Consider the following 72,089-nt stretch of genomic DNA (forward strand, 5'->3'; position numbering starts at 1 on the left):
AAGCTGACTCACGCGTTGCTGTTGATGCTATACAGACAAAAATTGGTTTTCAGTTTGTACATTCTTCAGGATTTTTTTTTCCATCCAAGGCTGATTGAGAGTTTGTAGAAAAATGGCTTCAGATTTTCCACATACTACTCTTCAACATTCTTCCTAAATGTAACAATGTGAAACTCACTAGGAGAACGGCTGTTTATGTTTCCTTTCAAAATGATGCCAATAATATTTTCTGAATGGAAGACACCATCTTGTAGCATAAAGGGCCGAAAGGGGTTCTGGTCTGGCCGATGGTTGGTGGAGACATTTTGACTATATCTTGGACCTGCCCGGCCTCGCCCAAAATGGCGCCGGTATAAATGGGACTCGTAACTCCTTGCCCGCAAATGTATATCTAGAAAATTTTATTGTAAGTGGCCCTGTCTTATTTTAATTACAAAATGTACGTCCACCGATTCCGCAACTGTTAGACACCTTAGTTCTTGCAACCTAATGGCCCGCTCGTTACGTTCCTCTACAGTGTAAATGTCTCCTCATCATATACGATTTCAGTTTGCTCCGTGGCCGGCCCACGTGGTTATAGGCCCGTATTTGTATACTGACATTTTCACAATAAAGGTTTTTAAAACAAAACACGGTAGTAGTATTTAGATTGGTAAAGTTTTTACTTTTAGTCACTGTTTTCGAATCAGTAAAAGGCAAGTGAAATAAAGCAGTCCAATTACATGACGGATAAAAGGTATAATATGTAGGAACGCAGTAAAGATAAATGGTCAAGGGCAGTTGTGTTTTCCACTCCTGCAACATAAAGTGATCGATAAGAATCTGATAATCAGGCGTATCGGCGACTAAGACAGCAGGCCGAGTCTCTTTTACTCAACGGCTCCGTCATGGAACGAAGAAACGCCCTTTTTCTCGAAAAAGGAATATATTTTACTTGCAGGACAGTTGTAAATTTTCCGGGAAAGTACATTAGCCTGGAATATTATAACATATATGTTTAAAAAAAAATAATGTTCGAAAACAATAAAAAGCGTAATTTTTAGGTCATATGACCAAGCTTTTCATCATTAAAATAACAAAAGTAAAATGAACCAATGAAAAGTTTTATTAACAAGTCACATGACCTGTTATGCTTACGTTACGCGCTGCGCGCCGCGCCTCGGATCACTTCCGGGTGCGCTAACGCGGCGTGTCATATAACGCATTACGCGACAACGTAGCTCAAGAATATAGTCAAAATGTCTCCACCAACCAGCGTTCGGAACACAACCCCTTTCAGCAGTCCAAAAAGTTCTGTTAAATGACAACAGAGGGGACAGGCAACAAGAACCATCAGTCAAAGAGGGGAGGGCAAGTTCTTCTCTTCCGGGTCATGTTGGGGCGCTACCGGAACTGATCGAATTGGTAGTCTACAGTGTTTCTGGATGTTTCAGACTAAAGCTGGCGTCAGCATGAGAGCACTACCATCTCGTAGCTCCGTCGTGGCCATTCCACGAGCAGACATGGCAGCCGCTCCCCACCAGAAGCTTGCGGGAGTCGGGGGCCCCCAAGACTTTTGTAGAATCTTCACGGCTGAGGGGACGCTTTCGAGAATGGGACCCAAGCCCTATCAGGGAAGCGTCCGAGTTCAAAGGTGTCCCAGGGCCATTTTAGTGGACCAGGCCCAAAACCGAAGAGCCGGCCGCCATTTTGAGAGTCCTGTGGCAGCCGCCTATCGCTGCACCGCAAGAGCGGGAGCAACTCAACTACATTGTGAGCGAGACGCTGTAGTCGCAAGAGCGGGCGGTAAACAGCTGAATGGCGGAAGAGGCACAGTGTAGCAAAAGCGGGCGGAATGGCAACTGAAACGGTAAAGGGGCGCCCCACTACAGCGTGTCTTCAGGTCAAACGGATTGTGGGACAAGGTCCAGAATAGAAGAGTCATCAAAAGGCAAAAAGTTCCGCCGGACCCCGGGAGCCGGCCGCCTATGTCGGGGGCGATCTCAGGCTACACCGGTGCTATAAGACTTGGGGAGGGGGTCGGAGCCAAGTGTCTTCTCCGAGTCCATGGCCATCACACCGCCCCTCGGGGGCCTCCGTCAAGCTGTTTAGGAAGGTTTCATATCACATTGTTTTCAAATGCAGTCAGGTCCACAAACGACACTCACTTACTTTGAGAATAGTGAAGCTGCAGTAGGTGGAAATAAGCTTCAGACAGTGTTACAAGCGCTGCTCAGAACTCTGAACTATGGCACCCAACATCCAGAACTTATGCCATTTGAGAATGGCAGTGACATTGAAGCAACTCAGGGACCAAAACCATTAACGTACTTTCACGTATGAAAATCTTACTTGGAGAGGGGGCAGGAGCGAAGCGCCCCCTCCCAGTCCGCGCCACCACACCGTATGTTGAAAATCTGAAGCCATCGTTCTACAAAGTCAACCAACCTTGGATTGAAAAATCTCGAAAAATGTACAAACTGAAAACCAGTTTTGGTCTGCATAGCATCAGTAGCAACGCTTGCTATCAGAGTGCATGAGTTTCATGCTCGATCGATTGAGCTAGCCGGATCGGGCAATAAAAAGTATAAAATAGTTATGTAAATAGTTATTTAATAAAATGTTTTACCCTGTTTCTTTGCTGGTGTGTTGTCTATATTTTTAATATTTGCATAGGGTTTGTCGTTATTTTGGGCGGGGTGGGTGACGGAGTCGAGCTGTCTTGCAGCCCTCATGGTGTGGAGCTCAGTTCATCTCACTATTTTCGTATTTCTCATGAAGGGTTGTTCCTAATATTTCTATTTTAGCGAGGTCAAAAAGAGATCCAATTAGTGGCCTACTGATTTTGCTCGATTACTTTTATTTTTTTACACGATTTTTCACTATCTGCAAAGACTAAACAGAGTATTGCGACTTTGTGCTTGTTTGTAAATAGAGAATGAACCAAAGAGAATCAATTGTAAAACAGTAAATGCTTGGATAACAATCAATCAAATGGAGAGACAAGCAGGTACGACGGATTACAACGGGGGTAAAGGTCTGCGTTAACTACCGTTCACTATCTGCAAAGAGAGAGTACTACTAAGAGAAAAGAGGGGAGGGGGGGTGCAGCGTTCAAAGCACATCAGCGTGCATAAATACGAAAATGTTTTTATCTATCACGTACTTGACATTTTAAAGCTTTTCATATTAGCTTTTAAAAAACCAATGAAATTCACTGAAAAAACCATAGGTTATAGTCGATATATAGTTAGGAATTTGCATTTACAAAACCTTGAAAATTCAATGAAAAAACCATTGGTTTTAGGCCATATATAGTTAGGGATTTGCATTTACAAAACCTTATTTTACTCGCATAAAACCATTGAAATTCAATATATATAGTTAGATGCGCTAACTATATATCGCGCACCCGCAATCCACTGCTGATGATGTCACATATTACATCATTCATGACATGGTCAGTGACATCACTGATGACATCACTGATGACAACTCAAATGACATCACTGATGACATCTCAAATGACATCACTGATGACATCACTGATGACAACTCAAATGACATCACTGACAACATCACAGATGACATCATTCATGTGTTAATATGATGAACCTCTACAGACTCTGATATATCCTTAGATACACTCAGTGAAAACAGACACTCACAGACTGTCACTCATTCATGGAGTTACTCATACACCTAGAGAGTCATGCAAAGAATCAAACACACCTCCAATTCCTCAACTATACAGTTATACACACCTTACTTATTGAAACATATTCTAACACATATTTACTCTCTTATACAATCCTTGATACATGTTCACAATGATCCATACAGCCACTCACACATTCACTGGCTCTTATGCACAGTTATTTATATATGTTAACTCTCACATGTACTGTGTTTTACATATGTACTTACTTTGACATGTAGCACTTTTGAAACCATACATCTAGTGAATCAACTGCTTACACATCTATGCACAGAGTCACACACCTCCCAGCCACCCACACACATACTCAGTCTCCCATACAAATACTTGAGCAACCAATCAATAACCCATATAGTTATTCATATAGCTACTGATCAACACATGCAGCAGTTTACAGAACAACAGATATAAAGATGCACAAATTAAGACAGTTTAATCACTAACCCATGCACTCAGTGAAACACATTTAATCACTCCCTCATACAATCAGTCATGCACCTACTAAATCCTTCATCCAGACATTTATACATCCACTCATTCTTCAATATGTAAGACATATTTTAACTTTACAGAAACATACAGTCACTGGATGTTGTCATCAGTGATGTCATTTGAGTTGTCATCAGTGATGTCATCAGTGATGTCACTGACCATGTCATGAATGATGTAATATGTGACATCATCAGCAGTGGATTGCGGGTGCGCGATATATAGTTAGCGCATCTAACTATATATGGAATTTCAATGGTTTTATGCGAGTAAAATAAGGTTTTGTAAATGCAAATCCCTAACTATATATGGCCTAAAACCAATGGTTTTTTCATTGAATATATATATATATGCATACACATACATATATATAAATGCATATGCATATATATATGTGTATATGTGTGCGTGTAGAGAGAGGTAGAGAGGTAGAGGTTTAGAGGTAGAGAGATAGAGGTAGAGAGGTAGAGACTAGTAGAGAGAGAAGTAGAGAGAGGTAGAGAGGTAGAGAGTAAAGAGTGAGTACTAGAGAGTAGAGAGTGAGTAGTAGAGAGTAGTAGAGAGCAGTAGAGAGAGTAGCAGAGCGTGAGTAGTAGAGAGTAGTAGAGTAAATAGTAGAGTGAGTAGTAGAGAGTAGTAGAGAGTGAGTAGTAGAGAGTGAGTTGTGGAGAGTAGTAGAGAGTAAGTAGTAGAGTGAGTAGTAGTGAGCAATAGAGAGTGAGTAGTAGAGAGTAGTAAAGAGTGAGTAGTAGAGAGTAGTAGAGAGTGAGTAGTAGAGAGTGAGATGTAGAGAGTAGTAGAGAGTGAGTAGCAGAGAGAGAGAATAGTAGAGATTAGTAGAGAGTGAGTAGTAGAGACTAGTAGAGAGAGAGTAGAGAGTGAGTAGTAGAGAGTGGTAGATAGTGAGTAGTAGGGAGTGAGTAGTAGAGAGTAGTAGAGAGTAGTAGAGTAGTAGAGAATGAGTAGTAGAGAGTGAGTATTTGAGAGTAGTGGAGTAGGAGAGAGTAAGTAGTAGAGAGTAGCGGAGAATATTCCAAAGTTTGGCACAGCACCACTTGCACAATAAGTCCAATCAAATCATATCACTTAGAGTCCTTATTGAAGCGCTGAATCTTGGTGTATATTCAAATGCTTTTATTTTCCTTAAGTTTATGTACCACAGCCAGCCGAAACGTTTCGTTCTGTACAACAGAACTTCTTCAGGGCGTTCTTATTTCCTTCAAGTTATGTCTGTATCCTGTTGTCATATAACTAAATATTTCTTCCAAATGTTAGACGAGACGTAAGTACATTCCTATTCAAAGTGACTAGGTATCAATTTTACCCACACAATTCGGGCAGACTTAAGTAATTTATAGCATTCTCAAAGTCAGTCTTTCAAAAATTCCAAAGTATAGGACATAATAATCCAAATCTAAATGTTTCTCAAGAAAAGTCCTTTTCAACCGTTCGGAATATCGGTGTTTGGGCAGATATGACCCAGGGACCCCCAGTATGCAAGGGGAATTAGTCCCCCCTCTGCAAACGCGCCAGTGGCCTGCGTTGCAGAGAGGTGTAAAAAGGGGCATAGCCTCATTACACCTCTGTGCAATGCAGCCCCCTGGCGCATACTGGAGGTTCCAGGTGGGCTAGTTGGCCCCCAGGGACCCCTAGTATGCAACAGGAATTAGTTCCCCCTCTTCAAACATGCACGGGGGCTGCATTGCAGAGAGGTGTAAAAAAGGGTGTGGCCTCATTACACCTCTCTGCAATGCAGCTCCCTGGTGCATACTGGAGGCTCCTGGTGGGCTAGTTGGCCCCCAGGGACCCCCAGTATGCAAGGGGAATTAGTTCCCCCTCTGCAAATGCGGCAGGGGGCTGCGTTGCAGAGAGGTGTAACAAGGGGCATAGCCTCATTACACCTCTGCAATGCAGCCCCCTGGCGCATACTGGAGGTTCCAGGTGGGCTAGTTGGCCCCCAGGGGCCCCCAGTATGCAAGGGGAATTAGTTCCCCCTCTTCAAACATGCACGGGGGCTGCGTTGCAGAGAGGTGTAAAAAGGGGCGTGGCTTCATTACACCTATCTGCAATGCAGTCCTCTGGCGCATACTGGAGATTCCTGGTGGGCTTTCAGGTCTTATATAGTTAGGAATTAGCATTAAAAAAACCTTTTATAATTCACTGAAAAAAACATAGGTTTCAGGCCTTATATATTTAGGAATTAGCATTTAAAAAACCTTGCAAATTCGCTGAAAAAACCATAGGTTTGAGGCACTATATATAGTTAGGAATTAGCATTTACAAAACCTATGAAATTCACAGAAAAAAACATAGGTTTCACACCAGTTATAGTTAGGAATTAGCATTTAAAAAACCTATTAAATTCACTGAAAAAACCATAGGTTTGACACCAGTTATAGTTAGCTGGAGATTTTACTGACATAAAGCCATTGAAATTCCCACGTTATAGTTACTTGGACTCACTATAACTTGCGCGCCTGCAATGCACTGCTGATGACGTCACATATTACATCACTCATGACATGGTCAGTGACATCACTCATGACAACACTGATGACACCATCCTTGTGACAGAGTGACAGACCTCCTTTCAGTTTAATGTAACCCTTGAAACACATATTCAAAAATAGAAACTACAATTTTAAAAAAAATAGACATACCCATACCAGTTACAACATCCAATTCAATAATACCACCATCTATATACACATCCACTAATTCACCAACAGTTCTATATAGTCACTCATACATATATTCACTCATCATATGTAGTGAAACACCTATACATCCTGGTACACACCGACAGTCATCCAAAAGTTACTCACACACATAATCACACATGCAAATAAACTATTGAACATCCATTTATTTGCATATACAGTTATTCACACACTACCACCTTACTTCTAAGGAAACGTACACATACTTACTCTCTTAAACAATCACATATAGAAACACATACTTATTTAAACAAGAACTCTTTCAACCTCTCACTCTCACATATACACACTTATATACATCAATACTCACATATTCTAGATTAAAACATATGTAGTTACTAATAAAGACACTAGTGAGACAGTCATTCACTCACTAACACACACATATACACACTCATCCACCCATACAGTCCTGCACATATGCTGTCTTCAAAACACTGGACTGGGTAAGAGTGGTCTGCTTAATTCAGACACTCTGTTCATCACCACCCCCTTTTCTGAATCGTTTTTGGCCACTATAGGTGTGGCAGGGTTTACTCAGACATGAGTCCCTTGCTCACTGCACCATCAGGATTCAAGCAAGCCGGGCCGACGATGGCTGAAATGCCAGAAACCGGTCCCCGGTAGCTTGTCTCCTTTCCATTGAAGAATTGGCTTGGTAGTCTGGTCTGCCCTGTTCCCATGATGCACTGGGCCAGGGACAGACTAATTTGCATGTAGCCAGGTTCTGAGCTGGGATGGTGCAGTGAGCTAAATAACGGTGATGGATCAAGCCCTGATCTTTGGACTGGGTAAGAGTGGTCTGCTTAATTCAGACACTCTGTTCATCACCACCCCCTTTTCTGAATCGTTTTTGGCCACTATAGGTGTGGCAGGGTATACTCAGACATGAGTCCCTTGATCACTGCACCATCAGGATTCAAGCAAGCCGGGCCGACGACGGCTGAAATGCCAGAAACCGGTCCCCGGTAGCTTGTCTCCTTTCCAGTGAAGAATTGGCTTGGTAGTCTGGACTGCCCTGTTCCCATGATGCACTGGGCCAGGTACAGACTAATTTGCATGTAGCCAGGTTCTGAGCTGGGATGGTGCAGTGAGCTAAATAACGGTGACGGATCAAGCCCTGATCTTTGGACTGGGTAAGAGTGGTCTGCTTAATTCAGACACTCTGTTCATCACCACCCCCTTTTCTGAATCGTTTGAGATGCCATCAGTGATGTCATCAGTGATTTCACTGACCATTTCATGAATGATGTAATATGTGACATCATCAGCAGTGGATTGCGGGTGCGCCATATATAGTTAGTCCAACTAACTATATAGGAGCAATTTCAATGGTTTTTTATATGTTAATTCCTAACTATATAAGGCCTGAAACCTATGGCTTTTTCAGTGAATTTTCAAGGTTTTTAAAATGCTAATTCCTAACTATATAATGCCTAAAACCTATGGTTTTTTCAGTGAATTTCAAAGGTTTTTTAAATGCTAATTCCTAACTATATAAGGCCTAAAACCGATGGTTTTTTCAGTGAATATATATATAATCGCAAAACATGATTACTAATATCAATAGTAAATGAGGGAACAGTGACTGAAAGTCGACCACTCTTCAAAGGGACCGCTTGAGACATCGCGAAATATGGAACTTAGTCACTGTTTTCTAAACTACGCCCCGAAGCGGCTTAAAGAGGAATAGAGCGCTTTAGAAATCCCTAAAGTAAATAAACAATGTTTCTATGGAGCCAGTGTCAGAGAAAGCGCGAATGAGGGTGCAAGCGCCTAAAGATACAACTATTAAGCACCCTTACTGTTCTACTGAAGCAGACAGTGGACGGGGTCTAAAGCCTCAAACATATGGATGATGGTTACAGACACTGCAGCCTGAAAACACTTTTTTACTTAAACAAACTAAACTAAACAAAAACGTGGTTGTTGCCTCTTGTCTACTTCAGCACCACCGTGAGGCTGCACACTTTAAGCATTAATCGAATTTTTACTTTCATGGGTAGTGTTGCTAACTTTTGGTTACATGCAGAAAACCGGCATCGGGTGGAATGCATTTATATTTATTTATTCGAAACCAAATAAAATGATGCGCTCACTTCAGCCGTGATCTCAGAAATGGCACATGCCAGCTGGCTCACGAGGCGTGCTGATTTACTTAGTTTGGGCACACAGAATGCGTGAGTGCAGAAAATTTCACTTTATAAGTTGAAATCATACTATCACCTTCTGTTGATTTATGTTCAAACTTCAAAATTAGTTATAAAATAAAGCTTTGGCTTCGGTTGAAATGTTGATAAACTGTTCGTGATTCATCTGACACTAAGGTATGCATCGCTATGCTGTAAACATACCAGAAAAGCATCCAGGGTGCGCTTTGGTGTGCCCATACTGTACACGGGGCAAAACTGGCAGAGATGGCACGCCCTGGGAATAGACAGGGAAGATACGGTACACCAGGCTCTACGGCATCGGGTGGAATGCTTTTATATTTATTTATTCGAAACCAAATAAAATGATGCGCTCACTTCAGCCTTGACCTCAGAAACGACACATGCCAGCTGGCTCACGAGGCGTGTTGATTTTCTTAGTTTGGGCACACAGAATGCGTGAGTGCAGAAAATTTCACTTTATAAGTTGAAATCATACTGTCACCTTCTGTTGATTTATGTTCAAGCTTCAATACATAATCACACTCATTTTATAGTAATAATAGTAACCTCGATTGATGGCTAATAAAAACATCTCGAATTGATAATACAAAAATAACACAATATCGAGGGAAAAAACGGACTGAAAATGTAGGCACACTGCAATACGGTATTTTTGTCCTTGTTTTATTAGGTGTGCTCCTCATTTTTTGAAATTTAGTTATAAAATAAAGTCATGAGTGATGTAATATGTGATGTCATCAGCAGTGCATTGCACGCGCAAGTTATAGTGAGTCCAACTAACTATAACGTGGGAATTTCAATGGTTTTATGCGAGTAAAACTTCCTGTTAACTATAACTGGTGTGAAACCTATGGTTTTTTCAGTGAATTTCATAGGTTTTTTAAATGCTAATTCCTAACTATATATAGGGCCTCAAACCTATTAAATGTAATATTTTTTATAATGAATCCTATATTGTATATTTCTATAATATATATATATTTTTTTTTTGCCCTGATGCGCTCCCAGGGCGCGCCCCGGTGTGCGCACTGGAAAGCGCATTTTTTCGGAGCGCCCCGGGTCGCGCACCGGTGAGTGTCCCGTTAGTGCTATTGCCACGAAAGAAAACATCATGACGTATCGCGTAGCCGCGTCCGTGTGATACGTATGGCATAAGCGCACCCGGAAATACTCGAGCGAATACGATCGCGCAACGTAATCATCTGACGCGCTTACGCGGCGTGCCCAGGGGCGCGTCGCGTAAGCGCGTCGGGTCATGTGACCTAAAAATAACACTTTTCATTGGTGCAGAACAGTTTTGGTTTCTAAATGATGAAAGCTGGGGTCATGTGACCTGAAAATAACACTTTTCATTGGTTCAGGACAGTTTTTTTTCCAAATGATGAAAGACCCCACCTTTTTTCCTTATTCTGACTTTGTCCTTTGACTGAGGAAGACCTGTTTGAACATCTTTGAGAAAAATGTTGTACTTTAAAATGGCTACAGTAGCAGCAGCAGCTGAAGCATCTGCACCACCACCACCACCACCATCAAGAGGACCACCACAACATTACATTGGTGGTCAAGAAGTGGAGGAGGAGGAAGAAGGGAGAAGGTGGCTGCCAGAAGACAATACCCCATACAAGCCAAGGCAGCACATCGTATGGGAGTTTTTTTCAATCCCAGAGGGCAAGAAAAAAGTCAATGCGCCCAAGGTGACTTGCCTAATCTGTGACATGGAACTTTCAAGGGATAACCCTAACAAAAAATATTCTTTTGGTAATAATACCATGATTAGGCACATGCAGTGCAAGCAGCCAAACAACTATTCTGCTGCAGAGGTGAGAGAACTGGCCAGTAACCCTCCCCAATCTACAACCACCACCTCCAAAAGAAAGCAACCCACTCCATCGGGATCAGAGATAAGGGAGACGATCCCTTGCACACAACCACGGTTTGGGGAATTCCGAATTACATGTATTTTTTGTGGTAAGACCATCTCCTATGGTGAACAGAGCATAAAGCTCATCCTCCTTGCTGGTGACAACCACAATTGCCCCAAAAAACCCTAATTTTTTCCTGATTTTTTTTTTGCTCCAGTTGAGCCATTTTCAATTCCCTATTTTTTGTTTCTCCCCATAAAAATAACAAAAAAATATAAAATAGTTCATAAAAGCCAAAAAAAGTACAAAATGTTCAAAAAACATTAAAAAAAATGTAAAACAACAAAAAGAAGATAAAGAACAGTTCTTTTTAGAACTACCTCCAATTTTTAAAAAAAGGCTACATTTTTTAAAAACTCTATCATTCTTTTTTCCCATGGAACGCTTCCCAGTACGCTCCGCGGTGCGTGTACCGGGTGCTCCCCCCGCGCAAATAAAAAAAAAAGGTTTTTTTGCCCCGTGGGGCCCTTTTATAGCCCCCACATTAAACCTAGGGGGTCAGGATGGGTCTACTCTGCCCCCTTATGGTCATTTCCCCCTTTGTTTTTGCCACCTCTTGTGTCTCGATCCTACCAAGACACAAGATGGCGGCCGCTCCGGACTGTTTGGAATGTTTACAGACACCCGAGAGCCAATCAGGTTTCCACGCGCGAACTCGCGTAGCACTCTGGTTAGCGCCCTGGTGCGCGTACCGGGGCGTGGCCATAGATATATATATATTTTTTTAACGAAATAACTCAAAATTCACTGGAGCACATATCTTGAGACATAGCAAAGGCACATCGGGCTACCAGTCCCTACAATTTTGCCAAGTTTGGTGGAAATCAATTCAGCCGTTCGGGGTAAAAGTGAGGTCGACCGCCCTATAGAAATTAACATGGGGAAAACACGTTTTGGGACCCCCTTTTATCTCGGCCCCCGCTTGACAAATCCCCCCCAAACTTTCAGGGAAGGACCGGGGCGCCGCAAGGCAAATTTGAGGAAATTTTCAGGCAGATTCCTCAACCGGCGCCAAAGTTATTCACAATAGAATGTTGAGATTTTGCATTGAAAATAATCCTAACTATAACTACCTACTGGGATTTCAACAGCAATCCTTTTATTTTTCCAAATTAACAAAGGGCAACTAGCGCATTGATCTACGCGTTTCGGTGTATCACCACCTTGCTCACGATCACCGGGTTTGCCCCACCCTTAAACATTTATACACATTTTTTTCAAAGTTTAGCATTTCCTGTCACATGTTATGCTAAGGATTCTGGTCCTTGTAGTTTCACCGGTTGTTTGAAACAAAATAATACTATAAATGCGCACCACTCTCACACAAATTAAATCTGTTAATGATTATTAATCACATAATCTCATACGCCTTCCAATAGGCTGATGTCTCTGTTATTGTTCTGCCTCCCAATAGGCATCATTTTACTTTCCTCACCAATGTCCGCTGGATTGTCATTACATAGTCATTTCAAAGGTGCACATACAATTCCTCCGATTGATTCAACCCATTCGGGTGCAGGGTCCTCAGGTTTATAATAAATCTCGATTCAGCTTGCCTTAGTTTTTTAGCTCGATCACCTCCCCGCTCACCTTTAGTGATTGTTTGTATGCCATAAAATCTCAGTTTTTGCCAATCTCCCTGGTGTGATTGTTCCATGTGTTTGGCTATGGCATTTGAGCGGTCCTTGTGAATTGTAGCACGCATATGCTGCAAGATGCGATTTTTTTAGTTCCACAGTTGTGCTCCCCACATACTGCATGGGGCACGGGCATTCCACTACGTACACAGTGAATGGAGTTTTGCACGTGATGCATTGTCTAATTTGCCATTTCTTTTTATTAGCCAACGTGATTTCTTTAGTCTGTTTCGCAATTTGGCACATTTTGCACCCATGACATTTTACGAATCCCTTGGTTTTTAACCAATCATCCTGTTGTTTCCTCTGGAAATGGCTGTGTATTAGGTGATCCTTCAGGTTTTTTGCACGCCTTATGTCCTGAAAGTTCACCCAGTTATTTTGTATAATTTGTGTTTTTCCCTTATTCAGTGAGTAGCCTGACATTGCACCAAAAGTTGCAGCCTCTTGCTCAATTTCTAGAATAGCCAACCCTGGCTCTGGGGTAACCACCGCCACGTCATCTGCGTAAGCAAGTGTTTTATATTCATGAGAATGCAACTTAATCGGGAGAATATTGGAGTTCCTTTCCAGTCTGCGCAGAAGAGGGTCAAGGTATAAGGCAAATAACAATGGTGAAGCCGGACAGCCCTGTCGTGTACCGCGCCTTATACGTATTCCCGCAGTATACCGTCTGTTAATCCTCACCTTGGCCGTAGGTTCTAGATATAGTGCCTGTATAGCCTTTATATAGCCTACTCCTATCCCAAACCACTCCAAGGCCTTCCACAGATACCTCCAGGAGACCCTGTCAAAGGCCTTCTCTGCATCCAAGAAGATGGCCGAGGCAGGGTCTCCTGTGGCTCCCGTAGCATCCAGTATGGTAACCATCTGCCTTGTGTGCTGTGTAGTCCCTTTACCAGGAATGAATCCATGCTGTGTTGTGTATACCAAACCCTCAATTACCCTACTTAGTCTTTGTGAGAGAGCCTTGGAGTAAATTTTTGCGTCGGCATTCATGAGTGTTATTGGCCTATATGAGCCGGGATCCAGATGTGTTTTTTTTTTTTCAAAATAACAATAATATTTGCTCCGGCCCATGATTGTGGTACATTTCCCCCCTCTGTGCTTAACTTAAGGTTTCCAGCATAGCAATCCCCAGAGTGTCCCAAAAAGTTCTATAGAATTCCGCCGGAATTTGGTCGGGCCCCACTGCCTTCCCTGAGGGGAGTTTAGTTACTGCATTATGGATTTCTTCCAATGTCAATGATAGCTCCAGTGTCTCCTTGTTCTCCTCACTCAATTCCTCATGAGAGAAGCCTGTTAAGTAATCCTCTATCTGAGCTTCAACATTCCCCAAATCTTGGTCATATAGATCAGAATAAAACTCCCTGAACACCTCCCTCACATCTTCTACCTTAGTCACTACATTTCCCCCTTTATCCTTAATTTCTTTAATTTCTCCCGCTGCCAAATTTTGTCTAATGCGGACTGCTAACATATGACCTACCCTCTCATTAAATTCATAACATTTTTCCTTTTTTGTTAAATAGTTACTTGCCGCTCTATTTGCCAATTTTTCGTTGGTCTCTGCCCTTTTCAGCTCTATCTCTAATAGGATCTGCTCAAGAGGTTCTTGATTAATGACCGCCTGAATAAGCTGTTGTTCTAATTCCGTTAGATCATGTAGTCTATTGGTTAGTTCAAGTTTTTCGTTTTTGCTCCTATGGATAGTATAGGCCAGTGTTTCCCCTCTTATCCGTGCTTTAAAGGTGTCCCAGACCACTCCTGCAGATGCTGTACCTCTATTTACCTCCCAAAATTGTCTGATCCACACCTTCATTCTATTTACATAATCTTCTTCTCTAAGTAGCCCTCTTTCAAATGTCTAATTATATTCTTTATAAATAGTATTGAAATTCTGTGGGATAGTTAATACTAGTGGATTATGGTCTGAGAAAACCCGAGGGAGCCTTTCTATTTTTAAGTCTGATATTAAGGAGCTAGTGACTAAGAAGTAGTCCAATCTGGCGATAACCTTATGGGGTGCAGAGTAAAAGGTGCTACCTGTTCCAATTGGATTGTATGCTGACCAAACATCAGCCAATGCATTATTAGACATTAAATTAGCAATAGCCCTTCGTGTTCTCTTCTTACGGTCGCCCTGCATCCCCCCTCCCAGCATACCCAACCCTGATAACCCATTAAAGTTGAAGTCCCCGCAGAAGATTACCGGTTCTGGCCACAATGCCAACTCAACGTCTAAAAAGTCAAATAGTTCGAGTTCGTCTTCATTAGAACCGTATACAGACACAATTGTGTATCGACCTCCAGCTGTCTCCCCTTCTACCATCACCCATCTACCTCCATCATCTTCCTTCTTTCTCTTTACCAACATAATTCCTTTTTTCGCAAAAATAGCCACTCCTTTTGTTTTTGAATCTTGCTGTGTATATGCTAAAACTTCATACCCTAGCTGATCCATAAGATATGTATCCTTTCCTCTCACATGTGTCTCCTGAAAGCATATAACGTCCAATTTCAATAGTCTACACATAGCCGCAACTTTCCGTCTTTTCCCGCCATCATTCAAGCCGCAAATATTAATGGTAGCAAACCTTAACGCCATCTAAACTTCAAAGTTGAGCCGTCAGTCATCATCCTCTTAACATTTACTGCCACTTGTTTATTCCTACACATCTTCTTAGCTTGTGCTGTACATAACCTTAATTCTTCACCACCCCCTTCCCACCCGCTTCCTGCCCCCACCCCCCCCGTCAACCCCCCTCCCCTTACTACCCCCCCCCCTGCTACAGGCAAAAAGGTCAACCTTGACCTATGTGTGACTGCTCACTACTGTAGTGTCGCCTCCTTCTCCTACCCAGCCTACCCAAATATTGCCATATTCAATACTTCCATAGTATTTGTAATATGGATCTTATGCTGGATCAAAGTCCCTACTCTTCTTGCCTTTTTGATTCTCTGTGATTTCTGCAAGGTACTCGCCTGCCTTTCTTTCTGAGTAAAACATTCTGATACGACCCCCTGTAACAACTTTCAACTTTGATGGATACATCAGATATGCTTCGGACCCCTGGCGCTGAAATGGAGTAATTAACTGCCTGAGTTTCCATCTCCTTTCTACGGTCGCATGGCAGTAATCTGGCCTAGTAAAGAATGTAATCCCTTCAAAAGACTTTTTTTTATCTGGTCTGGCAGTCTCCATAACTTCTTGTCTGGCCAGAAAGTTTCCAAAGAAAACTAACATTGCCCTAGGTAGGACATTTTGACTAGTGCCACTTGTTTTCTTCTGCGTCAATGGGAATCTGTGCGCCCTCTGGATTTCTAATTCCCATTGCCACTGTGCCTCTGGGTATGCGCCTTTCAGTAATTTAATCACAAAGCCCCTTGGGTCCTTCCCTTCCACTCCTTCCTCCAGACCCAGAAATCTTAGATTGTTCCGCCGCTGGCGATTCTCAAAATCCTCCAGTTTCCACTGTAGGTCCTCGATCACCTTTCCTTGCTCCATTCTAGAAGACTGCCAGTCTGTGACTTCATCCTCTAGTCTTCCAGTTCTCTCTTCAACCTGCACCACTCTTTCTTCCACCTCTTCATATTTTTTATTCATTTTTCTTATACTTGCTTGTATTTTTTTAGTGTCTTGCCTGGCTCTCCTGCTTTCTAGTCTGGCCTCCATATGCATTTGCTTTAACATAGCAAACATTCCATCTAGAGTTGCTTGAGGTGGTAATTCAGCGGTATCTTGAGAAGCATTATCTGGGTGTTTATCAAGTGCTTCACCTAGGTCATGTTCCTGATACATTTTTGTGGTGCTGCCGTAATCCCAGAGCAATTTCCTGTTCGCACTTGACGCTGATCTATCTATGTCTCTGTCACGTCTTATCATGGTTCTCCTTTTCTTCCTCTGTGTTTCTTTGCTTCTGGGTTCACTAGAGTGGGACCACTCTGATTCTGTCCCTGATGAAAGATCTGTAGTGGTGCCCTCCTCTTCTGAGCCTATCAGGGAGGAATCAGACCCTTCAGTCACAGAGTAGAATTTTTCCCCCTCAGGGGAGCGTACCCTCCTTCCTTTGTCCCCTTTGTGCCCCCTTGATGTGCGGCTTTCGACACTTCTCATGCTTCCCCAGTTAGATTGAATTAAAATATTACTGTCCCCAGGGGTGGGAGCGAGGTTTACCTGCATCAGCGCCTCTAGCATTTGGGCATTGTTCTAGTTAACCGGATCTTTTGCCACCTCCTGCTGTCCGCTGTTCGATTTGCTGGGTCCACTCTCCGTAACAACTGCATCTGTGTCTTTGCCTGCCGTCTCAGCGTTCTCCCCTCTCAGCGAGGCGTGGGTGATTGGAGCTCCTGTTGCTTAGCAACCGCCGTGCTTGCGTCCTCGCGGTCGGTGAGAGCAGCTTCCGCGTTTGTCTCCGTGTTTGCATCTATAGCGGCTTCAGAGATCAAAATCACCGCCTGAGCCTTGCCCGCAAATGCCTCCGTGACAGTGGATTGTCTCAAGTCTTTAGTATGTGCAGGTACGGTGATCGCGTTTTTCAGCCCTCCGCTGTCTGGTTGTGGGCGCCTCTGCTGTTGCAATCCTTTCGTTCCAGGCGTTCCTGCTTGCGCCGTTACCTTGGTCTCCGCCTTTTCTCTTTCTTTGACAGCTTTGTCTGGCTTCTCTTTTTTCTTGGACTCAGCCTTTTGGGCGATAGTATTCTCTGCTGTGCCTCGTTTATTCATAGCTGTGGCTGTACGTTTTGGGATCGCTCCAGTGCGCTGTGTCATCCCTCTGATTGTTCTGAAACTTTGTATGAGCGCTTTCCTCAAGTGATCTCCAAAGAAGAAAACTAAAGCTGCCAGGGCCTTCTGTATCACCCCAGTACTTCCTGTACTCCTAATATTAGTTGCTCCTTGGAGAATCAGCATATCTTAATTGAGTCTCCAGCTGCATGTCCCATGGGTCGGGAGAAGGAGTAGGTGCGACTGCTCTCTACAGCAGCATAGCGGCCATCTTGCCCTGAGATATTCTCAGTTTCCTAAGGGAATTATGTCACCAGGCATAAGTAGTGGCCATTTAACACCCTTAATCTCTTTAGAAGCATATAGTGTTAGCCCTGTTCCTAAAAACATTAATTAAAATAACAAACCAGATTCAGTGGTTATGTTATGTCCATAATCCCCATATAGAAAATAGATATTCCTTTCAAAGCACTTGCACTTTTGTAGTTGTTTAGATTCTATGAGAGAAGGTTCCATTCATCACACGTACTCTTCACTTCTTCCTACCCCAACCTGAATTTTATATTCCCCTCAATGTTTTAATTATATTAGATTGTAAGTTTAGCACTTTTATTTTATTTTAACTTGATTGATCGATTGCCGGTTTTTATTCAAATTGTGATTATTTTAGCATTTGTATTTGTCTAAAGCGGCACCACTTGGATGTATGAATTGTTATTATGTATCTTTTATGGTTTATGCAACACCGAAATAAAGATTAATGAATGAATAATATTCCTATTTCCAAACAAGAATCACTAAAATACAGTGAGGGGTGCATATAATAGCCATTCAACACCCAAAAATCCCTGTGTATAAAATAGCCATGCCCATTATCCCAATATATGCTACTAAAATACAGGAAATCTATTTAACATTAATGAAACACCCATCGCTTTCCCCCTGTATGTGCAGAAAAGGCTAGGCTGATTTCACAAAAGGAATTACTGAGGTACAATGCCAGGTATACGTAGTAGCCATTTACCACCCATTATCTCTTATGTTGAAAAGGGTTATTTATGCCTATTTTACCAAAAGGAAAGAATATAGGAAGGTGCCTTGTAGTACGCAATCTCACTAAAATACATACATATGTATATAAAACTGGCCTTTACCATAATTATTTTCCCAGTTGAAACTATATATGCCCATTTTCCTAATAGTAACTAGAGGAATTCAGTGCCTGGTATATCCACCATGCAGAAAATCGCTGTGCCAATTTTCCCAGCAGGACTCGCTAAAATGTAGTGGAAACTCTATTGAACAACCAATTAAGGCCCATCACTTACTTATAGAAAATAGCTCTGTCCATATTCACAGAACAAATCACTAAAATATACTGCCAGGTTTTTGCAACCACAAATTAACACCCATCGTCTGCCAAGTATAAAATAGCAATGGCAATTTTTTTTACCAAGAATCAGCTAAATACAATCTGAGGTATACATGAGAGCCAGCAATTTAGCTCTACTGATTACCTGTGCAAATATTGCTAATGCTTATTTTGCTAATAGTAACAAGTAAAATACAGAATGAAATACACTAAATGACCATTTAATGCACATTATCCCTGATTTAGTGAATCCTAACATAAGTCAGTAAAAAACAGAGCCTGGTATTATCAGCTGCTCTGTAATACCCAAAATATCCCATGTAGAAAATAGATATGCCCTTTATCCAAACTTAAATTGTTATTTAAATATAATGACTGAGGCCATTTAACATCTATTTAACACTGTTTATCCACCATGTAAAAACACCAACGTGTATTTTCCTAACGGAATCCAATAAAACACAGTACAACTTATGTGTAGTGGTCAATATAACACTGATCATCCCCCATGCAGGTGGTAGCGCCACTCGGCACATCAAAGGCAAGCCTGTTTGCGCCCGTCCGTGCCTGGACTTCGCCAGGAGCCTGGTACTCTGCCCCTTTGAACACCCACAGGTTGGTCTATTCGCAGGAGGAGCTTTTCTCTCTCAGCCTGTGCGTTACTTTCTGTAATGAGCATGATCGGGCCTCAGTGGAGTAGTCTCTCCACTGCAAAAAGGTGCAATTTCAAATCCAGCATTGCTGGTTCCAACCCGGATCCTTCCCCCCCCCCCCCCCCCCCAACACAGCATACAAATCCCTTAGTCTAAACTGCGGCTCCTCGCTCAAACACCATGCTGAAGTGTTTGACCTGCTACAAAATAAGGATCTAGATATTCTGTTCTTCAAAGAGACCTGGCCCACTCAAGACACCCTAGGTGTACCTGGTTTGGCCCTCCCTCTCTACGCAATGAAGAAGGTTAACAGAGTGAGCTGTAAAGGAGCAGGCATTGCAGTTATTTTAAAAGAGCCCTATACATGTAGCTTTAGACTCAGGACTATTCCTGACTTAGAAAACGCTCTTTTTAAAATTGCGCTGAACAGCAATCTCACCTTCTCGGGGCTGTTAATTTAACGTCCTCCTGGCCCACCTAGAACATTCAAAGATGCACTTTTTGGTTAGGTCTCTAATTTGGCAATCAGGGTAGTTAACTTTAATATTGTGTGCGATCTCAACCTCTAACTGGAAGCTTATCAAGAGGCTGATGTTACTTATTTCCTAGATGACCTTGCAGGTTGCAAGTTGACACAACGCATTCCAGGTTCCACACATTCTGCTGGGCATCTACTTGCCCTGTCTTCTCCAACATTTCTTTGTTAACGGACGATCCCCCGCTCCCTGTGCCATGGTCCAACCATTTTCTCATTTCTATTTCATTGCACTCCAGAGGTGCTAAACTGCCAGTCAACCACAACCCTAATTTTAAAGGCCCCTGGTCCTAGCTTAACTTTGGGGATTTCTGCGACCTCCTTCGTTCGCAGAGTCTTGAACTAACGACCAACATGGAAGTAGCTAATAGTCTCTTCCATGATTGCCTTGTGTATGCCCTTGACAGGTGTATCCCAGCTAAACCGATCTAAAGCAAGAGTACTCAAGCCAGTCCTTGGTTCAACAAGCTTTAACCTTGGCTAAAAAGAACTGCAAAGTTCTTGAACGCACCTGGAGACGCTCCTTTGAACCCTCCGCAAAAATAAAATCTAGGGCTGAGCACTACGTACAGTAGCAACGCGACTAAAATCATCTTTTCTTTCTTGAAAGGTCTCATAAAACCCTAATTGGCAGCAGAACCTATCATCACATCCAACACACAATGCGATGAAGTGGCAGAGTAATGTACCAAAAAAGTGGAACTCATTTATTCGAACTTAGAGGCTCATTAGGATGGCAGATGGAAACGGGTCCCGTCCGCCATGGTCACAGCGGATAATTTGCGGTTGAGATTAGGATATTTCTGTCATCACACACCAACCGCGGCAAGCGGATCACATCAAAGACCGCCGCAAGCAGACGGCACCACAGAAACACAGTCCGCCGCGGACGCATTGACCGCGGAAACAGGCCCAACCGCCGCCAGACCTGCGGAGGGTCCGGCTGCACGATTAGGATAACCCCACCATCCCAACGGAACTCACCACTTTCCCCAACCGCCGCGGAAAATAAGCTCCGACAAACGGAGCTTGACTGCGGAAGGACCAAACGAACATCACCCCTGCCGTCAAACCGCTTAAAAAATGGCGGACGGAAGTAAATACAAAACACAAAAGTAGGAGACACACACCTGAAACACCCACCCCCAACAACTACACGCCTCAATTACACCCCCCCACCACAAACAAGAGCACCCAAGTCACCACACCCACAGAACACCTGACTGTCAACAGCCATTTGGACACAACCACCACACAGAGTATAAAATGAATCCCTCCCATTACCACAATCGTTTGCATCACAGCACAGCTGGAAGAAAAAGGCAGAATAGCACAAACAACAGACACACACAAACACACATAAAACCTGCACACCAACACACCCACCACACAAACCCCCACAACACCATCCCTACATACCACACACCTGCATTCCCCACCACACCCCACCAACACCTTGCACATCACACACCATGGCACCCAAGAAAAACCCCAAGTTCACAGAGAGAGAGTTGAAGATCATGGTGGATGAAATCATCCATGTCGAACCACATCTGTTCGGTACCCTAGTCCAGCAGACCACCTTGGCAACCAAAACCAACATGTGGGATAGGATAGCGACCAGAGTCAAGGCTTCAGGGACCGTGCAACGCACCAAACACGAGATCTAGAGGCGGTGGCACGACCTCAAGGCAAGGGTGAAAGGCATCAGGGCCAAGAACCACATGCGGGCACAACACACTGGCGGCGGCACTTCCCCGTAGCCTATACCATTTTCAGAATGGGAGGAGAAGGTGCTGGGCATACTGCACCCTGGTAGCCTAGAAGAAATAGAAGAGGGACTAGAGGCTGGTAAGTACAAACCAATGACCACTATCACACTGTCATGGTCTGCCTTGCACAACTGCCAAGACACATCTCCCAGGCTCCAATCCATGCATGTGGACCACACACTCACCCAAATGTGAAGTCCAGGGCTCAAGTGCACCCACCAGGATCAACCACAAATGTTGACTCCTACGTACCCAGGCTTGCATGTTCACAAAGCAGCTAACGCCACAACTCCCAACAGGCCCCCAAGTCCACGGGGAGGGTGGGGGTGGGTGGGTGTGGGGGGTCCAGCACTACAACTCCCAACAGGCCCCCATGTCCACAGGGAGGGTGGGGGTGGGTGGGTGTGTGGGGGGTCCAGCACTACAACTCCCAACAGGCCCCCATGTCCACAGGGAGGGTGGGGGTCTGGGGGGGTCGAGCACTACAACTCCCAACAGGCCCCCATGTCCCATCACAGAGCAAGATGGAGTCGGCCCACCAATTGCTGCCCAGTGCATTACCCCGTCAAACTCACAGGTAGTTAGCCATCTTCACAGGGGCACCATCCAATAGTAGGACCAGAACACACAAAAACAAGTATTGTCTCCCCACCTCCACACCACCATAATGCCCAGTACTGTCTACCACACCAACAACCATGTCCTGATTCCCTATAAATTTGTAATGCAACAACAAGAAACCTGTCATGTGCACAGCATTGATCATTAAAATCTTGTCCCTCAGGTGATCGCAACTTGACAGGCGAAACCAGCAACCACCAGCACCAGTCGCCCCCCTCACAGACAGGACTCTCCGGTGAAGATTTAATGGACACCTCGGTGCAGAGGACGATGCTGGCCCAAGCACACTTCCAGGGCCATCAGGCTCCCAGGACATCCCTGCCTCCACCGCCTTGGCCAATGTCACAACACCAACACCTGCCATTGTGAGCTGTGCAGCTACCACCACCACCACCACCACCACTCCTGCCAGTGCCACCCTGCCTGACCCATCGTCCGATGATGGTCCATCAAAATCTCAGGCTAGCAGGGAGAGTGGATGGGGAGGACACAGGTGAGGCCACAGCTCACAAACAGGAGTGCAGGTGCAAGGCGAGGTCGGGAACAACGCCCAGCCCATCCTGGGACCGAGACCCTGGATGTCATTGCCAGAGTGGAAGCCTCCTACGAGCAGTCGCAGGCACAGGCGGATCGGGCACATCAAGACTCGTTACAGACCTGCCAGCTGTTACAGTCCATGGACACCCAAATGGGACAAATTGTTGACCTCATGGGGCAGCAAACAGCTCTCTGGACGGAGTGGTTATCCCGTGCCACACCATCTCCCCCTCCCCCAAGTGGCCAATGGGACAGGGCACCAACACCACCTCCCCCTCCCCCAAGTGGCCACCGGGAGAGGGCACCAACACCACCGCCACCATCACCTGAGGCCACTGACAGGGAGGTGGGCCCAGAACAAATTGCCCCCACAGCTGGCTCTGCTCTGGCTCCAATACGGAGGGGCCGTCCAAGGCTCGATCCAGCACAGAGCAGTGGCAATGCACCATCCACCCGCTCAAAGAGGGGCCGCCACTGACTTCACCCTTCCTTGAGCCTGGAATTCACTCTGAAAACTATCTTGCCCCACAATGCCAAGCATTGGCACACGTCTGTTGGACTAGGTGTACATCACACAATGTGGTGTCCACATGGTGTTGTCATCTGACATGACCTTCAACTCACACTTCCCCCAACACCAATTTGTAAATATGCACTAATAGTTATCCACACCCTGTAAATAAAAATCACGGAAACACTGAAGGCTGTGTGATCTCCATGTTGAAACACAGGTTTGTCACAGTTGTTGTCATCACCAGGTGCAGGGATTGATGTTGTTCGGAATCATGGCTCTGTGTGAGTGACCTATGGACAATCAGAGAACAACAAGCATAGGTCAGGAAACTGAATCACACCAATCACACAACAACGTACTGCAACATCCCACATCCCACAATCATCTCAAAGTAAGCGGATCACGGGACACACATCAGGGAGCATTGCTTGTACACCATGTCCTGTACACATGTGCAAACAGAACATAACAGGCAGCATTCACACACCACATCCAGCCATCACCAGCAGACATACGTCACGCATTGAACAGCAGCACAAGAGGTAGTTACTCACATTCAAGGAAAGTAGCGATCAATGAGCTGATGCCTCTGGTCCACACCTTCTTCCTCCCCACTATCCTCATCACTCGACATGGGTGGTATGGGAGGCGGAGCAACCTGTTGGTCTGCAGGATCCATGATCAGTTCAATGTTCTTGCGTAAGGCCAGGTTGTGGAGCATGCAACAGGCAATCAGTATTTTGCATACTTTCCCGGGTGAGTATTGCAGGGCCCCTCCGGTTTTATTCAGGCAGCGAAACCTAGACTTCAGCAGTCCGAATGTACATTCCACCATCCAATGTGTCTTCCCATGTGCCTCATTATAGCGCAGTTCACCTGGGGTAGTTGGATTCCGTAGGGGGCTTAGCAGCCACGGGCAGTTTGGGTATGCAGAGTCGCCTAGGTGGGGGGATGACAGACACATACATCATTACCAGGATTGGTGGGAATAGCATGGCACACATACAACACAGTAGTCATCACAGCACACTTACCTACAAGCCACGCATGTTCTTGATGCAGATTAGTCATCAGTTGTGGGACAATGCTGCTCCGCAGGATGTAGGAGTCATGTGCGGACCCGGAAAATCTGGCGCACACATGGGAGATGAAGTTGTCAACCAGGCACACCACTTGCACATTGATAGAATGGTAGTGCTTCCGCTTGCGATACACGGGTTCACGTGCCTGTGGTGGAACCAGACCAATATGTGTGCCATCAATGGAACCCACTACGTGTGGAATCTGGCCAAGGGCATAGAAGTCACCTTTCACTGCAGCCAGCTCCGCCGGATGTGGGAAGTGGATATAATCATCCTTGTAATGCATCATGGCTTGCAGCACACCCCGCAGTACCATGCTGAACATGGATTGTGACATCCCCCTGGCATGACCAACTGTATACTGGAAAGTTTCAGTCGCGAAGAAGTGAAGTTCCGCCATCACCTTTGCTGTGGGTGTAATTGCTCCTGGATATGGCCTGCGTGGCTGCAGATGAGGTGGCAATTGAGCTACAAGGTCCTGCAATGTTGATCGGTCAAGCCGGAATTTGCGGATGACCTCCTCTTCAACCATGTCCTCCAGCACAGTGTGTTATGTTTTGTTATAGTTTGGTAAAGCGCAAACAGCTGCCCCAGCAAAGAGGCGTCCCGGCGCTAAGAAACTACAGAAACTCTACTGAGGATGAGAAGAGAGGGGACGAGGTGGCCTAGGGGGAGGGGAACAGGTGGGTCTTAATGGCCTTCCAGAAGGTAGACATGTTATCCAAGGAGCGGAGGTTCAGTGGCAGAGTGTTCCAGAGCTTGGCTCCCAGAACCCTGAAGGAGCGACCGCCAGTGCAGCAGAGTTTTGTGCGAGGTACGCTGTTCTGACATGGTTTTTTGGCTCTATTTCGGAGTGATGAAGACTTTAAGCTTGCTAACATCTATAATCTGTATTCTTACCTTGTGTTGGCCCTTTTAAGCCCTTTCTTCCAGACCTGGAAGAGGATAGCTGCTTTATATGATGATAGATCCCTTATTCTTGACTCTAATCCATCTATTGCCTATTGGCTTTGACATAGTTATGTGTCCTTTGTAGTCCTGACTTTATATTACATATTGGTATGGTTTGTGTAGGTACTCTGACAGAGCTAAGGGTTATTTCATCCTTCTCAGGCCTACAAGGCCCAGAACTAGAGAGACTCCATTTTGCTTTCTATCCCTGTCGAGCTGAGATGCTTGCAGGGTAAAGGTAATGTTTATAGTTAAAGCTGTTGTCCACTTGGAGAGAACCGGTCTGGGCCAGCCCTTATCGGTAGGCTGTATTATTCTCTGTGTGGAAGACACCACAAAAGGCCGGCCGGCTGGGTGTGTGTCCTTGGCGCGGAGTGGTGCAGAGATCTGATGGGCGGCGGGCTGATGGCTGGAACGTTCCATGAGGAAACAGCATTCCATATTAGTGAAGTGCAGAGGTGGAGTTAGTTAGTTGAGCTGGAGTTGCAGTGAGTTGAGCTGGAGTTGCAGTTAGTTGAGTTGGAGGAGCAGAAAGAGTTCGAGCTGGAAAGAGTTTGAGCTGGAAGCAGTTGAGTTGGATTGAAGCAGAGGAGAGGAGTGGAGTTGCAGAAGGAGTGGAGAATCAGAAAGAGTTTATGTTGAATTGGAGCAGAGGAGAGGAGTGCAGTTGCAGGAGGAGAAGAGACAGAAGATGCTTGGAACAGAGAGAAGACAGACAGACAGTCAGTGAGCTGGAACTGAAGGAAGCAGTCAGAAGCAGTTACTTATCAGGAGGAGTTGTGAATAGCTGGAGTCTGAAGTAATGCCTTTTAGAAGAGACTGAAGTTATATTGTGGATTAATCTGTGGGAGCAGCTGGAGTCAATTGGACATTAGCACAGAGACAATCAAATAGAATGAAGAAGCTAGTGGAGCGAACGGTTATCAGAGCGGCAGAAACAATTAGACTGAAGTTGGAAGGTGGAGAGAGTTCGTGGGGGAGAGGAATCCAGTGCAGAGTGATCAGCGCAGATGTGTGTCCAAGAGTGCAGGAGAGGATCTAAGATGAGCTAAGGCACAGACGAGAGAGGAGCCCAGAGGACAGCTAGAGCAAGACCTCACACCCCTCAGGTGATATCCTTCTGTATTTCCAAACATTAACCTTGTCCTTATACTGTATGTCTAATCCTTTTTCTTTCAGCGGTGTGTTACAGTTCCTGTTAGTTACAGAGACCCTGCAGATCTGTGTATGTGTCTATTCCCATTTTATTGTTATTGTAATAAAGATACCCCAGTTCTTAGTGAACCAGTGTGCATGTGTTGTTCTTATGATAGAGCTAACCTTTCTCAAAAGGAAATAGGAGCGTTTAAATCAGGGAATAACTCTTGCATACAGTGTGTGTCTCTTGTTCTTAAAGCGCAGGTAACCTTTCCTTCTAGTCAGGTGTTACAGCCAGAACAGATGCTGCCCCTGATCAGGTAAGTAGCCACTGAATAATTAGGGAGAGAGAGGAGCCCTTGAGCTAGGAGAATTGGGTATACACTAAGTAATTCGGCCATTCCATAATATTATTGTAGTAGTGAACCTTTAGTGAATAGTGAGAGAAACTTCCCAACATAGAGAGAGAGAGAGAGCTGAAGGTATTCATAGGAGAGTGATCGTCGTTGGTAAGCGCGTTAATGAGAACACCAGGTGGGACACTGGTGCATAGATCCGCCGGATTGTGGATCGGGCTGTGAGTTAGAGAACACTGGGGGGACACCAGTGCTTAGGCCCGCCAGATTGTGGACCGGATTGTGAGGAAGAGAGTACTAGGGCTGCAGCCCAGTGTGTAGGCACGCAGGATTGCGGAGGTGCCGAGCGAGCACTGACTGTGATCAGTGTGTAATGGTAAATAATCAGAACTGCCCCAGGGTAGATTAGTCTGGACCCATGTGGTCGCGAGACTACAAGGTATGAGTGTGGTGTAGGGCATGGACGTCCTTAGTAATCAGTGAGTATTCCTAGTAATCCCTATAGATTTAGTGGTGTTTCTGATGATATGAGCTTGTATATTGCGAGTTCCCCATCCTCAGGTAGGTACCCAGGTGCCTGGACAGATGGGTCCTGAGGAGGGAGGTGGTTACGTTTTGGCCGGGTTGGTGGTGCTCTGAGGAGCTGGTCCTATTTGGTTCGAGAATCTGGTCATAACATACGCTCAGTAGGAGTTGGCCAGAGGCGCGTAGATTGCGCCACGGTACATAGGGTGTGAGGAAAGGTCGCAACAGTTCTGGGCGTCCGAGTTTGATGATTTTGAATGTCATAATGAGACTTTTAAACTGGATTCTGGAGTCAATAGGTAGCCAGTGCAGCTTACGGATCGTGGCTCTAGCGGAGCATCTGCGAGGAAGACCAACCAAGGCTCTTGCCGCAGAGTTCTGCACGCGTTGCAGTCATGCTATCTCTCCTTTGTTGGCGCCAAGAAGAAGAACATTGGCATAGTCCAGGCAGGAGAGGATCGTAGCTTGGACAATGAGTTGACCAACCTTGGCGTCGAAGAAGTATGGGGCTGAGACTCCTCAACAGAACGACACAAGTGGCTGCCACTTTTTTTGTGTGGGTCTGAAAGCTGAGTGAGGAGTCCATCCAAACTCCTAGGTTTTTGACCAGGGATTTGGGAGGTGGGATTGTACCTAATGATGAGGGCCACCAGTGCTCATTCCAGTGGCTGGTGTTTTTTCCAAGGAGCAGCACCTCCATCTTGCCTGCATTAAGCTGCAGGCAGTTGTCCGTCATCCATTGGGCCACTGCAGCAAGGCCATCCCTAAATCTCGAGGCCGGGATAGATGGGCCTTCCGTGAGAGTGATGGCCAGCTGCGTATCGTCAGCGTAAGGTCCCACTTTTTTGCCACTGCCGCAAGTGGCTGCACGTAAAGATTAAAAATGGATGGGCTTAGTGCAGAGCCTTGGGGGACTCCCTGTCTGATGGGATGGGGTTTTGATAGAAATGGGGGAGCTGATACCCGGAAGGATCTGTCTTTCAGAAAAGAACGGAACCAATCCAGGGCCAAGCCGGAGATCCCTACTGACTCCAGACGATCGAGTAGGATGTTGTGGGACACCGTGTCAAAGGCTGCGCTGAGATCTAGAAGAATCAGCGCGGCACTTTGACCGGCATCAAGGATCGTCCGGAGGTGTTCAGTCGTAGCCAAGAGGGCAGAATCAGTGCTGTGGCCCGGTCTGAACCCATTTTGGGATGGGTCCAGGATGCTATTTTGGTCCATGTGTAAAGACAGGACGTTATTGGCATGGGCCTCAGCAAGTTGGGACAGCCATAGGAGCAGGGAGATAGGACGGAAATTTTCCGGTTTGGATGGGTCCAAGGTGGGTTTCTTGATGATAGAAGAAACCCAAACTTGTTTCCAGGCTGTCGGGACACTAGCCGATGAGAAGGAGAGATTCAGTATGGAGGTCAGGGAAGGCAGAAAGAATTCGAGAGATTCCATAAATTGGGTAGGTCTCATGGGGTCTGCTGGGGAGCCGGATTTGACTTTCCTGCAAAGTTTGGTGAGTTCTTCATATGAGATTTCTGGTATGTGCGTCATGGTGGAGCCGTTGGTAGTGGAATTGGTGGGGTTAGTCGAATTGGAGGAGAGTTGTGGAAATGATCTGTATATTCTTTGTACTTTCTCTACAAAGAACGTGGCAAGGTCGTCACATTGCTGCGTGGAGGAAATGCTGGAGGATGGAGATTTGTTGCTCTGTAGTTCTTGTACCAGTTTAAAGATGACTTTTGCAGGGTTCGAGCTCGAGTTAATTTCTTCCGCGTAGAAGGAGGCGCGGGCGGCGCAGATGGCTTTGTGGTAAAGTTTTTGTTTAGATAGGTAAAGAACTTTGTCCCCATTATTATATTCCCTTCTCCAGAGGCGCTCAGCTTTTTTGCAGTCTTTTCGCATGGCTTTAAGGGTGTCGTTGTACCATGGGTTGGAGGGAGAGCTGCGCCCTTTGGTCCATTTGGCTGGTATTAGAGCATCTAGTCCTCTAGTAATCCAGCCGTGGAAAGCGTCATAGGTCATATTGATGTCCTGATTGGCCTCACATTGGAATTCTCGTAAGGTGACATGTAGGTCACGGGCAGAAAGTTTGTGCCAAGGTCTCTTTAGCCGGCAGGTTGGCTCAGTTTTGTTTAATGTTTCTTTAACTAACATAGTCATTTTAATAAGATAGTGATCAGTCCATCCCATGGGTTGGGGCACGTCTGTCTTCACCTCCGGGATGTTGGTGAAGACAGGATGTCCAGCCGAGTGCGTGGGGGCTTGGATAAGAGAGTAGAGTTGTAAGGCAGCAAAGTCAGCCAGAAGGTTTTTGATAGTGGGGTCTTGCGACAGATCAAAATGGAGGTTGAGGTTGCCTAATATAGTGAAGTTGGCTGATCTCATCACTAAGGAGTTTGCCACCTCCAGGAGAGCTTCAATGAATTTAGAAGCAGGTCCGGGTGGGCGATAGATATAAAGGCCTGATAGGGTAAAGTGAGGGCTGGTTGTGATTTTGAAACGGGCGCTTTCGCAGCCCAGAATTTCTTCCTTGATGAAGGAGCACGTGAATTGTTTTTTGTAGATGACTGCGATACCACCACCTCTCGCATCTCTATTTATGGTGATCATTAAGTAGTTCTCTGGTAGAGTGAGGTTAGGTATGGCGGTCGAATCGTCGCGTAACCAGGTTTTGCAAAGGAAGAGAATGTCAGGATTCTTGTCAAGTAGGAGGGTGTTAACCTCTAGGTGATGTTTAGTCAGAGACCTGATGTTGAGTTGGAGGATGGTGAGGGGGGTAAGATTGGGCGAGCCTCGCCTCTGTCTGCTGTGACGGGGGCTAGGTGTGGTAAAGTGGCAAGACTTACATTGAAGGCCCGTGTGGCCAAGAATACCAGATGTCTCTTCACAGCTCCGTCCGGGGTTCAGGGCGATGAGGAGTTCTCTATCATATTGATGGAGTGCCCGTGGAGCACGGCCAGGGGGACAGGCAAGAGGCGATGTCTTGGCGATGACGGGCGCAGACGGGCTTGCCTTAAGCGCGCCTTCGGCGCTCAAACGTTGCGCCCACTGCGCTCGTCCGCTGCGCGTCCGAGAGACGCACATCATTTATGGATAGGAGGGATGAAAATCAGGGGGGAGCGTGGCCTCCTTCAAAGGGGCGTGGCCTGCGGGCGTGCCGGTATGGCGGCAAGATTGTTTGTTTCTTAGGTCATGTCAGCGCTAAATCCGCTGTGCGATGTCTGAGGTCTGAGCAGAGGGTGAGTTAAAATACAATTGTTATTAAGTGACAGTCAATTTTTAAAAACAAAGAGGGTTCGCGCTCCCGGCTTCCGCCTCAGGAGCAATGCAGTACGGTCTGGCGCTCGTATTCAGCGTCTTTTGTAGTGCAAGTGATCAGGGGGGCGTGGCCTCCAAAAAAGGGGTGTGGCCTGCGGGCGTGCCGGTATGGCGGCAAGATTGTTTGTTTCTTAGGTCGCATTGGCGCTAAATCCGCAGTGCGATGTCTGAGGTCTGAGCAGAGGGTGAGTTAAAATACAATTGTTATTAAGTGACAGTCAATTTTTAAAAACAAAGAGGGTTCGCGCTCCCGGCTTCTGCCTCAGGAGCAATGCAGTACGGTCTGGCACTCGTATTCAGCGTCTTTTGTAGTGCAAGTGATCAGGGGGCGTGGCCTCCGAAAAAGGGTGTGGCCTGCGGGCGTGCCGGTATGGCGGCAAGATTGCTTGTTTCTTAGGTCGTGTCAGCGCTAAATCCACTGTGCGATGTCTGAGGTCTGAGCAGAGGGTGAGTTAAAATAACGGTGATGGATTAAACCCAGATCTTTTGACTGGGTGTGAGTGTTTGATTGATTCAGATGCTCCGTCCATCACCACCCCCTTTTGTACCGCTTTCGGCTGCCATAAGTGTAGCAGGGTATGCTCAGACGTGAGTCCCTTGCTCACTTTGCCACTGGATTCAAGCAAGCCGGGCTGAAGACGGCTGGAATGCCAGAAACCGGTCCTCGGAAGCTTGTTTCCGGTCCAGGGAAGACATGGCTTGGCAGTTCGGGCTGGACTGTTCCCATGAGGCACAGGGTCAGACTGATTTGCATATAGCCATGTCTGAACTGGGGTGGCAGAGTGGGCTAAAGAACGGTGATGGATTAAACCCAGATCTTTTGACTGGGTGTGAGTGTTTGATTGATTCAGATGCTCCGTCCATCACCACCCCCTTTTGTACTGCTTTTGGCGCTCATATTCAGCTTCTTTTGTAGTGCAAGTGATCAGGGGGGCGTGGCCTCCGAAAAGGGGCGTGGCCTGCGGGCGTGCCGGTATGGCGGCAAGATTGTTTGTTTCTTAGGTTGCATCAGCGCTAAATCCGCTGTGCGATGTCTGAGGTCTGAGCAGAGGGTGAGTTAAAATACAATTGTTATTAAGTGACAGTCCATTTTTAAAAACAAAGAGGGTTCAGGCTATTAACCTGACGCAAAAGGGGTTTCAGGCGACACATAACAGGGGCCATCTTTTGGATTATATATTTAGCAACTTAGACACGCTTTCTGTTGAAACGCCGGTACCACTGCCTTGGTCGGACCACTTTTTGGTCCCCCTCACATGGACTAACAATACCCCTATTATTGGTCAAACTCACGATAGGCATTGGGGTAGGAAATGGAATGCTCTTCCGCTTCCTACATGGGAACAGGCCCTCTCCGAACAGCCGCCTCGGAAAACGACAAATCCTGATCTAGCTGTCCTTAATTTTCACAACTGGATCTCTAGCACACTGGATTCAGTCCTCCCGAAGTGTTTTTTGCAAACAATAAAAAGATCCAAAGTTGCTCCTTGGTACTCTCCTGCCCTTAGGCTGCTAAAACAAGCCTGCCGTAAAGCTGAAAGAGCATGGAGGAAGGACCGCTCTCAACTTAAGAGTTCAGAGTACAGATCAGCAATAAGGCACTATAAGAGCCAGATAAAACTTGCCCAAGCCAAGTTTTATGAAACTAAAATTAGTATGGCGGCCAACTCCCCCCGGGAAATTTTTCAAATTGCTAAATCCTTGATATCCCCTCCATCTGATAGACCACCATCAGAGGGTTTACAGGCCCGCTGTGAGGATCTCACTACCTTCTTCTCTCAGAAGATTCAGGCCATTTACTCTCAATTCGCGACAAATGGCGATGGCATATTTTCCCCCTCTGGTTCAGACTTAGACTCGCATGTATCATGCTCTCTGGTCTCGTTTCCACTCCTGGACTCTAATGCTTTAGATACTTTGGTCCAGAAGGTCACCTCAGGATCTCCTAATGATCCAGCCCCTCCCCAGACCCTAGTGAAAGCAATGGACGCTATTCGTCCGTCTTTGCTGGAAGTTTTGAATACCTCCATTACCTCCAACACTGTCCCTTCTACCTGGAAGTGCGCGCGTGTTAGGGCTTTGTTGAAAAAACCAAACCTGGATTCTAACAACTTATCCAATTTCCGCCCTATCTCGCTGCTTCCGTGGTTGAGTAAGTTGTTGGAGAGACATATCAATAAAACATTAGGGGACTACTTGGAGTCCAACAAACTTCTACAGGTCTCCCAAACAGGGTTCCGTCCTCAACATGGCACTGAGACCGCCCTTCTGGCAGTCACAGAGGCGGCCAGAGCAATAATGAACCAAGGTGGAAAAACTGCTATCATACTGTTGGACCTCAGTGCCGCGTTCGACACTGTTAACCATGCCACCCTGTTACATCGTTTGAAGGGCATGGGGGTGTCGGGCGCGGCCCTGAAATGGCTGACCTCTTTTTTGGAGGAACGCTTTTTCCAAGTATTTGAGGGCGAGGTGGTATCATCTAAGCATCCGCTCAGTTGTGGGGTTCCTCAGGGCTCCTCCCTGAGCCCCACACTGTTTAATGTCTATATGCAGCCTCTAGAGAAGATAGTTCTCCCCTATGGTGTGCGTATTGTCACCTACGCTGACGATACCCAACTTGTGGTCTCTTTGGACCACAAGGACGGTCCGTCTAACACCCTGGGTCTGTGTCTAGAGGCTGTTGCAGAGTGGATGCAACTCTCCCATCTCAAACTCAACGGGGAGAAGACCGAGATCATGTTACTAGGTAACCCTTCTCCTACCTTCCAGTTGAACTGGCCTTCGTGTCTCGGCACCCCTCCTCTTCCAAAGGACCAGATAAAGAGTTTGGGAATCTGGCTGGATAGAGCTCTGGATTTCTCGGTTCAAGCCACTAAAACAGCCTCCGTATGCGTAGGGCTAATGAAAATGCTCAGGAAAGTGCTCCCCTTACTTCCACTCCAGGCGAGAAGGGTCATGGTACAGGCCCTGATACTCTCCCGCCTGGACTATGGAAACGTTTTATATCTAGGGGCCCCGGCATCGGTGACAAAAAAACTCCAAGTCACTCAAAACTGTGCGGCGCGCCTGCTCTTTAACATCCCTCGCTGGCAGTCAGCGAGAACTGCCCTAAAGGAGCTTCATTGGCTCCCAGTGGCTGCAAGAACATTGTTCAAGGCCATGTGCATTCTGCACAAATCCTTTCATCAAACTGGCCCGGCAGTGCTGCTCCCCCTGGTACCGCCTTATGTGCCGCCTAGAACTCTTCGTTCGGCCTCTCTGCATTTGGCAACCACGGCAAAAATCAAGAAAGCCCGCTGGGGTGGCCGTTCATTTACTTGCTCAGCAGCAAAGGCATGGAATTCCCTGCCTCTGTCCCTTAGACAAAATGATAATCTGATGTCATTTAGGAGAGACTTAAAAACCTACCTGTTCTCAAAAGCGTACTAACTCTGCCCTGCAGTCGAACACAGTAATCAGTCATCAGCGCTGCGAGGCCTCCGGGCAGTTATGCGCTATATAAGTGGAATTTTTCATTTATTTTCATTTCATTTCATTTCATTTCATTTCATTTCGCACTCCCGGCTTCCGCCTCAGGGGCAATGCAGTACGGTCTGGCGCTCGTATTCAGCGTCTTTTGTAGTGCAAGTGATCAGGGGGGCGTGGCCTCCGAAAAAGGGGCGTGGCCTGTAAGTGTGCCGGTATGGCGGCAAGATTGTTTGTTTCTTAGGTCGCGTCAGCGCTAAATCCGCTGTGCGATGTCTGTGGTCTGAGCAGAGGGTGAGTTAAAATACAATTGTTATTAAGTGACAGTCAATTTTTAAAAACAAAGAGGGTTCGCGCTCCCCCCTTCCGCCTCAGGAGCAATACAGTACGGTCTGGCGCTTGTATTCAGCGTCTTTTGTAGTGCAAGTGATCAGGGGGCGTGGCCTCCGAAAAAGGGGCGTGGCCTGCGGGCGTGCCGGTATGGCGGCAAGATTGTTTGTTTCTTAGGTCGCGTCAGCGCTAAATCCGCTGTGCGATGTCGGAGGTCTGAGCAGAGGGTGACTTAAAATAATATTGTTATTAAGTGACAGTCAATTTTTAAAAACAAAGAGGGTTTGCGCTCCCGGCTTCCGCCTCAGGAGCAATGCAGTATATGGTTGATGCACATTTGGAGCCCTCCTGTGTGGGAGTAGATGGGAGCAGATGTCAATAGACCAACACCGCACAGCTGTGACACAGTATCACATCTTGACCAACACAATACAAATAATACATGTTGCAGACACTGATTGAATGTGTGATGTGACAGAAATATAAGGCACTACAGCCAACTACACACACATTGTTCCGCCACAAACAACATCTTGTGTGCAAACATGTCCAATGGCACAAGCATCCCCACAGACACACATGGATGGGTACACACAACACGAACTTGGAACACACCCTCCTTGTCTTCATGCACCCATGACCCCACCTACAATGCTGTGCATCCTCACATGATAGGCATGGACATACAACAGGCGACACACAGACGCATACACAGAATGCATGTATACCCCCATCATTGCTACTTGCACACACAAACCACACACTCACGACTGCTTCAGAATGTGGGTACACAGCCTCAATGGACTGTGTAGATGTGTACAATTAGAAACGTGTGACCTCAAAACCAAGACATCACCACATAGCCATGCACATATGACGCAACTTGGGCTCACATCAGTGGCCTTTGTTAACCACTGGCAAGGTCAATAGTATGACCATACATGCAACTAATGTACATAAATGAGACACATGGACACGGGCTATTGCCATGACATAATGATTCTTGACACATTCCGGACATGGCCTGACACACATGTACACCTACAAACATCACATTTGTTTCTCGAAACATGCACTGTGTGTTCACACACGGCATCCGGGTACGCCTTCCGCCAACACAGAAGATGATCCTTGATACTGAAATTGTGCGTAACAATTGCTGCATGGTCAAGGATCATGACGGTCACACCCCGCCAACCGCATGTGCCCGCTACCGCGGTGGTGCATCTTTTGAAAATCATCACTCACTGGCATTGCAATGGCAGAGCATGTATTCCGCGGGGGTGGGGCAGGCTAACACATACACTTGAATGTGCAAGTTGAAATGGCAGTTGGTATCCCCGCTTCAGTCACATAGCAGCACCCACCGCAGACTGCCAGAGGCCATGGCCGGTCACCCACCATCGGGTGGTGTGGGCGGTCGCACACCACCGGGTGCGGCCGGTGGTTGACCGCCCTGTGTATTGATGTTACCCTGGCATGGATGGCCATGGCTGGTCACCCACTGCTGGGCGCAGACGGTCACCCTCCGCCGGGTGTGGCCGTTGGGTGATCGCCCTGTGTATTGATGTTACCCTGGCATGGATGGCCATGGCTGGTCACCCACCGCCGGGTGCGGACGGCCACCCACCGTCGGGCGCGGGCACTCGCCCACTGCCAGGTGCAGCCGGTGGGTGACTGTCCGCACCCAGCGGTGGGTGACCGGCCATGGCCATCCATGCCAGGGTCACTTCAATACACTCAGCGGTCACCCACCACCCGCACCCGCACCCAGCGGTGGGCGACCGCCCGCGCCCGGTGGGGGCAACCGCCCACACCTGGCGGAAACAGGTAACGCGGGACGCGTAAGCGATTTTGAAAATAGCGGAAGCCATGCACCGCCACAGCAGGGCCAGTCATTGGCTCATTTTGAATGAGGCAGCCCGGGGAAACCAATTGCTGCAGACATGTGCCACTGATATGAGCCCAGGACCCTATAAATGTGTAAATTTCAGCAGCACACATCCACTGCTTCCAGCCACTGCTGCCTGCGCCCATCACCTCTACCTGCTGCTGCTGAGCAATCCACCAACTGCTGCCTGCACCCATCACCTCTACCTGCTGCTGCTGAGCAATCCACCAACTGCTGCTTGCACCCATCACCTCTACCTGCTGCTGCTGAGCAATCCACCAACTGCTGCTGTTGTGCCACAGTCCGGGACCTTGCCATGCCGAGAGTTCGAGAGATCCAGTCTAGTCCCTTCAACGCAGCGGAGCTGGATGTCCTTGTGGACGGTGTGCTCCGTCACTATGAACGGCTCTACGGTGCCCCCGGACAGGTGGTAAGTGCAGTGGGGGACATGTTGGTGTGCATGAGGTGGTCACTGACTCCTGGCTTCTGCAATCTTGGCGGTGTGCTGTGTGACCTTCCCATGTGTTTTACTGTGCTTGGCTGCTGAAAGATACGTGTTGCTCCTATCTGTGTGAATGGCCAACTGTCCACTGACTTGCCCCCTCTTGTCTCCCATCATGGTAGGTCAAACTGCACCTTTGCAAGGCCGTTTGGAGGACCATAGCACGTGACGTACGGGTGTGCAATAGGCGACACACACACTGCCACAAGCGGTGGTACGACATCTCCAGGCTCAGCAAGAATGTGGCAGAGATGACATTGGGGATGGTTCCAAGATCGGGCCGGCTTGCACGACGTACCATCACCCCTCTAATGCTACGTATCATAGCTGTGACACATCCTGACCTGTCCGCCCGGTTGAGAGGGGAGAAGCAGCAAACTGGCGGTAAGCAGACTGAATGGGTTTGTGCTTGTGAGTGCATGCATGTATTGCTGCTCAGACACAGTAGTGACATCCGTGGTGTGTATGTTGTGCTGCAATTGTATGTTGGTGCCATTAGCGAAGTGAGCGTTATCATCCATGTCAGCCAGGTGGACATACCAGTTGCATTGTAGTGCAGGGTCCCAGGACATGCCGTTGAGGTCTGTGGTCCCATGGCATCACATGTGTGGTAGTCAGCATGCACTTGCCCTGTTTGTGTGATGTACATGTTTCACAGGCACCCCCGGTTCAATTACATGAGGGTGTCTGGTAGGGGTGGTTCGTGTGCAGGATAGGTGCTACATGTTGGTCAGCAGTCAAGGAAGTTTTGATTTTTTAATTTGCAGTACGTGAGTGTGGCACTTAGGTATACCTCTTTTCACTCTCTTTCAGCTTTGGCCGAGGGCACTGACCCACGAACGATGGAGCTTAGTGGTGGAAATGCATCCGTATCGGAGATCACACACACGCAGAATGAGACTGAAGAGAGCAGCCCCGGAGAGGGGGACAGAACTGTCCCTGAGGACTCACAGGTGGAGACACCATTGTCCTCATCTTCTGTTGGTGAGTCAGCGCTGTTGGTAGACACAGGGAGTGGGCAATCTTCACCTTCAGTCGCTACACAGCACACTGTGCCCACACTGCCACCAACTGCAACAAGTACTGCTCGTGCTCGCCAGAGTAGGGGGAGCAGAGTGGCCTTCGGTGCAGGCACCGCTCCCCCTGCCCCTGTGACACAAACTGCCCTTTGTGCTGAGGCAGTTGATCTGCTGCAACAGCTGTGTTTAGGGCAGACCAATATGATCAATGCATTCCAAGACCACAATAGGAAGTTGGGTCAGGTGGTAGCATTCAAGGAGGGGATGCATGGCGATGTTGTGGGTCCCCACATAAAAGTTCAGTCATTATCCAATACAGTGTCTGCAGCCATTCAACAGTTGCATGGACAAGGTTCCACTTCAGTTCCCCCATCAACACCACTTGAGGTCTCAGGGGAGAGTGACATATCAGACCAGGCCTCATTTTCGGGGTATTGCACTAGAAGCAGCCTCAGGCAGAAAGGCAGGGCACGGAGGCCACAGACACCATCCCCTAGGACTGGGAAATCTTTCACAGAACACGACATCAGCTACCTTGGAGTTGACCCACAGGATCCTCAAGGGATTTTAGGGGACAGGGATTCCCATGTGACACAGGCATCCCCCTCAAAAGGTACTCCCAAGGCAAGGGCACCTCCCAAGGCCAGGGACACTACCAAGGACAAGGACAATACAAAGGACAGGGCACCTCCCAAGGCCAAGGACACTCCCAAGGACAATGACACTGGAAAGGACAGGGAAACTCCCAAGGCCAGGGACACTCTCAAGGACAAGGACACTACTAAGGACAGGGCACCTCCCAAGGCCAGGGACAATCCCAAGGACAAGGACACTACAAAGGACAGGGAAACTCCCAAGGCCAGGGACACTCCCAAGGACAAGGACACTACAAGGGACAGGGCACCTCCCAAGGCCAGGGACACTCCCAAGGACAAGGACACTACAAAGGACAGGAAAATGTCAAGGCCAGGGACACTCCCAAGGACAAGGACACTACAAAGGACAGGGCAACTCCCAGGGTCAGAGCACCGCCCACGGATAAGGCACATTCCAAAGACAGGACACCTCCCAGGGCCAAGGCTTCTCCCATTCACAGGACATCCACCAAGGACAGGCATACATCACACCTGCATTCACTGAAGCAGGTGTTGTTGAAGGAACGTACACCACATGTGTCAGAGGTGGAGTCCCCCCATACCTCTAGTCCCATCCACACCCCAGTGAAGCAGAGGAAGGAGTACCCTGTTGTTACATCCCCCATTACACATGATTCAGAGGGCAGAAGGCAGGGACATAGCAAGCGTCAAGCAGGGTCCAGCACGTCCCCAGAGAGCAGACCACCACCAGCACATGATGGACAGGTGGTAAGTGCAGTGGGGGACATGTTGGTGTGCATGAGGTGGTCACTGACTCCTGGCTTCTGCAATCTTGGCGGTGTGCTGTGTGACCTTCCCATGTGTTTTACTGTGCTTGGCTGCTGAAAGATACGTGTTGCTCCTATCTGTGTGAATGGCCAACTGTCCACTGACTTGCCCCCTCTTGTCTCCCATCATGGTAGGTCAAACTGCACCTTTGCAAGGCCGTTTGGAGGACCATAGCACGTGACGTACGGGTGTGCAATAGGCGACACACACACTGCCACAAGCGGTGGTACGACATCTCCAGGCTCAGCAAGAATGTGGCAGAGATGACATTGGGGATGGTTCCAAGATCGGGCCGGCTTGCACGACGTACCATCACCCCTCTAATGCTACGTATCATAGCTGTGACACATCCTGACCTGTCCGCCCGGTTGAGAGGGGAGAAGCAGCAAACTGGCGGTAAGCAGACTGAATGGGTTTGTGCTTGTGAGTGCATGCATGTATTGCTGCTCAGACACAGTAGTGACATCCGTGGTGTGTATGTTGTGCTGCAATTGTATGTTGGTGCCATTAGCGAAGTGAGCGTTATCATCCATGTCAGCCAGGTGGACATACCAGTTGCATTGTAGTGCAGGGTCCCAGGACATGCCGTTGAGGTCTGTGGTCCCATGGCATCACATGTGTGGTAGTCAGCATGCACTTGCCCTGTTTGTGTGATGTACATGTTTCACAGGCACCCCCGGTTCAATTACATGAGGGTGTCTGGTAGGGGTGGTTCGTGTGCAGGATAGGTGCTACATGTTGGTCAGCAGTCAAGGAAGTTTTGATTTTTTAATTTGCAGTACGTGAGTGTGGCACTTAGGTATACCTCTTTTCACTCTCTTTCAGCTTTGGCCGAGGGCACTGACCCACGAACGATGGAGCTTAGTGGTGGAAATGCATCCGTATCGGAGATCACACACACGCAGAATGAGACTGAAGAGAGCAGCCCCGGAGAGGGGGACAGAACTGTCCCTGAGGACTCACAGGTGGAGACACCATTGTCCTCATCTTCTGTTGGTGAGTCAGCGCTGTTGGTAGACACAGGGAGTGGGCAATCTTCACCTTCAGTCGCTACACAGCACACTGTGCCCACACTGCCACCAACTGCAACAAGTACTGCTCGTGCTCGCCAGAGTAGGGGGAGCAGAGTGGCCTTCGGTGCAGGCACCGCTCCCCCTGCCCCTGTGACACAAACTGCCCTTTGTGCTGAGGCAGTTGATCTGCTGCAACAGCTGTGTTTAGGGCAGACCAACATGATCAATGCATTCCAAGACCACAATAGGAAGTTGGGTCAGGTGGTAGCATTCATGGAGGGGATGCATGGCGATGTTGTGGGTCCCCACATAAAAGTTCAGTCATTATCCAATACAGTGTCTGCAGCCATTCAACAGTTGCATGGACAAGGTTCCACTTCAGTTCCCCCATCAACACCACTTGAGGTCTCAGGGGAGAGTGACATATCAGACCAGGCCTCATTTTCGGGGTATTGCACTAGAAGCAGCCTCAGGCAGAAAGGCAGGGCACGGAGGCCACAGACACCATCCCCTAGGACTGGGAAATCTTTCACAGAACACGACATCAGCTACCTTGGAGTTGACCCACAGGATCCTCAAGGGATTTTAGGGGACAGGGATTCCCATGTGACACAGGCATCCCCCTCAAAAGGTACTCCCAAGGCAAGGGCACCTCCCAAGGCCAGGGACACTACCAAGGACAAGGACAATACAAAGGACAGGGCACCTCCCAAGGCCAAGGACACTCCCAAGGACAATGACACTGGAAAGGACAGGGAAACTCCCAAGGCCAGGGACACTCTCAAGGACAAGGACACTACTAAGGACAGGGCACCTCCCAAGGCCAGGGACAATCCCAAGGACAAGGACACTACAAAGGACAGGGAAACTCCCAAGGCCAGGGACACTCCCAAGGACAAGGACACTACAAGGGACAGGGCACCTCCCAAGGCCAGGGACACTCCCAAGGACAAGGACACTACAAAGGACAGGGAAACTGTCAAGGCCAGGGACACTCCCAAGGACAAGGACACTACAAAGGACAGGGCAACTCCCAGGGTCAGAGCACCGCCCACGGATAAGGCACATTCCAAAGACAGGACACCTCCCAGGGCCAAGGCTTCTCCCATTCACAGGACATCCACCAAGGACAGGCATACATCACACCTGCATTCACTGAAGCAGGTGTTGTTGAAGGAACGTACACCACATGTGTCAGAGGTGGAGTCCCCCCATACCTCTAGTCCCATCCACACCCCGGTGAAGCAGAGGAAGGAGTACCCTGTTGTTACATCCCCCATTACACATGATTCAGAGGGCAGAAGGCAGGGACATAGCAAGTGTCAAGCAGGGTCCAGCACGTCCCCAGAGAGCAGACCACCACCAGCACATGAACCACCTTTGATGGGTGATGTTTCAGATGAGCCCACACCACTTACCAGTCCAGTTATGTCTAGGGTGCCCTTCCATATCCCAAAGAAAGGGAGACACACACCAGTGACACCTGACCACCCCAATGTCGCTCCAGTACAGCTGTCCCCAGCTCCCAGAGCCACCCTGCCCCCTGGCCCATACAGCCCTGCGGCTCATCAGTTCAGTGGTCCTAGTGGGTCAGATGCAGTTCACTCTCATGTGTCAGATAGTGGCACTGTGTATTTTGTTCGCTGTCATGCCTCATGTAGTAGCACTGTGTCAGTTGTGCCCTCTTCTGTTTCAGGTACTGCTACTGTGTGTGTCCGCCACTCTTATGTCTCAGATGCTGGCATGGTAATTGTTGATCATTGTACAGGGACACGTCCTGGCAGTGTGTCTGGGTCGATGGCTCATGTGTCAGTCAGTAGATCTGTGGCTGTGTCTCACACTCCTCTATCTGGTGCTGGCAGTGTGTCTGGGTCTGTGGCTCATGTGTCAGTCACTAGAGCTGTGGCTGTGTTTCACACACCTGTATATGGTGCTGCCAGTGTTTCTGGGTCTATGGCTCATGTGTCAGTCACTAGAGCTGTGGCTGTGTCTCACACTCCTGTTTCTGGTGCTGCCATTGTGTCTGGGTCTCTGGCTCATGTGTCAGTCACTAGAGCTGTGGCTGTGTCTCACACTCCTGTTTCTGGTGCTGCCAGTGTGTCTGGGTCTCTGGCTCATGTGTCAGTCACTAGTGCTGTGGCTGTGCCTCACACTCCTGTTTCTGGTGCTGGCAGTGTTTCTGGGTGTATGGCTCATATGTCAGTCACTGGTACTGTGGCTGTATCTCCCAATCCTGTATCAGATCCTGCCACTGTGTCCGAAGCTACTAGGTCAATCAGTCCACCTGATTCTGTGCTGTGAGGTGCAGTTTCCATCACTCACATGTCATTGTACTTGGTGTCTGGATTGTCCATTGTGACCACCCTTGCATTATTTATGTCAATGTGACGGGCGCATGACACACGTCCTTGTGTGCCCTCTCATGTGCTGCATCAGATGTACCTGCTCTGTTCTGTACCATGGCCTGTTGATGCTCTGTGCCCCTCTGATGTGCTGCCTCAGATGTATCTGTTCTTTGCCATGGCCTGTTGATGCACATATCCCCTCTCATGTGCTGCCTCAGATGTACCTGCCCTTTGCCATGGACTGTTGATGCACTTATCCCCTCTCATGTGCTGCCTCAGATGGACCTGTTCTTTGCCATGGCCTGTTGATGCTCTGTGCCCCTCTCATGTGCTGCCTCAGATGGACCTGTTCTTTGCCATGGACTGTTGATGCTCTGTGTCTCTCATCATGTGCTGCCTCAGATGTACCTGCTCTGTTCTGTAACATGGCCTGTTGCTGTTAGTATGTTGCACTGTGCCCCTCTCATGTGCTGCCTCAGATGTAGCTGTTCTTTGCCATGGCCTGTTGATCACTTATCCCCTCTCATGTGCTGCCTCAGATGTACCTGCTCTTTTTCATGGACTGTTGATGCACTTATCCCCTCTCATGTGCTGTCCCAGATGGACCTGTTCTTTGCCATGGCCTGTTGATGCTTTGTGCCCCTCTCATGTGCTGCCTCAGATGGACCTGTTCTTTGCCATGGACTGTTGATGCTCTGTGCCCCTCTCATGTGCTGCCTCAGATGTAGCTGTTCTTTGCCATGGACTGTTAATTAAGCATGGGCGGAAAATCCGTTCCGCTTGCGGATTTTGCGGATTTTCGGTAAATTCGCAATCCGCGAACTCTCGCGAAATTACCGAAAATCCGCAAATTTGCACGCAGCGGATTTTTTTTCTTGGTGATACAATATTGCGGCGTGCTGCGTTCACTTACCGTCATTCAGCGTTTGCCGAGTTGTTTTTCTCGATATTTTGCGAGCAGCAACAATCTCGCACTCGCGAAATTACAAAATTTGCAATTCTGCACAAGAAATCCACTAGCAAGCAGCATAGACCCTCTGAAAATGATGTTTTTTATCAGAATAACTCCTCAGGTTGACATTTGCCTGCACTTTTTTGGATTTGAGGCCTTTTGACTTTCTTTGGATCACTTTTGGATTAGAAATCAACTTTCACATGTAAGTTTGTTTGGGGCATTACAGTTGCTGTTCTGCAGAAAAACGAGTTTTGCAAAACTGAAAGCACTCAGCAGGTACAAAAGTTCAAACTCATCATTAGTAACCATTCCCTGTAGTGCTTCCTGACTGGGGCCCCTCCAGAGTTCAGTTGCTAGTTGCAACAATTCCATGACCCTGTTCTGACCCTCACAACAGGCTCATAGAATAGCTACAAGTAGGCCACAAAGGTCCTGGAAAAAAAAATGCACTGCAACAGAAAGCAAATTACAGATAAGGAAGCAGGTGCCAGACTGGAATTTTAAAACAGTGACACATTATTAAATCAATCCCAAATTAATTCATGTCAGTTGAAGCAGGGCAGGTGTGCTTGCTTCCCCCCCCCATAATCTACAGTGATGAACCAGAGGGTGGCATTGATGTACCAGAGGGTGGCATGGGTGAAACAGGGTGGCAGTGGTGAAACAGAGGGTGCTGTGAACCTGTGATAATGAACCAGACGTAGAAACAACATAGTGGCGACCGTTGCGAGCCGACAAGTAAGTTTGCAATTGCGAACTGATACAAAACACTTGCGAACTGGCAGAAACCCTTGCAAACACAAAAAAAAAATCGCGAGAATTCACGGATTTTGCGGATTGCGAGTTCGCAAATTCGCGAACGCCAGATTCGCAAAATTCGCCCATGCTTACTGTTAATGCACTTATCCCCTCTCATGTGCTGCCTCAGATGTAGCTGTTCTTTGCCATGGCCAGTTGATGCTCTGTGCCCCTCTCATGTGCTGCCTCATATGTAGCTGTTCTTTGCCATGGACTGTTGATGCACGTATCCCCTCTCATGTGCTGCCTCAGATGTACCTGCTGAGGTTCCGTGATTCTGAACCGGTTCAATAAAGGTCGACGTATCGTGACGATTTTGGTATCAGCGAACCGCAAATGACGAGTGCGGTATGTACGAGTGTTTTCGTCATGTTTGATTGATGGATTCACTGTGTATTCAGGGATTTCGTTCCAAACCTACGGGTTCCATTTTGTGTATGGCAGCCATTTTGTGGTTGCCCTCACATAGGCCAATGACTACGGCCGAGCAAGTCTTTGGGACACGTACACCTTTAGCTGACTTCTGTGTGACCTGAGCGAACTGACTCCAGTGCCCGAAGCTAACCTTGTTGAGCCAGTTCCTTGTTCGGCAGCTGGTCAAGATAGAGATCAAAGAGCAGGACATTGCTGAGTTTATGGTACACGCACATACCCTTCTATCTTGCTTCTCATCTGTTTCTGTTCCTTTTTTATGGCCTATTCATGGTTTGGGTTGAGGTCCTTTTATGATGGGTTCGTCCGGCCTGTCTGAGCAAGAATGTTGGGTTTTCCCTTGAAATTGATGATGGGCTGGACTAACTGAAAAGTGGGCTTGTCGTTATGCGATATCTTTTGAAATGTCACTTGTGATTGGACAGTTCGTAAATAATTGATGCTAGTCAGGAATGTGATTTGTGGCATAAAAGATGATGTCTCGCAATACGAAATTGTGCAGTCTCTAGCGAACCACCCGTGTTGTGCTTCGTAGACTTCTGTTCCTGGTTGCAGCCAATAAATTTGGTCTTTGACGTCACCGAGAGTATCCCATGTCTCTGTATTCTAAGACAGGTGAACCCTAAGACATTGGCCGTGCCCCTGGCGCCGCTGGGTTCTAAAACCCGGTTGTTCAGTTGGCGCCCCTCGTGGGGCGACTTCAGCGGTACCGATCCAAGCCTGAAGATCGTGAGGAGCTTTGTGTGAAAATTCTGGAGGAAGGCCTGCCACTTCATCGACCCCTGTATGTCGTCGTGGTCCGAAAGTCTTTGCTGCAAGGTTCCCCTTTTTCGACGGCTACGGAGGACTGCTGCCCTGACTGTCGCCCTGTCTTGGAGCCCTTTGATGATTTGTAAAGTGAGACGATAGACGGGTCTTCTGGCGACGTCATCGATACTTCAGTTAAGTATGAGTGGAGCGTCTCCCAGTCCTTAGTTTAGTTTTTGGGTATCCCCTTGGGATCTTTGATTTGGGACTTGCAAGCTCCAAAGCCGAGGGGCTCGTGTATTCACAAGGCTATCGTGTTCCCTTGAAGTTTGAAGCTAGACTAGTGAGAGAAGATGCCTTGTCTTAGCAGACTTGGAAAGATATTTTGTTGTGGTTGTAATAGGGATTCCCGATTGGAGGATTCGTGTCCGGTACCTCCGATTGGAACTCGAACTTATGAGCTCTATTTAAAACATGGCTTGGGCCCCATCACGTATAATGAAGTATGGATTAGATATACTAGGAAGGACGGTGTCCTAAAGTGGCCCCAATATGGTAGTTATGACACAGAGATTTTAGATAATCTAGAAATTAAACTCTTGAAGAAGATTGCCGGCTGGCGATGTTTGACTCTTTCCGCCTATGGCGAAAGGAAGCCAAACAGAAAGAAATTAAATTAGCGAAGAGAAATAAAAGAGAGAAAGGTATCTCAATAATGCAAGCTGCTATACAGTTTAAAGATAACAAAGAAGAACAAGCGAGTGAGCAGTGCACAGGCAACGTAAAATGGCGATTGATAAGTGTTATCCAGCTTTACCACCTCATCAGCAAGGTGCAACAAAGGACCTTGAGAAAGGTCCTTTGATGTCATATTTGTTGAGTTCGCCACCCCCTTATGTGCAGAGTTCTACAGCACCTCCGCAACCTTTAGTTGCACAACCTCGGGTTGCTTTGCCTCCTGTCATTGCGCAACCGCTAGCTTCTCTTCAGTTCGCTCCTATTCCTCTGGTGCAGCCTTCTCAAGGACCGCCGACTTTGCTACCTGCTCCGTTTCCAATTCCTACGACTTCGTCTCCTGTATTGTCTACTTTTTCTGACACTCCTTCTGATACTACTTCTATGTATACTTTCTCTCATCCTGTTTTTCCTCCTGTCCTTATGTCAACTTCTCCTTCTGTTCGACAGAGAATGACCGATACTGTTACTGGTCTTTTATCTCCTCTCTTTGGGTCATTGAGTATAACCCCTGTTTCGGCGCGTAAACAGTTGCGTAGCCAACTGCCTGGTCCCGATGAGTGGGAAGTATTGGATCATTTAGCGCGTAAATGGATTACTCATCCTTTAAGATATAATTTAGAGTCTGTTATGGATGTCTTCCGTCAATGGGAAGCACCGAAGCCGAGGTATGTTTTTGATAAGATGTGTACTTTCCTTCGTGAAGAATGGGAAGATGGTGATTTGGGACAGACTCCGTCTGAGTTGTTCCGTGTACAGCCCGAGTTTGCGAAGGGAACTATAGTGGGTTTTGAGGTTGAAAGAGCAGTTGCGACATTGTTGTCGTTTAGGAACGAGTCTCCTTCTCAGTCGTTGTTTGAGCCTGATCCTTCTGTTAGGAGAAAAGTGCGACAATTTCCAATAAGAGAGGTTCCTCCGGTATGGAAAGAAGCAGTTCAGGCCAATGCTCAGCAAGGTAATGTAGCTGTACCGGCTAATTTTCAGCGTGTTTGGGTACATGTTCCCTGGAAGCGAGCTGAAGATTTGGCCATTAAGCAGACTTTGCCTGATCCACGTAAAAATCCTGCAGGGTACTATAAGGAATTATCACAGACTGCAGACTCATGTGTTATAAATTTAGCCGATATAGACATGTTGTTCGGAAATGTAGATCCACAGCCTTTATGGGGATTGATTCATCATACGGATCATGCGCAAGAGTTAGGTGATACATGGAATAATATTGGTGCTGCGGATGGCCGACAAGTTGGTGGTGCTAAACCTGAGCTTTTAGTTGCAGAACTTCCTGGTAGGATCATTAATTACATGAAAACTTTAATGCCTGCTATGCGAGTAAACTGGGACAAATTGTCTGCATGTAAGCAGAAGAAAGACGAAAGTGTGTCTGATTTCTTCACTAGCTTTGAAGAGACGTTTATTGACCATAGTGGTCAGGACATGAGTACGGAAGGTGGTCAACAGTTGTTTGTCGATAAGTTTGTGCATAATTTGCTTCCCGAGTTGTGTACTAAGTTGAAGGATTCTGAGAGTTCTTAGGCTGTTTCTTCGTCAGCGCAGATATTGGCTACTGCACAGTACAACGAGAATAGAGATAAGGATGAGAAAGATAGAGCTGACAAGAAGACTAAAGAGTTGAAGACGAAGGTTCTTTTGCAGCAAGCGTATCCGCCTCTTAATAATCAGCATGATTATCAGCAACCTCAGCAGTATCAGAGAAACTCGCAAAGGTTCGAGTCTTCTCAACCGCGTTTTCCTGTAGGCCCTAATCAGTGTGCGTATTGTAAGGAAGAGGGTCATTTAAAAAATAGTTGTCCGGTTATGTTGCAGCGCACGAATGGTACTTCTGGTGTGCGAGGTCGAGGTGTTAAGCAAGCTCCTAGAGGTAGAGGATGTGGTGTGTTCCCCCAGAACGCGCATTCCTTTCCTCCACAGAACTCGATGAATTGCTTTGATCAGCAGAATGGTGCATCTAGTAGGACGACTCAGTACTATGCTGATGACTACTATGTCGAAGGTGAGAATATGGATGGTAATGATTGCTAGGATAGCCATAGACAAAGAGAGGGAGTTGTTTCAGTTCCAGTAGATCATAGTGGACCTTATGTTGAAGTGATTACATCAGGTGTGTCAGAGCCTTTTCTGTTGGATACTGGTGCTGCGAAGAGTTCTATTATGCACTTTAAACTCCCTGGCACACCTTTGTCTGGCTTAACCAATGTTTCAGTAGGTTTCTCTGGCGCCCCAGTTAGTAATCCGATTTCTAGTCCTTTGTCTCTTTCTGTTGGACCGTGTGAATTTGAAGCACCCCTTATTCTGACGACGGGTTGGGTGAGAACTTGTTGGGATTGGATTTGTTGAAGAGATTGTATGCAACGCTACATTGTTCTCCTTCGGGAGTACAGCTTACATTAGGGAAGAGAGTGGTCTCTCCGATGTATTTATCTAAAGATTGACTTCCAGCAGAATTGTCTTCTCTTCCTGATACTCTTTGGGCTACTGGTCCTAATGATGTGGGTCTTTTAGAGATCCCGCCATATGTTGTGACGTTGAAAGCGAATGTTAGATTGCCCCGTATTCCCCAATATAGAATTTCTAGTGATGGTGAAAGAGCACTTTTGGCGATCATCTATGATCGGATCGAGAAAGGTGTGATTGAAGAAACAAGAGTTAATGTGTGCAATAGTCCAGTTTTGCCTGTTCTGAAACGTACTGATTCTTCGCAACCGCCTGTGTATAGGTTTGTGATCGATCTTTGCGAGGTGAATAAGATTGTAGTTCTGCAATTGCCTGTTGTGCCAGATATTACTGCTTTACTGACTCTGATTCCATCTTCTGCTACCTCGTTTTCGGTGATTGACTTGAAGAATGCTTTCTTTAGCATCCCGATTGCCGAGGAGAGTAGAGATATTTTTGGCTTCTCTTTAGGAGGCCGAAGTTTCCGGTTCAAGCGCGCTCCTCAAGGCGATTGTGAGAGTCCATCCATCTATAGTCAGGCTTTGAAAACACAGCTTGATACGATTGTCTTACCTGACGGTGCTGCTCTTATTCAGTATGTCGACAATTTGTTAGTTGCTGCTGATAATGAAGAGATTTGTAAAGAGGCTACTTTGTCGTTGTTGCATCATTTGTCTGACTTCCATCATAAGGTGTCTCTTTCGAAGTTGCAGTATTGTCGACAAGAAGTGACCTACTTAGGTCATCTCTTATCGAAGGAGGGAAGAAGATTGACCCCAGAACGAATTCAAGCGATTGCGAAAATGAGTGTGCCAACCACACAGAGAGAAGTGCGTGCTTTCCTGGGTATTACGTCGTATTGTAGACAGTGGATTCCGAATTTTTCACTTCTTGCGAAACCTTTGATAGCTCTTACTGTTAAGGATAGTCCGAATCCTATTCCTAGGTCTGACGAATGTCAGAAGAGTTTTTCAGAATTGCGTGATGCGTTGTGTTCAGCTCCTGTGTTGGGTACTCCCGACTACAGTAAGCCTTTTACACTATATGTCCACGAGAGAGATGGATGTGCATTGTAATTTTTGACACAGCAGTTTGGCGATAAGCAACGTCCATGTGCGTATTTCTCGTTGACTTTGGATCCGGTAGCTAGAGCGTTGCCGAGTTGTTTAAGAGCTACAGCGGCAGCGGCTGTTTCTATTCAACAGTCTGCTGGTTTGGTGATGGATAATACGTTGATTGTGATGGTTCCACATGCAGTGGATACCTTGTTGAATAGGACCAAGACACAGCACTTAACTAGTGCTCGATTGCCAGGTTATGAGTTAACACTCTTAGCAAGTCACGTGCATATAAAGAGATGCAACACGTTGAATCCAGCTACGTTGTTAACGATTTCAGTAGAGACAGATGTTTCTGAACAGCATGATTGCTTTCTTAGGACAGAGGAGGAAACAAAAGGTAGAATTGACCTTAGGGACACTCCTCTTGCGAAGTGTGATGGTACCATATGGGTAGATGGTTCGTGCTTCAAGCTTCTGAATGGTGATACGACTGCGGCATATGCTGTTACGACTTTGCATACGATTGTTGAAGCTGCACGTATCCCACATAATTCAGCGCAAGCAGCGGAGTTGATTGCATTGACAAGAGCGTGTGTGTTGTCGAAAGGGAAACAAGTGACTGTATATACTGACAGCCAGTATGCGTTTGGTGTGGCTCACTTCGCATGGAACTAAGATTCAGCATGGTCAGTTGGTGAATGAACTTCTTGAGTCACTTACTTTGCCGTTGCAAGTTGCGATCGTGAAATGCAGTGCACATAAGAATGTTACCGATGATGTTGGTCGTGGTAATGCATTTGCGGATGAAGTTGCGAAAGAATCGGCAAGAGATGTAATGAGCCGAATGTATGTTGCGGGTCCGGCGAGATGGGTTCCGGATAGAAGTATGTGTGAAGATACGATAGAGAGAGTGAAGTCAATTCAAGCTGAAGCTACAGAGAAAGAGTTGAATGAATGGAGAGAAAGTAAGGGTAAATTGGATTTGAATGGTTGTTGGGTTGAGTTGTCAGAGCATCAGCGATGGTTGTTACCCGATGCGTACGTGCTTGCAGTGGTTACGATGGCGCATGGAATGGCTCATATTAGTGGCAAAGGGATTTGTAAGTTGTTGGCTCTAATATGGCAAAATGCTGGAATTCCTAAGTGTGCAGAGAATGTGGTTAAGAACTCCAGCTGGTCATTTTGCACCTCCGACGTATCCGTTTGAGGTTTTGCAATTAGATTTCATCCACATGGAGAGGTGCAACAACTTGAAATATGTACTCGTGGTTGTTTGTGCCTTTTCGAGATGGGTAGAAGCATATCCCCTGAAAGATAGCAATGCCTTGTCCACAGCTAAAGCCCTTGTTAAGGAATTTTTCCCTGTGTTCGGTTTGCCGAGAATGGTCTGCAGTGACAATGGGAGTGGATTTGTGGGTCAAGTGATGAAGAGAGTGTGTGATGGTTTAGGTATTCGACAGAAATTTCACGCTACAAATCACTCCCAATCAGCTGGTCTGGTAGAATGCTATAATGGCACCCTCAAGTTAAAATTGGCCAAGATTCAGGCGAGCACTGGTCTAAAATGGCCCTAAGCTTTGCCGTTAGCACATTTTATCGACTAGGATGACTGTACATTCCTTAGTCCATATGAGATTGTCTTTGGTCACCCGGCAAACATATGGGGAGTGCCGGGGCCGACCAAATTCAGTGAAATTGAGCACCCTGTATTGCTTGACAATCTGTACGAATTGACGGCTAAATTGCGTGTTTTACACCAACAGGTTCATGATACATTGCTTCAGGCTTCTGAATATTCAGGACACGTCATCGATCCTGGTTCCTGGGTTCTGGTCAAGAATTTTCAGCGGTCAAAGAACGATCAGCCCTGCTGGACCGGACCCTACTTGGTGCTATTATCTACGTGATCTGCAGTACGAGTGCACGGTAAAAAGAACTGGATCCACGGCGCACATTGTAAGAGAGCTCCTTTGCCTCTGCCGTACGACCAGTGGGTCCGGAAAGGTATTCCAGACTCTGAAAGTGAAACCGTGTCTCGTTTCCTGCCTTTTAGCGATGCACGTTTAATTGGGACAAACTCTGAGCGTGAAAGCGACGATCTTCTGCAAGAAGCTGTGCCACCGTCAGTTCGACTGGATACAACTGAACCTGAACTTTTGTTCCATTATCAGACATTGCCTGGCAAAGGCTGTTATAATTTGCGACCAAGAGTCGTGGGACTAATAAAGTGATACGCTTTTCTTTGCTATTTTTTAATCTAAGCTCTCTCCTCCGAGAAACTGTTTTAACCGATTTTTGTTTTTCAACCCGCCATCCGGGTTCAGCTGTAGGGTCGCGGTATAAAGACTTAGAGCGTACTGCTGTGTAGACACAAGCTCGACGTTTCTGGTTTGTTCTAGGACGTTCTCTGGGATATTCAGAGGTACACTGAGCGAATCGAACCAACTGCCGCGAACAGCACGGTTAGAGGATGGAGTTTTTCGAGATGGAGAGGCCTGTTAAAAGAATGAGCTTTAAGAGCAAAATGTGTAAAATTATAAGCAGAAAGTGTTTTTTAATTTTGTGTCTTTCTATGCTACTTAGCCTAATGATGTTCTTGATGGGATATATAATATTCTCTTTTCAAGTGACGTTTGCACCCAATATACAACCCATACCTTCTCCTACTGTTTCTTTGCATTCTTTTCACCCTCTGCCCGAACATGAGTTCATTAGGAGATTGGAATTCGTCAATAATTCCTTTGTTCAGCTTCTGCACCAACACCAGCTAGTAGTGAACACGACTAATTGTTGGGTGTGTGGTCTTATGTCTCATACTACCGATAAAGGTATTCCTTACCTGGTCATGCCATTCGGCTACAATGGTTCTGTGTGGGCATACAGAACGATGTTCATCTATGCTCGTGAAGTTTACCCCCTACGTTCTGTGAAGGATAATCCAAAGAATAGTACTCTAGTCAAGGGTATAGTAGACATGATTGGAGGAGTTAGCTCCTATGAAACTATCCCGAGAGATGAGACACTAGCGTACATTGGATGGAACGTTACTGGATATGGAGTTAGTCTGAGTGAGAACCAGCGAGCGAAAAGATCCTCTCCGATTTGGATTGTACCCCATCAGGGTCATTATTGTCTGCAAGGTAATGGCAAGAATCCGAGAGCTCAGTTAGGGAAGAGTGTTTGTACTGAGACGTATGTTTTTGCGTCCCAGACTTCCCCATCATTTTTAGCAGCTAAGGGTACCTATTTTGTCTGTTACGATAGAGCGTACACATGGTTGCCCCCTGATTTCTCGGGCACATGTTTTGTCTCGTTCCTGTTGCCTCCTATGTATACAGCTGCAGCAGATTACCATAAGACGAGAGTTGTTAGAGGTGTCTTCAGTAAGGAAGATACTGCAGGACAAGAATTAGGAGATTTCTTGAAGGGTTTTCTGCCGTTTTGGGGACCTACGGTTAACAGCAGGAACATACGGCAACTTACGAGTGGTTGAGTCCACCATAGTTGAGACTGCTGGTGCCCTTAGTAACTTTACTGCTGAGCTCCAGTCGGATTGCCTTATGACTCTTCAGAACAGAGTTGCGTTAGATGTCATACTTGCAGATAGAGGAGGGGTATGTAAATTGATTCAATCGAGCTGCTGTGTTTTCATTCCAGACAACGCTCCAACAGTCTACCAAGCCATTTCCAGGCTACATAAGATCTCCGAGTCTATACATGTGGACGAAGGAGATTGGTTGTTAATGGGATGGTTTTGGGGATTGTTATCCACCTGGGGATGGAAGATTTTGATGATCATTGGGATGGTGTTAGCTATCCTTTTCTTGTTCTGTCGTTGCGTACAGTGTGCTCCTGCTATATGTGGCCTTTGTGCTACTTTGTGTGCGAGGAGACCTGTCCAGAGAGAGTTACTAAGTACTAGGATGATGCTACAGCAACATCTTGATGATCTGATGAATATAGACCTGGATTCAGACTGACATGAGTTTAGTTCATTGCCTATGTAAGGGCAAAAGGAGGGCCTGAGGTTCCGTGATTCTGAACCCGTTCAATAAAGGTCGTCGTATCGTGACGATTTTGGTATCAGTGAACCGCAAATGACGAGTGTGGTATGTACGAGTGTTTTCGTCATGTTCGATTGATGGTTTCACTGTGTATTCAGGGTTTTCATTCCGAACCTACGGGTTCCATTTTGTGTACGGCAGCCATTTTGTGGTTGCCCTCACAAAAGCCGATGACTACGGCCGAGCGAGTCTTTGGGACACGTATACCTTTAGCTGACTTCAGTGTGACCTGAGCGAACTGACTCCATTGCCCAAAGCTAACCTTGTTGAGCCAGTTCCTTGTTCGGCAGCTGGTCAAGATAGAGATCAAAGAGCAGGACATTGCTGAGTTTATGGTACATGCACACACCCTTCTATCTTGCTTCTGATCTGTTTCTGTTCCTTTTTTATGGCCTATTTATGGTTTGGGTTGAGGTCGTTTTATTATGGGTTCATCCGGCCTGTCAGAGCATGAATGTAGGGTTTTTCCCTTGAAATTGATGATGGGCTGGACAAACTGAAAAGTGGGCTGTCGTTATGGGATATCTTGTGAAATGCCACTTGTGATTGGACAGTTCGTAAATAATTGATGCTAGTCAGGAATGTGATTTTTGGCATAAAAGACGATGTCTCGCAATACGAAATTGTGCAGTATCTAGCGAACCACCCGTGTTGTGCTTCGTAGACTTCTGTTCCTGGTTGCAGCCAATAAATGTGGTCTTTGACGTTACCGAGAAGTATCCTGTGTCTCTGTATTCTAAGACAGGTGAACCCGAAGACATTGGGCGTGCCCCTGGCGCCGCTGGGTTCTAAAACCCGGTTCTTCACTGCTCTTTGCCATGAACTGTTGATGCACTTATACGCTCTCATGTGCTGCCTCAGATGGACCTGTTCTTTGCCATGGCCTGTTGATGCTCTGTACCCCTCTCATGTGCTGCCTCAGATGGACCTGTTCTTTGCCATGGACTGTTGATGCTCTGTGGCCCTCTCATGTGCTGCCTCAGATGTACCTGTTCTGTTCTGTACCATGGCCTGTTGCTGTTAGGATGCTGCATTGTGCCCTCTCATGTGATGCATTAGATGTACCTGCTCTGTTCTGTACCATGACCTGTTGATGCTCTGTGCCCCTCTCATGTGCTGCCTCAGAGGGACCTGTTGTTTGCCATGGCCTGTTGATGCACGTATCCCCTCTCATGTGCTGCCTCAGATGGACCTGTTCTTTGCCATGGCCTGTTGATACTCTGTGCCTCTCTCATGTGCTGCCTTAGATGGACCTGCTCTTTGCCATGGACTGTTGATGCACTTATTCTCTCTCATGGGCTGCCTCAGATGGACCTGTTCTTTGCCATGGACTGTTGATGCTCTGTGCCCATCTCCTGTGCTGCCTCAGATGTACCTGCTCTGTTCTTTACCATGGCCTGTTGCTGTTAGGATGCTGCATTGTGCCCTCTCATGTGCTGCATCAGATGTACCTGCTCTGTTCTGCACCATGGCCTGTTGATGCTCTGTGCCCCTCTCATGTGCTGCCTCAGATGTAGCTGTTCTTTGCCATGGCCTGTTGATGCACATATCCCCTCTCATGTGCTGCCTCAGATGGACCTGTTCTTTGCCATGGACTGCTGATGCTCTGTGCCCCTCTCATGTGCTGCCTCAGATGTACCTGCACTGTTCTGTACCATGGCCTGTTGCTGTTAGGATGCTGCATTGTGCCCTCTCATGTGCTGCATCAATGTACCTGCTCTGTTCTGTACCATGGCCTGTTGATGCTCTGGTCCCCTCTCATGTGCTGCCTCAGATGTAGTTGTTCTTTGCCATGGCCTGTTGATGCACTTTTCCCCTCCCATGTGCTGCCTCAGATGGGCCTGTTCTTTGCCAAGGCCTGTTGATGCTCTGTGCCCCTCTCATGTGCTGCCTCAGATGGACCTGTTCTTTGCCATGGACTGTTGATGCTCTGTGCCCCTCTCATGTGCTGCCTCAGATGTACCTGCTCTGTTCTGTACCATGGCCTGTTGCTGTTAGGATGCTGCATTGTGCCTTCTCATGTGCTGCATCAGATGTACCTGCTCTGTTCTGTACCATGGCCTGTTGATGCTCTGTGTCGCTCTCATGTGCTGCCTCAGATGGACCTGTTCTTTGCCATGGCCTGTTGATGCTCTGTGCCCCTCTCATGTGCTGCCGCAGATGTACCTGCTCTGTTCTGTACCATGGCCTGTTGATGCTCTGTGCCCCTCTCATGTGCTGCCTCAGATGTAGCTGTTCTTTGCCATGGACTGTTGATGCACCTATCCCCTCTCATATGCTGCCTCAGATATACCTGCTCTTTGCCATGGACTGTTGATGCACTTATCCCCTCTCATGTGCTGCCTCAGATGGACCTGTTCTTTGCCATGGCCTGTTGATGCACTTATCCCCTCTCATGTACTGCCTCAGATGGACCTGTTCTTTGCCATGGATTGTTGATGCTCTGTGCCCCTCTCATATGCTGCCTCATATGGACCAGCTATATGCCATGGACTGTTGATGCACTTATCCCCTCTCATGTGCTGCCTCAGATGGACCTGTTCTTTGCCATGGACTGTTGATGCACTTATCCCCTCTCATGTGCTGCCTCAGATGGACCTGTTATTTGCCATGGCCTGTTGATGCTCCGTGCCCCTCTTATGTGCTGCATCAGATGGACCTCTTCTTTGCCATGGACTGTTGATGCACTTATCCCCTCTCAAGTGCTGCCTCAGATGGACCTGTTCTTTGCCATGGCCTGTTGATGCTCTGTGCCACTCTCATGTGCTGCCTCAGATGTACCTGCTCTGTTGTGAACACTGCCCTCTTGCTGTTTGGATGCTGCATTGTGCCCTCTCATGTGCTGCTTCAGATGTACCTGTTCTGTTCTATCCAGTGCCCATGCTCCTGGCTACTCTGGAAGTGAACCCCTATTATGTGCAATAAAGCTAGTTATTCCAGTGTACTGGCTTCGCTGTTTCATTTCTGGTTGTCTCCTTGCATTGTTGATATATTGGTGCTATCGTAAGTGCTGTGTCTACAACATGCCCCTCCCCCTCCCCACGTCACAGCCCCGGCAGGTACTCCCCTTCCAACAGCGATTGGTGTGTTTGTGTACCTGCGTCGTTGTCGGCGACGGTCCATGACTTGCTGGTGGTGGGTCACGAGGAGGAATGGAAATGCGTGCAGAGCTGGGTCCATGACGGCGATCTGCCTGTGGTGGGTATCTCTCTGCAATGTTTTGCCTCTCCGCTGTGGTGAATCCGCTGTGTTCAGGCTGGTGGTTTTTCCGCTGCGATTTCCTGTGTCTTTTCCACCATCCTGATTACGTGGATGGTCGGAGACGTCATTCCGTACGGCGGTGTTTCTGGTTGGTTACGTCCGCCGCGGGGTCGGGTGTATTTACACGGCGGTGCTTGTTCTACCGCGGTGTACGGAAATTTGACAGTGCTTCCCATCCTAATATGGCGGACGGACTGGCCGCAGCTGGCGGACTGAAAAAAGGCATTTTTCGCCAACTCCAGGCCGGCGGTCGTCCTTCAGTCCGCCATCCTAATCGACCCCTTAGTCACTGACATCAGGGCCTCATGTCTAGAAGTGCCTATGAGTCACCTCACCTCCGCTGCGCTCTTTTCCCCTGCTGTCTCTTGGGGAGCTCCAACCTCTCTGCAATAAAGTCAAATCAGGCTCTCCTGTCAATCCTCTTAAGTCAGAACTGTTTCTTAAGTGTCATGGCTGTCTCCTCCCAATGTGTTATGAATTGAGGAATCTCTCTCTATCATTGGAGTTGATACTGACTTCATGGAACATGCTAAAGTTATCCCTCTTTTGAAAAGAAAGGCGCTGGATGCCTCAGAACCAGAAAACATCTGTCCCATATCCCTCCTACCCTACCTCACCAAAGTTATAGAGCCTCACATTGATAATGCTCTAACCAACTTTTTAGAGTCCAACTCAATCTTGGACTCTTCTCAAAATGGCTTTAGACCACAACATAGCACAGAGTCTGCGCTGCTGACTGTCACCGAGCATCTACGGGCTCTTTAGATCATGGAAGTACAGCTGCTCTGATTTTGTTTGATTTAAGCGCCGCCTTTGATACTGTACCTCATAGTACTCTCCTGCGCTGCTTACAGGAGATAGGCATTGGTGGAACGGCTTTAACCTTGTTCACGTCCTTTTTCTCTGCAAGATCTTTTCAGGTTGTCTCTGTCCTACAACTCCCAAGTATATACTAAGCATGGGTTGTGAATTTTTGGTAATTTTGCGGTCCGCAAATCACGTAAAATTGTCAAAGAATTCGCAATTCGTGAGTTGGTGGATTTTTGGTCGCGCTTCAAAATACAATCTTGCGTGCTGCGTTGACTTACTGTGATTTTGAGTTCGGCGAGTTGTTTTCCTCCCGGTTTGCGTGCGCTGCGATATTTTCAATCTTGCTGCGTGATCACGCGAGACTTTTTGACCGCGAGTACGTCATGGCGTGATCGCGCGAGACTATTCTACCGCGAGGACGTCATAGAGTCCCGCCATCTTGCAATGGGAGACTTTCAGAACGCAAATACTTCATAAGGGCCCACGAACACGTATCGGGAGAGTAAACAATAGCGAATACGTAGATGCGATGCGTAGCTGACATCTGGCGGGAGATTTGAACAGCTCGCTTTCCCGAAATCGCAAAAATTGCAAATCCGCACAAGAAATCTATTGCTGGCACCATAAACCTTCTGAAAATGATGATTTGGATTTTGTGCAAGTAGTGCATTTTTGGGGGTTGGGAGGAAAGAAGTGCCCCAGAGTTTTTGTTTGGATCACTTTTGGAGTTCAGATTTTACAAGTAAGTTGGCACAGACCACCATTAAAAGCATGTTTTGGTCGGAGGCACCGTTTGAACGCAACCACCCAACGGCACGTCTTTATAATGCAATGCTGGCTAAAATGTTAGCGCTGGACATCTCCCTTTTTCATTCGTGGAAGGGGTGGGTTTTCTAGAATTTGTGGCAACAGTCTACCCTAAATGGAAGGTTCCTAGCCGGTTCTATTTTGCCAGAGTTGCGGTTCCAGCACTACATGAAGATGTGTTGGACGTGATCGGGGCAGCTTTGCAGAAGAGTACTGTTCACACTATCCACCTGACAACAGACATGTGGACCAGTTGCCAAGCCGTTGATTACATGTGCATCACTGCACACTGGGTCTCTTTTGCAGGACTTAGAGAGAAGATTGCTGCAGGTGTTGACAGTGTCACAATTTTTCAAGCTACTCGGAAACATGCCAAAGTAGCCATGTTTGTGGCTTTCTAGGCACTGGTTTAAAGTGCTGAATACATCAGCCAATTTCGATGAAATAAACTTCTTCCAAATCAATTGAGAGTATCAATTTATTGATTGTTGCTCTTCAAATCATAAATCCATAGTTAACTGTGTAACTTCATTAGCTTCTATTATCCTTTTTTAGATGTGTTACATCTGCCATTCCGGCCTCGCAGGAACTATGCAACTCATTAGCCCTGGCTTTTGAGGAAAAAATTAATACCATCTTGGCGGGACTCTCTGCCCCCGACCTATCTAGCCACCCTGATTTGTGCTCCTTGGAATTAGTCAGCGGAGTAGCTCGGGAGGTGACTATGGAGGAAGCAGTACAGCCTCGGCTGACCTGCTTTCCTACTCCTTCCCTGGAGGATTTCTGTCCGTTGGTGAATGGTGTGTCATCCGGCTCCCCGTTAGATCCCTTGCCACACAAGTTTTGGAAGGCGTTCCAGGCAGAGCTCTTCCCTCCGCTCCATTCCATCTGTTGCCAGTCATTGACCACGGCCACGGTCCCGGATAGCTGGAAACTGGCAGCAATTACCCCACTGCTACAAAAATTCACCTTGGACCCTTTATGTCTGACCAACTATAGGCCTATTTCACTCTTGCCTTTCTCAATAAAAATCTTAGAGAAATTGGTCAACAGGGTCCTGTCCAGCTTCCTTGAATCCAACAACCTTTTGGACGTGGCCCAATTTGGCTTTAGGCCGGCCCACGGTACGGAGTCTGCCTTAGTGACCGTTTTGGACGACCTGCGCTCGCGTGTCGACATGGGAGGAGCAGCGTTTCTGGTGTTGCTTGACATGTCGGCCGCGTTCGACACGGTTGACCATGCGGTTTTATTAAGCAGGCTCCGGGAGTCCGGGGTAACTGGCTTAGCCTTGGACTGGCTGGCATCATACCTATGTAACAGGCGACAATCTGTGGCTATGCCGCCGTTTCGTTCGGTGGTGAGAGAGGTAAAACAGGGAGTGCCGCAGGGCTCTGCAATTAGCCTGATTCTTTTCAACTTATACCTTCGCCCTCTAATAAGTCTGATTAAGTCATTCGGCATGTCTGTCATCAACTATGCCGATGACACTCAGCTCATTTTTTCCATCGAGGGCAGGGACGCGGTCTTCCTGGAATCCTTTCACCAATGCATGTCGGCAGCTGTGGATTGGTTGCGTCGGAACTCGTTACAGTTTATTGGGGCAAAAACTGAAGTTCTCTACTGTTCGGTAGATCGTTCGCCTTGCCCTCTGCCAGAGGGACTTTGGCCTTCTTCTACCTTTGGCACAGTCGCAGCGGCAGACTCAGTCCGTAACCTAGGTGTCCTGCTCGGGCCTAGTCTCCAGCTGGACGCCTTCGTTAACAAAACCACGGCGACCTGCATGCTGCTGTTACGCATGTTGCGGAAGATTCTGCCACTACTTCCTCATTCAGCGAGGACGGAAGCAGTGCGGAGTATCATCCTCAGTAGGTTAGACTACTGCAACGCACTGCTTCTGGGAGCCCCCAGTACTCTAATTATGAAGCTACAGCGGGTACAGAATATGGCAGCTAAACTGGCGCTCTCGCGGCCATGGTCTGCTTCATCCTCTCTTGCCCTTTCGGACCTACACTGGTTACCGGTGCAAAAACGGATCTGCTTTAAATCAGCTTGCTTGATCTTTAGAGGCTTGCATGGGCTGGGTCCAGTGGTATTGTGAGGTCTTTTTTCCTGGTACTCTGCTGCCAGACTTCTGAGATCCTCCTCGGCCTTCCTGGTGACTGTTCCTAAGATAAAAAGGGTGAGGATGGGCGGCCACTCATTCAGCTTCACGGCCGCCAAGCTTTGGAACTCCCTACCTCTGGGCCTAAGGTGCAAGCAGGATCTCCTGTCTTTTAGAAAGGACCTTAAAACCTACCTTTTTCCGAAGGCAGTGTAATTGACATCGGTAGGAATGTTCTATGGTCAAAGCGCCAGGATGCCCTTTGGGTGACAGTCGCGCTATATAAGTATGCCTACATACATGCCTACATACAACAAACATAATCAATGCGTTTTCAGGTGCATTTCGGCACCAGGGTCTTCGTCAGGGGAATGTCTATAAATGTAAAATAAAGAATAATAAAGACTTGTTAAAGTCAGATTTCTTTCTTTCTCTTTCAGCACTACATAAGAATGTGAGTGTTTCCTTGATACTCCTGACAACCGTACCCAACCTTTCTCTCTTTGTACCTTGTTCTCATACTCCTGTTGCCCCCGCTCATCTTTCTGTGACCTACCATCCTACACACTCGGTATTTTGTAAAGATTTCTACCCCATTGATGCATTTTGTTAAGGTTGTTTATAGATTTATTTATGAGGGTCAGGAAGCTCCAAATTGTTATTTGGTCGCTCTCTGCCACTTTCACACTCATGCACACATTTTTTATTTTTTATTTACCATTCTAAAATTGCTGTCACATTGGAACACTAAATTAAAAATCGCAAAATGCCACCCATGCATCAGAGCACCTGTTTCATGGTGCATGAGTATACATTGGCAGCCATCTTAGAATGGCTTCATGCGCATGCATCACAGTCCATTACAAGATGGCAGCCCATGAGTTTGATGTATCATGATACATGGTTGATATCTGTTGCAACACATTTGTGCCCATTTTTGCATTACCAAATGCCAAGGTCAACTAGCGTTTACAGCTTTGCCATTGTCTGCTTTATTTGGAAGATGGAACAAATTGGGATTTTTAAAGCCACACTATGCCCCTAGCAAATCAAATGTCATTAAATAATTAATTAATTATTAATTCATTATTTAATTTACCGTTAATTATGTAAATAGTTTTTTTTTCCTCATTCACCAATAAGTGATTTATATTTGCGAGGTATGGGCTCGGAAGCGGTCCTGACAGGAGAAGGGCACATTAGCTTGAGATTTCAAGCCTACTCAACTGTCTCCCTAAAGCCAGCCTCAAGAAAACCAAACGAGCAGGAGGGTAAGTAGCTGCCTGAGATTATCTTCTCCTGCCCGCCGTGGTATTGCTTATTACATAGTCATTGTATCTTAGATTTGTCATAGCTAGGTAGTTTTTTCAACCCACTTCTCCCAAGCATCGCAAAATCTAGCTCTTATTTCTGACAGACAACTGCAATCAAACCTGTTAATTATTTTAACAGAGTTAACCCAGTCCAGGGGTAATGGAGGCAAGGGAGAAATCCATTTCGGACAGATCTTTCTTCTTGCCATTATGATTAAAACAAATGATAATTGTACATGCTGTTTTATAAGTTGAACTCATGACCCCTCTCCTGGCTGGACCCCCAAAATAACTAAAGCAAGACTTACAGCCTGTTTTATGAAGTGAAATTGCGGCCGCAATCGCTGCGAAAACGCAAATGCGGGCGCAATTTCCGTAATCGGCATTCAACAACAAAATAGCGAATTCGCAAACACATATTTGCGAATTCGCTAATATAATCGCAGAATCCCTGCCGCTGAGCATTAGCGAATCGGAAATAGCGACACACCACGGAATCTGCGAAAATAATAGCGAATTCGCAAAAGAAAATCGCTATCGGCATTCAAGAAAAATCGCAATTAGCGAAAAACCCAAAAATCGCTATTTGCACGGCGCAAAATAAGGACAACTCAAAGCAGGTGGTAACCATGAAAGCCATTGAAAAAAATTTTCAAAAAACCGTTGTCCTATCACCAACAGGGCCAGGCCTGACCAATCACACATAAGGACATTCAGCAGCAGCATTAGGCGTTCCACAATGCCTGGGATGTACATGGTGGTGAGGCGGCGAAGGCTACAGCGAGCAGCACGGAGGAGACGCATGAGGCAGGCAAGGATTTACCGGCAGCGGGTCACCTTGCTGGGCCAAACCAGAGAACAGATTTATGCAAAATACAGGCTGAATGGGGAAATGATCACCTGGCTGATACAAGAACTGGACCCCATCATGCAGCACCCAACAAGGCGAAACAATTCTGTGCCCACACATGTGCAGGTATTGTGTAGCCTGCACCTCCTGGCCTCCGGCAGTTTCCAGGGCATAGTAGCCGCTGCTGGGGGGATATCCCAGCCCACCATGTCACGCTGCCTCCACACTTTTGTTGACGCCATGCTCAGCCAGCTCCACCGGCACATCACATTTCCCACGAGCCCACAGGAATTGGACATCACAAAACTACAATTTTATAATGTTGCCCATTTTCCCCATGTCCTCGGCTGCATAGACTGTACCCACGTCGCCATCTGCCCACCAGCTGGCACGGAGTATATGTACCGCAACAGAAAGTCCTACCACTCCCTCAACATACAGATGGTCTGCAATGCCAAGACCATCATCACTGACATTGTGGCCCAGTACCCAGGGAGTACCCATGACTCCTTCATCTTCAGGCACAGCGGACTCCACACACGACTGATCAGGGGAGAGTATGGGGAAGGACACCTACTTGGTAAGTACACTTTGTCAACAATGTCACATTGTTTTGAAGTAACTGCACAGGCAATCAACATCTGCTCCTCTCATTCAGGTGACAGTGGCTACGCCCTACGTGAATACCTCCTGACCCCTTACCTCAACCCTGCCACACCTCAGCAACGGCGCTACAATGTTGCGCACATCCGGACAAGGAACTGTATTGAAAGGACATTTGGCCTGCTCAAGAGCAGGTTCCGTATACTGCACAAGACAGGTGGGGCCATGTATTACAGTCCTGCAGCGTGCTGCCGCATTGTGGCTGTCTGTGCAATGCTTCATAACATTGCAACCAAGCGCCGGATACCAGTTGACATCTCAGGCAGTGAATCTGAGGGGGACGACCGGCCACCAGCACATGCGCACCATGCACGCGGGGAGAACCCAGCTGAAGGCCACAGACGTCGCAACCACATCACAGCTAACAATTTCTATCCCACCCCCTTCCCCCACCCCACATATCACAATTGCATGCAAAATGTAATGATTACACAAGGCGAATGTGTGCACCAAAATAAATGTATTTGTTTGAATCACAAGATAAAAGGGTCATGGTAACAACTATTGTCAAAATCCAGTATTCCTGCATACTGCATGTAAAGGTTCATGGCAGGCTTAGCTTCAGCCTGCGCCTGTGTCCCTGACACAATGTCATTGGCGCCTCCGGCGCACAATTCCCAGGCGCCTGTGAGGCTCTTCCTCATCCTGGGCAGCTGGACCAGGCGTAGCCCTGGTGCTGCGCCTAGGTGGGGGGGCCTGCGTGGCAGAGTTGCTGCTCACGCTGGAGGCAGCCTCACTCGCATCATCTCCCCCTACGATGGCCGGTACCACAGGTGTAAGCAGTGGGATCACGGCGGTGGTCAAGTGCTCCAGCACCCGGGTAATTTCCTCGCAGCACTGGACCAGTTGGTGCTGCTGGGTCAGAGAGCGCCGCGAGATCTGGGTGGTGGCATTTGCTGCCACATAATTTGAGCGACTATAGCTCGACAGCCGGCTCAACAGCTGGTGGTGGCGCCTGCTTGCAACACTGCGCCGCTTCACCAGCGCTGCAGTATTCTTCTCCATTGCCGCCGTCATGCGCTCCATGGCCGCCGTCATGCGGTCCACCCGCTCGCCGACTCCCGCCACATTGCGTCCGATCTTATGCAGCTGGAGCTGGATGGCTCCCTGCTGCTGCGACTGGCGCTGGTGTAAACGGAGCATTCGCCGCTCCACGCTCATGCAGGCATGGAGATGCCCATTGCCCCTCCTGCTGTTCGGCCGCTGTGTAGCGGATGTGGCTGGCCCAGATCGTGTTGGACGAGCTGCAGGGGCTGCAGCAGCTGGTGTTGCAGGTGCGGCAGGCACTGGAGGCACATTGGTGGGGTGCCTGGCTCTGGCAGCCGGTGGGCCTGCAGATGTTCAGCAGGTAAGGTGGGGTGCCTGGCCTTGGCAGCCCGTGGGCCTGCAGATGTTGCAGCAGGTAAGGTGGGGGGCCTGGCTGCTGGTGTTGGCTTAGCGGCAGGGGCTGGTGGCTGGGTAGCGGGTAGGGATTCCTCCTCCTGGGCATCCTCATCGATCACCAGCATCTGGCTGTCACTGCTATCATCCGCACCTGTGAGGGTAAGTGGATACTCATTAGGTGCATGTGACTGTCAGACGTGCAGATGTTACATGCATGCTGGGTGACATTCCCTGGATGGCTGTGGATTTGCGCACTTAGGAACCTTTCTGGCCGCATTGTGGTACTACTACATTGTGGACATACTACGTCTCCCACAATGCCTCAGGGCATTTCCTGATGCACAACATAGGCATGATTAAGGGCCAATGAGTGAGCCTATTTGGTCAGGCACGGTCATAGGGGACAGGGTCGCAGTCGCATGCCACTTACCTTGGGTGTCCTGGGTGGGGCGGGAGGAGTCCAGAGTGGTCACGCCAACACACGCCTCCCTCTCCAAGGTGTCCTCTACCTGGTCCTCCAGGGGGGTGTTGGGTGGGACAGTCGGTCCACCACCTCCAGTGCCTGATGACTCACCAAGGCGCGCCGCCACCTTCTCCTTGGCACGGCCTCGGAGGTCGTACCAGCGCTTTTTCAGCTCCTCCAACGACCTGTCCGCAACGCCCACAGAGTTGACGCTGGAGGCAATCCCCACCCAGATCCTCCGCTTCTCCTGTTCTGGGACCCTCCTGGAGTTGGCACCAAAGAGCTGGTCGTGTTTGGCCACCACCCCTTCTATAAGGTTCTCCAGCTCCTGCTCGGAGAACTTTAGTTTGCGCTTGCGGCCAGCGCTGTTGCTGGGGCCAGGCAGAGGTTCGTCGGACATGGCGGTCGCTATTTCGGCCGGGTCGGGAGTCGCTAACGGAGGTTTAGCGGCAGCTTTCCGTCGTGTACACTCGGATGATAGCGTCACTGTGGTGTTTGGGGGTGGGATTTGGCTGCTTCCTGGTTGTGATGTCATCACGGTGCTCGGATTGCGTCTTCCCGTTTTCCAGATCCCGCGAGATTGCGACTCGCAATCCCGATCGCACGGGATTGCGAGTCGCAATCCCGTGCGATCGGGATTGCGAGTCGCAATCCCGATCGCTGGTGGCCGGAAATAGCGATTTTTCTGCGTTTTTTGTTGTTCGCTAACGGCTTTAGCGCCCGCGTGCGAGACGCTATTTTTTCCCCTAAAAGTACATGAATGCCGTTTTGCGATTCCTCAATAGCGAGTCGCTATTATTCGCTATTAGGGACACGCAAAACGGCATGTACATGAATCAGGCTGTTAGCTCGATCTCTTTTCCCAATATTTCAGAAATAGCCTTACCTATGTATATTGTCAGCATTCTGCACGGCACACTTTAGCAAGGTTTGGTTCCTTCGCCTCTCAGTGTTGATAACCTTTTAGGGGTCCAGTATGCTCTGTTGACTGTAAACAAATGATTCTTTCTGAGTGGAGCAGCTCTAACAGCTGACCATGAAGTGAGCATTGATACTTGCTATATTGTGTAGTATCTGTCAATGGCAGGTCACTCCTCCAGGACTCCTCCAAAGACTCTAATGACAAATTCCACCTTACCAGTGTCCAGTACCATATAGAGACCCCCTTGCGCTGATGAAGAGGCTCAGGAGTTTGTTTTTGCATTCGTCATTAACTTCACCTTCTTTACCTAGATCTCGTGCCCAGCTTGATAATTGATAGAACTTGAACCTAGAAACTTTTTGGTTCATAATAGTATCTAGAAACTCCTAAGAGACTAGTTATTGTCCCACAATAGTTGTCCCCATTTATTAATTCCCACTTCCAACAGAGGGATAGCCAGTTTATCCTGCAGACAATTTGGGGTCCCTGGAGAGTTCCAGATTGGTGCATCAGAGCTGTAGTATGGGATCCTCAGAATTCTTCTGATCTGGTACCAAAGCTCGCTAGCCGCTCACAAAGTCTTTAATTTAACTTTCTTAAAAAACTTTGGGGACCAAATTTGAAGAGGAGACCGTTGCCGCTGAAAGGAAGATTTTTTGTCATGGCTTGAAGACCATGGGAGAAATAGGATGAATTGCCTAAAAGAGATCTGATATTTCTTAACTAAAAGGCCCAACAGTCGAATCAGTAATCAGACCCAGCAATGCCACCATCAAATTTCCGCATTCATACATTATTTCAGGCCATCCTCACTCCTTTGCAGGACCAAATAAAGCTTGATATATCTCCTTGCAGAGATTTTAAAGCTTTAGAATGAAACATCAGCGGGATCTCATTGAAGATAAACGTGAATTTTGGGAGGATCGACATTTTTACCAGGTTAGAACGTCCTGTAATTGAGAGTGGTAGCCCCCCCTCTCAACAACCTTAGCAGAGCCATAGCCTCTTTAATGTTGTTTTTGCAAATGTTTACCTGGGCCAGCTTAGTAAGGTCTTGGGTTATCTGTATCCCAAGATATCTAATCTCTTGCTTTATCTAGGGATTATTTAATTGGGTATTCCAGGGGAAAATCGCGGTTTCCAGTGCATTAATTTAATAAGCGGACACCACCTCAAAATCGTAAAAAAGTTATTCTAGCACAGGAGCAGAGTGACAACAATCCCTTGTAAAACCACAGATTGTCAGCATCAAGTGCCACATTTTCATCCATCCATTCCATTCAAATGGCACAATATTTTGGTCTGCCCTAATTTTACAAGCTAGGGGTTGGATGTATAAATCAAAAAGCAAAGGGAAAAGGGGGCACCTCAGTCTTGCGCTCTATATTAGTTGATTTGGTGAGAGCCCCATTAACCAAGATCTTAGCAAAAGGCATCTTGTCTATGGCATTATTAGCGTTTAGCAAACCTCTTGCCTAAACAAAATTGATGCATCGGGGGGGACGAGAAAAAGCCAGCTAACTCTATCAAAGGCTTTTGCAGCATCAAATGTGAAAACACAAAGGCCCACGTTGTTTGCTGAGGCTATGTCAATTGCATGTATCAACTCATGTGTTAGGTCACGGAGCTGACCGTTCTGGTTGGCCTGAACCAAGGGGCCAATCACTGACTCGAACCTCATTGCTAGAACTTGCGCATATATTTTAAATTGTTTAATACTGATATATTTTAGTTATTTTTTAGGTGCACGCTGCTGGGTGCGTAAGCGGTACAAAAGGGGGTGGTAATGGACAGAGCATCTGAACCAATCAAACACTCACACCCAGTCAAAAGATCTGGGTTTAATCCATCACCGTTCTTTAGCCCACTCTGCCACCCAAGTTCAGACATGGCTATATGCAAATCAGTCTGACCCTGTGCCTCATGGGAACAGTCCAGCCCGAACTGCCAAGCCATGCCTTCCCTGGACCAGAAACAAGCTTCCGAGGACCGGTTTCTGGCCTTCCAGCCGTCTTCAGCCCGGCTTGTTTGAATCCAGTGGCAAAGTGAGCAAGGGACTCACGTCTGAGCATACCCTGCCACACTTATGGCGGCCAAAAGCGGTACAAAAGGGGGTGGTAATGGACGGAGCATCTGAACCAATCAAACACTCACACCCAGTCAAAAGATCTGGGTTTAATCCATCACCGTTCTTTAGCCCACTCTGCCACCCCAGTTCAGACATGGCTATATGCAAATCAGTCTGACCCTGTGCCTCATGGGAACAGTCCAGCCCGAACTGCCAAGCCATGCCTTCCCTGGACCGGAAACAAGCTTCCGAGGACCGGTTTCTGGCATTCCAGCCGTCTTCAGCCCGGCTATCTTGAATCCAGTCGCAAAGTGAGCAAGGGACTCACGTCTAAGCATACCCTGCCACACTTATGGTGGCCAAAAGTGGTACAAAAGGGGGTGGTAATGGACGGAGCATCTGAACCAATCAAACACTCACACCCAGTCAAAAGATCTGGGTTTAATCCATCACCGTTCTTTAGCGCACTCTGCCACCCCAGTTCAGACATGGCTATATGCAAATCAGTCTGACCCTGTGCCTCATGGGAACAGTCCAGCCCGAATTGCCAAGCCATGCCTTCCCTGGACCGGAAACAAGCTTCTGAGGACCGGTTTCTGGCATTCCAGCCGTCTTCAGCCCGGCTTGCTTGAATCCAGTGGCAAAGTGAGCAAGGGACTCATATCTTAGCATACCCTGCCACACTTATGGCGGCCAAAAGCGGTACAAAAGGGGGTGGTAATGGACAGAGCATCTGAACCAATCAAACACTCACACCCAGTCAAAAGACCTGGGTTTAATCCATCACCGTTCTTTAGCCCACTCTGCCACCCCAGTTCAGACATGGCTATATGCAAATCAGACTGACCCTGTGCCTCATGGGAACAGTCAAGCCTGAACTGCCAAGCCATGTCTTCCCCGGACCGGAAACAAGCTTCCGAGGACCGGTTTCTGGCATTCCAGCCGTCTTCAGCCCGGCTTGCTTGAATCCAGTGGCAAAGTGAGCAAGGGACTCACGTCTGAGCATACCCTGCCACACTTATGGTGGCTAAAAGCGGTACAAAAGGGGGTGGTGATGGACGGAGCATCTGAATCAATCAAACACTCACACCCAGTCAAAAGATCTGGGTTTAATCCTTCACCGTTCTTTAGCCCACTCTGCCACCCCAGTTCAGAAATGGCTATATGTAAACCAGTCTGACCCTATGCCTCATAGGAACAGTCCAGCCTGAACTGCCAAGCCATGTCTTCCCTGTACCGGAAACAAGCTTCCGAGCACCGGTTTCTGGCATTCCAGCCGTCTTCAGCCCGGCTTGCTTGAATCCAGTGGCAAAGTGAGCAAGGGACTCACGTCTGAGCATACCCTGCCACACTTATGGTGGCCAAAAGCGGTACAAAAGGGGGTGGTGATGGACGGAGCATCAGAATCAATCAAACACTCACACCCAGTCAAAAGAACTGGGTTTAATCCATCACCGTTCTTTAGCCCACTCTGCCACCCCAGTTCAGACATGGCTATATGAAAATCAGTCTGACCCTGTGCCTCATGGGAACAGTCCAGCCCGAACTGCCAAGCCATGCCTTCCCTGCACCGGAAACAAGCTTCCTAGGACCAGTTTCTGGCATTCCAGCCGTCTTCAGCCCGGCTTGCTTGAATCCAGATGCAAAGTGAGCAAGGGACTCACGTCTGAGCATTTACCACCCCCTTTTGTACCGCTTTTGGCCACCATAACATTTTGGCCGCAGTTCGGGCTGGACTGTTCCCATGAGGCACAGGGTCAGACTGATTTTCATATAGTCATGTCTGAACTGGGGTGGCAGAGTGGGCTAAAGAACGGTGATGGATTAAACCCAGATCTTTTGACTGGGTGTGAGTGTTTGATTGGTTCAGATGCTCCGTCCATCACCACCCCCTTTTGTACTGCTGGGTGTGTAAGGGCAAAGCGCAGGAGGTTAATTAGGTAATATATATATATGTATATATACATTTTTTAATGTTAGTGAATATTGTTCATACTAAGAGTATATATGTTTTTTACAATAATAGGGTTACTCATATATTTTCTGCATTTGAAGTGAAGTACTTTTCCCTACTTAAGCTGGAGTAGGAATAGTAAGTCTAACCCCTCTGAAGTCCAAAATTTCTCTTCTGTTGAATAAAGTGCAGTTGGAAAAGTTTAGCTAATTTTCCCATACTCCAAACTCCAAATATTTTCCTAATATTGGTTAAATATACTGGGCAGTATTGTTTGTTTTTGCTTTATATATTATGTTTATTTTTACTTTTCGGTAAAGTTGACGGTATTTTTAGTAAAAGTGAGATTTTAAAATGTTATATTTTATTCATTGGCTAAAGTAAGTAATATACTTTTTTATATTTTTTCTTTGTATATTTATATTTTATGCCCTAATGCAGAGTTTATTCTGAAAACTTCCATCAGAGGACAAGGGTGAAATGCAAATCCTGATCCAGGGAAAACATTGCTACTCTGCACCTTAATCGCAATCAGTTTTTTAACTCTCAGAATATTCTCCCAGCCAGCACTAGCAAGCTGTTTTTATGGCACTAGATCTATGCTCCGCCTCACCTTGTCAGCTGTGCATGCTGGGGAGAGAAGCACGGTAAAACCAACCAATAGAAACCATTCAGTTAATCGAACATAAACTCCATCAGGTATCCGCAGCCTATAGGTAATTAAAATTGCAGTGACCTTTATCACATTTTCATCAACTTTTGCTTTCTTCTTTGTGGCATGGCTCTTCATAGTCATTTCTTGGATCCCGCTTCCGATTAAGAACTGATCCATCCTTATAGTGAACATTGTGTTTGAAAAAAGATAATAATCCTGTTAGTAACTTTACTAGACTTTGCGTCCCTTTTTAGCAAGTGCATATAAACATTTGAGTGCAATGAGTAGATATACGCCTAAGCAACTCATATTTGTATTAGACCTAAAAGTCTAGCCAAACACCAGGCATGGTCAAACTAGTCTGAGGGATGCTTGCTGTAGCTGAGGATTTTGGCCTGACCTCGCCCAAGTTGAAATTTAGTAATTCATTTTCAGAAATCTTAAACTTGTCATTTATCATTTCCAAGTCGTTTGATCCATCTGGTGAAAGTCTGTGCTTGGAATGTAATAGTTAGAAGGCATACCAGGAGTTTTCTAAACCATGCTTGAGCACCACTGTACAGAATTTAGTAAAACATTTGCAAAGAATGCATGTTAATGAATTTTGAGGTGAAACAATTTTATAGAGTGATTTTAGAAATGATAACTGGTAGCATGAATGCAGAAAAAATAAGAATCTTTACTGATTTATAACTCGGACAGGAAGGGTTCAATTAGAAAATCTTTAAAGGAAGCATTTGGCGCAGGTAGCATGACATTCATCTCTTAAATAGTGGTGTGGCAGGTCTTAAGGTAATGGGTGTCTTCGATAGTGGATATTTTCAGTCAAAGAGTTTTCATGGTTATGTAGCCGTCCATCATTCAGAGGCT

The sequence above is a fragment of the Lissotriton vulgaris genome, chromosome 6 (assembly GCF_964263255.1).
Source record: "Lissotriton vulgaris chromosome 6, aLisVul1.2, whole genome shotgun sequence".
NCBI lineage: Eukaryota > Metazoa > Chordata > Amphibia > Caudata > Salamandridae > Lissotriton > Lissotriton vulgaris.